The sequence below is a fragment of the Rhinolophus sinicus genome, chromosome 8 (assembly GCF_057876585.1).
Source record: "Rhinolophus sinicus isolate RSI-liver-muscle chromosome 8, RSI-T2T, whole genome shotgun sequence".
NCBI lineage: Eukaryota > Metazoa > Chordata > Mammalia > Chiroptera > Rhinolophidae > Rhinolophus > Rhinolophus sinicus.
The window spans coordinates 29,331,427-29,403,515 of record NC_142508.1 but is presented as its reverse complement, the minus strand read 5'-3'; the positions used below and the strand labels follow the sequence as shown (position 1 = coordinate 29,403,515).

The 72,089-nt window shown below is 39.5% G+C and overlaps 2 pseudogenes; one reads left to right on the top strand and one right to left on the bottom strand.

Annotated features, from left to right (window-relative positions):
- The first annotated feature begins 18,778 nt into the window (after window positions 1-18,778).
- LOC109453465 (diacylglycerol kinase delta-like) lies at window positions 18,779-24,737 on the top strand (annotated as a pseudogene).
- A 14,752-nt stretch (window positions 24,738-39,489) lies between these two features.
- On the bottom strand, window positions 39,490-68,424 carry LOC109453466 (small ribosomal subunit protein RACK1-like; annotated as a pseudogene).
- Between the last annotated feature and the right edge of the window lie 3,665 nt (window positions 68,425-72,089).

Here is a 72,089-nt window from a genome sequence, read left to right as displayed (position 1 = left end):
TGCTCCGAGCTCGCTGCTTCCTGGAACTGCCGCAGCTGTGGGAGAGGGAATAACTTGGACTACCAGGGCTCCGTTTATGGCCCAGAAGGCTGAGGGGACAGCATATAACATGGCTGAACCCAACGCTCATGGCAGAGACCTCGGAGAAAAGACTGAGGGAAGAAGGCTGAAAACGGTGGTTTAAGCCCTCACTGCTGCAGAAAATGGAAAACTTAGGCACTGAGACTAGCCGCCCCCTCTCTACCCTCCCAGAGCCTGCCCCGCTCCCACCTGTCCAGTGCTAGAAGTGGAACAGTAGCAGTGTCTAAACAAAAGAACAGAATATTTGCAGTTCTGACAACTGCGGTCTGCAGATACAGATTTGCAGCCCAACTAGTTCTGGCAAAGGGGAGGGAGCTGTGGAAGCAGAAACGGTGGTGGTGGTCACCACCATTGCTCTGGGCCAATTCTTGCAACTCACTGCACCCCTGTCCCCACCTATCTGGGTGGATCCCTGCAGGAGTAAACAGAACTGCTGAAACACACGGGCTCTGAATCTGGTGCAGGAAGAGCTTTGGAACTTCAAAAGCTCTCCGCATCTCCACAGGGATGCGGTGCCCTATGACCCAGGCAAACTGTTAACAGAGGAGAAGCCCACCTTCCAGGGAATCCCCCCCCCCCCCATTGTGTGAGAAGCTGGAATAGTGCAGAGAAAACATAACACTACAGTGTGAGAGAGAAAAAAAAGGCTGCTGTTGGAGAGAAAATAAAACATTCTACAGGGCAGCAATAATCAAAACAGCATGGTATTGGCAACAAAACAGACACGTAGACCAATGGAATAGAATTGAGAACCCAGAAATAAAACCACATAAATATGGACAGATAAGTTTTGACAAAGAAGCAAAAAACATACAATGGAGAAAAGACAGCCTCTTGAATAAATGGTGCTAGGAGAATTGGAAAGCCACGTGCAAAAGAGTGAAACTGGACTGCTCTCTGTCACCATATAACAAAATTAATTCAAAATGGATTAAAGACTTAAGCATAAGACCTGAAAAAATAAACTGCATAGAAGAAAACATAGCTATGAAACTTATGGACCTTGGGTTCAAAGAGCATTTTATGAATCTGACTCCAAAGGCAAGGGAAGTAAAAGCTTAAATAAATCAATGGAACTATATCAAACTTAAAAGCTTCTGCACAGAAAAAAAAACAAAAAAACAAACAAAAAAAAATTCACAAAATAAAGAGGGAACCAACTGAATGGGAGAAGACTTTTGACAAGGGGCTAATCCAAAATATACAAACAATACATGCAACTCAACAACAACAAAACAAACAACCCAATTGTAAAATGGGCAGAGGACCTGAAGAGACATTTCTCCAAAGAGGACATACAAATGGCAAACAGACATATGAAAAAATGCTCAACATCACTAATCTTCAGAGAAATGCAAATAAAAACCACAATGAGATATCACCTCACCCCAGTTAGAATGGCTATCATCAACAAGACAAATAGTAATAAGTGTTGGAGAGGCTGTGGAGAAAAAGGAACCCTCATACACTGTTGGTGGGAATGCAGACTGGTGCAGCCGTTGTGGAAGGCAGTGTGGAGGTTCCTCAAAAATTACGAATAGAATTACCACATGACCCAGCAATCCCTCTCCTGGGTATCTACCCAAAAAATCTGAAAACATTTATCCATAAAGACACGTGTGCCCCAATGTTCATTGCAGCTTTGTTTACAGTGGCCAAGACATGGAAACAACCAAAATGTCCTTCGATAGATGAATGGATAAAGAAGTTGTGGTATATGTACTCAACGGAATACTATGCAGTGGTAAGAAAAGATGAAATAGGAGCATTTGTGACAACATAGATGGATCTTGAAATTATAATGCTAAGCGAAATAAGTCAGACAGAAAAAGCAGAGAACCATATGATTTCACTGATATGTGGTATATAAACCAAAAACAACAAAAGAACAAAACAAACAAATGAGAAACAAAAACTCATAGACACAGACACTAGTTTAGTGGTTACGAGAGGGTAAGGGGGGAGGGGAGTGGTAGATAAGGGTAAGGGGGATCGAATATATGGTGATGGAAGGAGAACTGACTCTGGGTGGTGAACACACAATGGGATTTATAGATGATATAATACAGAATTGTACACCTGAAATCTATGTAACTTTACTAACAATTGTCACCCCAATAAACTTTAATTAAAAAAAAAGAATCATTAAGGCAAATTAAATTTTCAATTGTAAATAACTGTCTACCAAAGCCTCTGTTCTAAGTCTAGCATTTCAAGTTCTTACCCTGGAATAGTACTGAAAGAATAATCTGATGTGTAAATCTCAGAGGTTGGTAAGAATGCATATCCATTCTGACTGAAGCTTCAAAACTCTCAACTCTGTTTCCAGCCTTCCTAGACATGACAGTGCAGTGTTGGAGAAAGTATATCCTAGGAAGATAGTTATTCATCTGAGACCTAGAGGTCCATTGTGAACAGGGAAAGGCTCTTTAAGGAGTAACATAATTGTCACCAGGGTGGTCGTGACTAAGCAAACATGAGATATCTCAACTTAGGGTGCCACCCAACTGCTTTCTTGATTGTCTCTCTTAACTGTTTAAAATTGTTTCTTTTTGTCACAATACATGCAAGAAATAAGATGGCCCACTCTGCTCAGGAGTATTGGGCCATTGTAATCACTCACAGTCAGTCTAAGGAACAGAGTTTGTCAGGTAGGCTTTCCTGCAGAAGATGGAATCAGAGGAATACAATTTGTGAGTTCACCTGCCAGTGCGCTCTCCCTTCATGAATGTCAATAACAAGGCCTGGCTCTAATATTGCCAATGTGGGTGAGGTAACATGTGTCTCTTCAAAGTTTAAGGGTATTTGACTTCTGCTTGTCTGCTTTCACATGGGTTATTCCCTGATGACAACTGTGGGATGACTTCAGCTTCTGGCCTGTTCTGATAGCCACTTTACACCTCCAGTTGTAGAAATGCCTCTTTTTCAACTTGTCAACATTATGACCAACATAGCCAGGCACTGCTATGTATAAAATGGCTTAGTGGCATCACCATTAAAATAAAGCTGCCCATAAATGACGCTACTGCTTTGGTTCATACCAAGTGACATATGTGTGATCTCAAATTACCAACCTAATCCAGAAACATTAATTGACCATATACTATGTGCCATCATGACTGGTAAATCCGTGGTATATCCATATGCCTAGAGCTTAGTTAAGACTTCTAGTTCTTCAAAGGTCTCAAGAACTGGAAAAATATATATTTTGGTTCTAAAATATAAAGAGAAAATTACCCCCCACCCCCAAATTAACAAAATCTACAAAAATTAACATTGCTGCAACCTCATTAATTGTTAAGGTCCATGCACATTAAAATTTCATGAACGTAGAGGGATATCTGGTCAACATAGAGGAATAGGTAAAGACTGTGCTTGACTTTTCTCATATCCACATCAAAATTACAGCTAAACTACGGAATAAACATAATTGAGAATTGCCTGAAGTTTAGCTGAACAGAAATACTATAACTATGGACATACAGAAGAAGACATGGCAAGACTAGTAGGAGGGGCAGAGATGTGGAACAGGCTGGTTCCATACCCATAGATGGCATTTAAAAATTGGGAGGGAAATCTCAGGTATGGAAGTCCCCCAAGAGCAGTGAGGGGTCCTAGCCCCACACCAGGCTCCCCTGCCCAGGTTTCCAATGGCAGGAAGAAAGGTCCCTACAACTTCTAGCTGTGAAAACGAGTGGAGGTTGAGGATTACTGAGATGGAAGGATGCTGGAGTCTCAGACGTTCCTCTTAAAAGGGTCATGCATTGAATTACTTGTGGACAGACTCACTCTTTCTGAGCTCAATGGCTGGGGCAGCAGCTTGAAAAGCACCAGGGACATATGAAGAGGAACTGAATTATCCGGCTGCAGGGTGAGGTCTGGAGGTGCAGCTTCCTTCCAAAGAGAATTGCTGGCAGAAGTCATTATTCCTTTGTTGAGCCCTCTCCTCTCTGAGCATGCAGAATTAGGCCAGTGACATATCTGAGTCTCCATCAACCTGGCTAACATTTTTTCTCTGTCCTGCTCTGGTGATTCCCTGAGACCCTGCCCCACTCAAATTTTCGGCCCATCCAATCCACTTCCAAGCTTTTCCATACAAGCAGCCTGTCTTGGCTCATGCTGTAGACTTTCCAAAAAGCTCTCAAAGGTTCACAAACCCCAAACAAGCAGCATCTGGTCTCAACATGCCTCATACCTCTTGCTGGGCAGCCTCAAGCCCAGCCTCCACTTGCAGCTTAAGCACTTGAGGCACTTCCAAGCCGAGAGCAGGTGGCAGCAATCTGTAGATTGCTTTGTGTCTTTTCTAGGTGGCCTCAGGCAAGGTGAAGGCTTTGGCTGAATTGGCCTGTGGTAGGGCTGCTCCCAGGAGGCCCAGGGGCTGGCCACCAAGTGGTCAGCTTCAGACGAAGCTGGTCACCTCCAGGGATGCCACACTGTGGGGACAGAGCCCCAGAAAGCAGTTTCCAGGCTCTCGGCCTCACATAGATAGGTGCTGGCTCAGGTAGTAAATGTCCATCAACTGTGATTGGATGGCCATCAGCTGTGGCTAGTTGGCCATCAGCTGTAACCAGTGAGGCTTTGGCCACTAATATAACTGCTGTGGCTACGCTAGCAGAAAATGGGGACTAGCAAGAAGATGGTGGCTGGCAAGAGCAGATTGCAGAGAGGCGGATGCCGCCAGTGAGAATATAGTGGTATGACTCCCCTACTTATGGCTCTGTGGGTGTTCCTTTTCGGCCTCACCATATCCTGCGTTCTTATGTGGGGAGCGGGAGCAGAGACCCCAGAGGCCTCCCTGCATGATACACACCCAAAGGGCAGACTGGACAGGCACCAGAGCTCTGCTAAAGCGAATCCTGCTCTGTAGGGTCAGCCCCTGCACAACAGCTCCTTCACTGTAGTCACTGCCCATCCTCATAATCAATCAAACTGATGGTAATCCCTTTCCATTGATACATAAACTGCAACATAGGCTAAACTACAACAGCAGAGGACACACACAAGGGTCAAATCTGGAGCACGTAGCTCAGGTGACCAGGGAGACTGTGCCACTGGGCCCCACAGCACACTTTATAACATAAGGCCACTCTACTAAGACTGGGAGATATAACAGCCCAACCTGAAACATAGAAACAAACACATGGAGGAAGCCAAAATGGGGAGACAAAGAACCATGTCAAAAATGAAAGAACATATCAAAGATCCAGAAAAAGAATTAAACAAAATGGAGACAAGCAACCTACCAGATGCTCAGTTCAAAACACTGATTTTAATAATTCTCAATGGTGTCAGGCAGAACTTCAACAAACAGATAGGAAACAAAGAAATGGAGATAGAAAACAACCAGTCAGTAATGGTTGACTGATAGGAAGAATACATTAGAGGAATTTAGTAGTAGATTAGATGAAGCAGAAGAGTGAATCAGTGATTTAGAAGATAAGGTAGCAGAAAACACCCAATTAGAACAGAAAAAAACTAAAGAGAATCCAAAAACATGAAGACAGTTGAAGGGGCCTCTGGGACAACATCAAGTGGACCAACATTCTCATTATAGTGGTACCAGAAGGATAAGAGAGAGAGCAAGGAATTGAAATCTATTTGAGGAAATAACGACAGAAAACTTCCCTAATCTGGTGAAGGAAATAAATATAAAAGGCCAGGAAGCACACAGTCCCAAATAAGATAAACCCAAACATGTCCACACCAAGACACATAATAATTAAAATACAAAAGCTTAGATAATGATCCAAGATGGCAGAGTAAATAAATGCTGTGCTTGCCTCATACCATTAACACATTAAAATTACAACTGAATTATAGAATAATCAACCTGGAGAACCAGCTATGTCTAGCTGAACAGAAGTTTTATAACTAAAGATATAAAGAAGAAGCCACATCGAGGCTGGTAGGAGGGGTGGACATGAAAGCAGTCGGCCCCAAACCTACATGTGGTGAATGAAAATTGGCAGGGTTATCTCAGCACAGAAGTTCCTCACAGAAGAGCAAAGGACCCCAGGTCCACACCAGGCTCCTCAGCCCAGACTTCTGGTGACAGAAAGTGAAGCCCCCATGACATCTGGCTGTGGAAAAAAAAGTGGGGATTCCAACCATCTGGATGGGATGGAAGGCTGCAGGAAACTAAGACATCCTGTTAAATGACCCACACACTCATAGGCACTGATCCTGGGCTTGGCAGAGGGACAGTGACTTGGGGGAGTGTCAGAGACACACAGGATAGACTGAAGTGTGTGGTGATGAAGCAAGGGCTGGAAGATACTGGCAGTTGTCAATTTCCATGTCTGGGGTTTTCCTGCCCTATAGCTGGCAGGCAGGTGCCATCTTTCCTGCGTTGAGCCCTCCCACATGACCATGGCAAATCTGTATCTGATTGGTCTGGTGAGCTCCAATCACTCCACCCAGGTGATTCACTGATACCCCACCACCCCAAACTCTGTACTACACAAGGCATTATCATCAGCTGAACCTTATGAGAGCTGGCAGTGGCAGCGGGCTACCTCCAGACACGATATTGGTGACAATATCAATTCTCAACAAGGCCTCCCCTGTGTGCCTCCAGGTACAGCACAGGCACAGAAAAAACTAAAGAAAATCCAAAGTGACCAACTGTGGATCACTTTGTACCTCCTACCAGGTACTCCCTGGGTGGTCACAGGCCATGACTGACCTGGGACTGCACTGGAGCACTTCCCAAGAGGCCCCAGAACCAATGTATTTAAAGGTTGGCTTCAGACCACAGCAGAGCACAACAAATTAAACCCACAAGTGACACACACAAAGGGTAGTCTCAACAGGCAGTAGAACCCACTGGGAAAATCTTGCTCTGTGGGGTAAAGACTTCGCACAGCAACCCATAGGTTGTGGACGTGGCTGGTGAACTCCACTTGTATATCAACATTCACATCATAAGTATACCAAAAGGAGAAGAGAGAAAGGAAGGGATTGAGGACTATTTGAAGAAATAATGACTGAAAACTTTTCTAATATGGTGAAGGAAATAGACATACAAGCCCAAAAGCACAGAGAGTCCCAAACAAGATGAACCTAAAGAGGCCCACACCAAGACATATCATAATTAAAATGGCAAAGTTTAAAGACAAAGAGAGAATCTGAAAAGCAGCAAGAGAAAGGCAACTAGGAACTTATAAGGGAGCTCTCATGAGATTTACAACTGATTTCTCTACAGAAATTTTGCAGGCCAGAAGGGATTGGCACAAAATATTCAAAGTGATGAAAAGCAAGAATCTACAACCAAGATTACTCTACCCAGCAAAGCTATTGTTTAGAATTGAAGCACAGATAAAGAGCTTCACAGACAAAGCAAACAAATAAGCAAAGCTAAAGGAGTTCATCACCCCCAAACCAGTAACACAAGGAATGTTAGAGGCACTTTTTAAAGACTAAATAAATAAGTAAATAAATAATATGAATAATAAAAAGGCAATAACTACATATCTATCAATAATTACTTTCAATGTAAATTGATTAAATGCTACACTCAAAAGACATAGGAGGGTTGAATGTATAAGAAACTAAGACCTTTACATATGCTGCCTATAAGAGACTCACTTCATATTGAAAGATACACACAGATAGAATATAAAAGGATGGAAAAAGATATTTCATAAAAATGGAAACAGAAAAAAAAAAAAAAAGCTGTGGTAGCAATACTTATACCAGTTAAAATGCATAGACTAAAACAAAGAGACAAAGAAGGACTCAGTAATTCCACTTTTGGGTTTTTATCTAAAGAAACCCAAAATGCTACTTTGAGGGAATGAGTACATCCATATGTTCATTGCAACATTGTTTACAATGGCCAAGATGTGGAAGAAGTCTGTGTGTCCACTGATGGATGAGTGGATAAAGAAGATGTGATACACATATACAATGGAATATTGCTCAGCCAAGGAAGGGAATGGGTTCTTGATATCTGCAGTGGCATGGATGGATCTGGAGGGTATTGTGTTGTGTGGAGTATGTCAGAGAAAAATGCAATGTGATTTCACTTATATGTGGAATACAAAGAACAAAGAAACAAAACAGAAGCACACTCATACATACAGAGAACATGTTGATGGTTGCCAGATGGGAGGGAATTTGAAGGGGTGGGTAAAAAATGGGAAGGGATTAAGAAGTACAAATTGGTTGTTGCAAAGTAGTCATGGGCATGTAGGGTATAGCACAAGGAATATAATCAATAATATTATAATAACTACGTATGGTATCAGATGGGTACTAGATTTATTCTGGTCATATATGGGAGGGGGATAGAGGGACAGATTGAAAAAGGTGAAGTGATTAAGAAGCACAAATTGGTAGTTACAAAATAGTCATGGAGATGTGAAGTAAAGCACAGGAAATACAGTCAATAATATGGTGATAGCTATGTATAGCTCCATGTGAGTATGAGACTAATCTTATGAGGGATCACTTCTTAAATTACACAAATGTCTAAGTACTATGCTGTACACCTGAAATTAATACAAAATAATATTGAATATTAACTGTAATTGAAAAATTAAAAAAGGGGGGTGAGCTGAAGGGGAATAATAAGTCCAAATTTCCAGGTATAAAACAAATAAGTCATGGGGATGTAATATACAGCATAGGATATCTAGACAGTAATATTGTGATAGTGTGGTACGATTGTTGCTGGACTTCGGGTGATCACTTTTTTAGGTATATAAATTTTCAACAACTATGATATACACCTTAAACTGATATAATGTTGTATGTAGCTATATGTTTTTAATAAAAATCTTTTAAAAAATAAAATATAATGCCAAAGTGTATAGACAAAGAGAGAATCTTAGAAGCATCAAGAGAAAAGCAATTAGTTACCTATAAGGGAGCTCCCATAAGACTGTCAGCTGATTTCTCAAGAGAAAATTTGCAGGCCGAAGGAATTGGCATGAAATATTCAAAGTGATGGGAAGTTAGAATTTACAACCAAGATTACTCTACATAGAAAAACTATCATTTGGAATCAAGAGATATAAACAGCTTCCCAGACCAAAAAAAAAACAAAACTAAAGGAGTTCATCACCACCAATCCAACATTACAAGGAATGTTAGAGGGGTTTCTTTAAGACAAAAATAAAAAATATGAATAATAAAATGACACTAACTACATATCTATCAACAATTACTATAAGTGTAAATCCAAAGATAGGGTGACTAAATGGATAAGAAAACAAAACCCTTACGTATACTCCCAACAAAAGACTCAATTTGAAAGACACACACAAACTGAAAGTAAAGGATGGAAAAAGGTATTTCATGAAAATGAAAACAAAGCAAAACAAAAATCTGGGTTAGCAATACTTATAGACAAAATAGACTTTAAAACAAAAGCTACAAGAAGAGACAAAGAAGGACCCAGTAATCCCACTTCTGGGAATTTATATGAAGAAACCCAAAACACTACTTCAGAAGAACATGTGCATTTATATGTTCATTGTAGCATTATTAACAACAGTGAAGATATGGAGGTGACATGGGTGTCCATCAATGGATGAGTGGATAAAGAAGAGGTGGTACATATATACAACAGAATATTACCCAGTCATCAAAAAGAATGAAATATTCCCATCTGCAACAACATGAATGGACCTAGAGGGTATTATGCTAAGTGGTGTAAGTCAGACAGAGAAAGACAAATGTTATATGATTCCACTTATATGTGGAATCCAAAGAATAAGATAAATGAACAAGCAAAGTAGAAGAGACTCATAGATACAGACAATATTTTGAGGGTTGCCAGTTGGGAGGTGAGTTGAGGGGACAGGTGAAAAGGGAAAGGGATTAAAGAAATACAATTTGGTAGTTACAAAATAGTCTTGGGGATGTAGGGTATAGCATAAGGAATATAGTCAATAATACACTAATAACTATGTATGATGTCAGATAGGTACTTTATTCATCAGGGTGATCACCTCATAAGTTTTATAAGTGTCTAATCACTATGTGTACACCTGAAACTATATATTATTGTATGTCAACTGTAATTAAAATTTTTAAAAAATGTTTTGACCATTGAAAAGAATGTGTAATTTAGATTCTTTCACTTTGCAAGAATTCCTGGGTGTGCAATATGAGGCTGAGATTCTGGAGAAATTAGAGCCAATCATAAATTGCTTGGCTCATGGACAGATTTCACAAATAGTATTATGAATATATTTAAAATTTTATTATAAAAATATGTTTTTAAAAGTTTATTGGGGTGACAATTTTTAGTAAAGTTACATAGATTTCAGGTGCACAATTCTGTATTACATCATCTATATCACATTATGTGTTCACTACCCAGAGTCAGTTCTCCTTCCATCACCATATACTTGATCTCATCTACCACCCCTCTTACCCTCTGGTAACCACTAAACTATTATCTGTGTCTATGAGTTTTTGTTTCTTCATTTGTTTGTCTTGTTCTTTTGTCGTTTTCAGTTTTATATACCACATATCAGTGAAATCATATGGTTCTTGACTTTTTCTGTCTTACTTATTTTGCTTAGCCTAATAATCTCAAGATCCATCAATGTTGTCATGTTTTCTTATGGCAGAATAGTATTCCATTGTGTATATATACCACATTTTCTTTACCCAATCATTTATCAAAGGACAGTTTAGTTGTTTCCATGTCTTGACCTAATATCCAAAATATATAAAGAACTCATACAAGTCAACAGCAAATAAAACAAATAATCCAATTAAAAAATGGGCAGAGGACCTTAACAGACATTTCTCCAACGAGGACATACAAATGTCAAATAGACATATGAAAAAATGCTCAATATCACTAATCATCAGAGAAATGCAAATAAAAACCACAATGAGATATCACCTCACACCAGTTGCAATGGCTATCATCAACAAGACAAATAGAAACAAGTGTTGGAGAGGCTGTGGAGAAAAAAGAACCCTCATACACTGTTGGTGGGAATGCAGACTGGAGCAGCCGCTATGGAAGGCAGTGTGGAGGTTCCTCAAAAAATTAAGAACAGAATTACCATATGACCCAGAAATCCCTGTCCTTGGTATCTAAACAAAAAATCTGAAAACATTTATCTGTATAAGTATATGTGCTCCAGTGTTCATTGGAGTTTTATTTACAGTGGCCAAAAATATTTTTTAATCAGCTATAATGTGGCTACTAAAATTTGACATGTTTCAAATGATATGGAGTATTAACTCTAAAAAATATCTAAGTCCTACAGTACACATATGTCAGCTCTGTATGTCATGTTTAGTACTAAGAAACAAAAAGGTAAACAAAACTACCTGTTTTCAAGGAACTTACAGTCAAATGAGAGTCACCGGCACTGAAACAAACATGTAAAATACAACGTGACAAGTTTAAGATGCATGTTCTGGCCAGGCAAAAATAAGTGTTGTTAAAGGCTATTTCTGTAAAAGGTACTACTGACTTTGCTCATGCTGAACTACAGAATTTCCGGGGTCTATTTTGAGCTTATCTCTGTATGTGGTTACTTAACATTGAGAATGGTGGATTCATATTTCAAAATGAAATAATGCATATATTGCTATACCTTAACTAGAACACAAATTCAAATACCTGTAAATTATATACTGTGTGCCTGGATATAAATTTTGCATTCTCCTCGAGGAAAAAATTTCAACTAACTGCTGATACAGGAGAGATGATGTAAGCAACATGGTGATGTGAGTGGACCTCCAGGTCTCTACTCTTAAAGTTACAATAAGATGGATAGCTATAATTTAATAGTTATTCCCTGTTCAACACACAAACACATCTGAAAGATCTGCACAGTTGAGACATCTGAAGGTGGGCCTATAGAAGTGAAAAGGGAAGGTGAGAGGGGTTGGATGGGGAAAGAGAGAGACAATAGCTGCAGCTGCAGTCTTGACACTTACAAGGGCTCCAGCAGATGCAACAGCAGTAAAGGGTGAGGGTGCAACCATCACTGGGCAAACTGGAATAGCAGTGACAGCAATTGGGCCTGGGTGGCTTCCACACTGGCTGAGCCTAAGGTCAGGGCGAGAGAAGCAGTGCAACGAGTAGCAGTGTTCCACAACCCACCATCACAGGATGAAGGATTCCACAGACATGGGAACCCACCCACCCCATCCTCCTGTGGCCCATTCATCAGTAAAATCCTCACTCCGCAGATCACAAAAGAGCTTTAAAAAATTCCCAGCCTGAGTGGTTTATACTTATTCTGGCGAAACCCACTAGAAAGAACAGAGCTGCAGACATGCAAACCTAATCCCCATCACCCCTCCCCTACCCATGGCAGCGGAGCCTGTTTGAAATAGCTGGATTAACTCAGAGTGGTTCTGCCAGCAGCTTCTGGCTACTAGAAGGCTGTGCTGGGAACACACAGGCCAGAAAACCCAGAGCCAGCCACAACCCACTGCAGAGGTGATGCCCTAGACCAAGTTGATTTGGTCATAAAGGGGATGCCCACATCCTTGGGGAATATGGTCCAGATGATACCACCCCACAGAGATCCTGGGAGAATCAGTAGTGCAAGTGTTACATGGGGTGTCAGGCGGAGTCTCTAGTCCCGCTCCCCACATAAGAACACAGGATATGGTGAGGCCAAAATGGAACACCCACAGAGCCATAGATAGGGGAGTCATGTCATTATAGTCTCTCTGATGGCTGGGTTGGAGACACAGGAGGCAGGAGTCACACAATCCATAACCCACTGTCCACTTCTCTCTGCCAACCAACCTCACTTGCTAGCTGCAATTCTCCTCTCTGCAATTAGTAATCCACACTCCACCATACCACAACTACACCACCACACTACCTTGCTAGCTTAGCCGCAACAGTTATATCAATGGTTAATGGCTAACCAGTAACAGTCGATGGCCAACTAGTCACAGATGATGACCATTTACTATGTGAGCCAGTGCCTTTCTATATGAGTCCGAGAGCTTGGAAACTGCTCTCTGGGGTTCTGTCCCCACAGCAAGTAAGAGAAAATAAAAACTTGCACTTCATCACCACCAACCAGAAAACAAAAGAAAGACTTCTACTTATCAATCTGCTAAATAGTGAAGAGTCAAATACTTTTAAAAATAATTTTATTCCCACAAATGCCCAGGCAGATAAATAATCCATCAAGCAAAATGAGGGAGCACAGAAAGAAAATGAAAAATTTTTAGAAAGTAAACTTAAAGACATGTAAGACTGATTTAAATGTCAGAGAATTCAAGATTGCAGTTCTTAAAAAACTTAATGAGATATAAGAAAGCTCAAAAAGAAGCTGAAAAAGCTCAAGAATAAAATCAACAAACAAAAGAAGTACTGCACCAAAGAGATTTAAACTACAAAGAACCAAAAAGAAATTCTGGAGCTGAAAAACTCAATAAAAGAGATGAAGAATGAACTACAGAGGTAAGGAGATAGAGCAGATCAGATAGAAAAAATAATTAGACTTTAAGCATAGAAATCTAGAAATAACTCAGGTGGAAGAAGAGAGAGAATTAAGAGTAAAAAAGTATTAAAGAACCATACAAGAACAATCTGAGTCCATTAGTAAGAACAATATAAGAATATTGGATATACTAGAGAAGAAGAGAGGGAGAAAGGAACAGAGAGCCTATTCAAACAAATAATCAACAAAAACTTCTCAAAACTAGGGAAAAACTGGATCCTCGAGCCCAAGAAGCTAACAGAACACCTAATTATCTCAATCCAAAAAGACCTTCTCCAAAGCCCTTTATATTAAAGCTGTCAAAAATTAATGACAAAGAGAAAATTCTCAAGGAAGCCAGGGAAAGGCACACAATAACCTACAAAGGAAACCTTATTAGATTATCATCAAATTATTCAGCAGAAGCACCAAAACTAGGAAAGAGTGGAATCAAATATTCAAACCATTCAAAGGGAGAAACCACCAGTCAAGAATAACATATCCAGTAATGTTATCTTTTAGATATGAAGGATAAATAAAGGCTTCTCAGGACATACAGATGCTGAGAGAATTCACCACCACAAGACATGAAGGGTGTTTTTCTATGTGAAACAAAGACATAAAGATTATTTTAAAACACTGTGAATAAGATAACTAACAGACAGAAAGAAGAAATCATAAGTCTTGTTCAGGAATAGGATATTAAACAGTTAAATATAACACAAAGGTAAAAGGAGGTAAAGCCATTTAAAGAAAAAAGACAATAGCTACTGCAATTTTGGAAATGAATTCACAGCATAAAATGGGATAATTTGTGACAACAAAAACATAAAAAGGGAGAGCGGAAAGGTCTGCACTTGCACAGGTGAATGGAGATAAGATGCAATCAGAAGAAAAAGGACTATTGTACATACGAATTTTAAAATTTCACAAACCTAATGCTAACCACAAAACAAAAATCTAGAACAGAGAAACATAACATTAAAAAGAAAGAAAACATAGGAAGAAAGTCATAGAATACCACAAAACTAAAAATAACAGACAGAAACACAAAGGGAAAAGAAAAAATGGAGACATAGAGATACCAGAAAAGATGAAATGGCTGTAGGAAATCCTCCTGTGGCAATAATCACCCTAAATGCAAATGGACTGAATTCACCAATTAAAAGGCACAGACTAGTGGGATTGATTAAAAAATAAAACCCAACTATATGCTGCCTTCAGGAGACACTTCTCAGCTGCAAAGACAAATGTAGACTTAAAGTGAAGGGGTGAAAAATGATACTTCAAGCAAATAACATCCAGAGAAAAACAGGTGTAACAATACTTATATCAGACAAAATAGATTTCAAAATTAAAAAGTAGCAAGAAACAAATATTGACATTACATAATGATAAAGGGGACACTACATCAAGAAGACATAACAGTTATCAATATATAGTACATACCCAATCAGGAAGCACCAAAATATATAAAGCAACTACTAATAGAAATATAGGGAGAGACTGACAAAAACATAATTATAGTAGGGGACCTAAATACCCCATTGACAGTTATGGATAGATTATCCAAACAAAAAGTCAATAAGGCAGTATTGGCCTTAAATGACATATTAGACCAAATGGACATAAGTGACATTTATAGAGCTTTTCATTCCAGAACACCAGACTATGCATTCTTCTCTAGTGCACACGGAACATTCTAAAGGATAGATCATTTATTGGGACACAAAACTAGCCTCAATTAATTTAAGAAAATTGAGATCAGACCAAGCATATTCTCTGACCACAATGCTTTGAAATTGGAAATCAACTGCAAAAAGAAAGCATGGGAAAAAACACAATATGTGGAGATTAAACAACATGCTACTAAACAATGACTAGGTGAAAAAGGGAATAAGAGATCAAAAGACACATAAAGAGATGGTTCAAGATAGCAGGTTAGGTAAACGCTATGCCTACTGCATCCCAGGCAAGGCAAGTTTGCCCACTTTCACCACTTTTACTCAGCATAGTACTGGAAGCGCTAGCCACGGCAATCAGAGAAGAAAAAGAAATAAAAGTCATCCAAATGGAAAAGGAAGAAGTAAAATTGTTATTATTGACAGATGACATGATACTATACAGAGAGAACCCCAAAGATTCCACCAAACAACTACTAGAACTGATAAATGAATTTAGTAAAGTAACAGGATACAACATTTATGTTCAGAAATTGGTTGCATTTTATACACAAATAACAATCTATCAGAAAGAGAAATTAAGAAAACAATCACATTTATAATTACAACAAAAAAATTAAAATACTTAGAAATAAATTTAACCAAGGAAGTAAAAGACCTATACTCAGAAAATTATATGACATTGAAGACAGAAATTAAATAAGATATAAATAAATAGAAACATATAACATGCTCATGGATAGGAAGAATTTATATAGTTAAAATGTCAATACTACCCAAAGCAATCTATAGATTCAAAGCAATCCCTATTGAAATACCAATGGCATTTTTCAGAGAACTAGAATAAATAAACCTATAATTTATATGAAACCATAAAAGACCCCCAATAGTCATGGCAATCTTGAGAAAGAAGAACAAGGCTGGAGGTATCATGCTACCTGATATCAAATTATGCTACAAGGCTATAGTAATGAAAACAGCATGATATTGGCATAAAAAAGACACATAGATCAATGAAACAGAATAGAGAGCCCAGAAATAAATCCATGCATATATGGTCATTTAATCTATGACAAAAGAAGCAAGAATTTAAATTGGGTAAAGACAGTCTATTTAATAAATAGTGCTGGGAAAACTGGACAGATACATGCAAAAAAATGAAACTGGACCACCTACTTATGCCATATATAAGAATAAACTGAAAATGGATTAAAGACTTAAAGGTAAGACCTGAAACCATAAAACTCCTAGAAGAAAATATAGGAAGTAAACTTTCAGACATTACCCTTAGTATTATTTTTACTGATGTATCTACTTGGTCAAAGGAAACAAAAGAAAAAATAAAATGGGACCACATTAAACTAAAATGGTCTTTTCATAACAAAGGAAACCATCAACAAAACAAAAAGACATCCTACTGAACGGAAGATATTTGCCAATGGTACATCTGACAAGGGGTTAATATCCAAAATTTATTTTTAAAAAAATCTTACAACTCAACACCAAAAAAACAAACAATCCAATTTAAAAAGTGGGTAGAGGACTTGAATAGATATTTCTTCAAAGAGGACACAGGTGGCCAGACATATGAAAAGATGCTCAAAATCACTAATCATCAGAGAAATGCAAATGAAAACCACAAAGAGATACCACCTCACCCGTGTGGGAATGGCTCTCATCAATAAATCAGTAAAAACAAGTGTTGGCAAGGATGTAGAGAAAAGGGAACCCTGTTTCAATGTTGGTGGGATTACACATTGGTACAGCCACTATGGAAAACAGTATGGACATTCTTCAAAAAATTAAAACTAGAACTACCTTATGACCCAGCAATTCCACTCCTAGTTAATTATCAAAATAAAACCAAAACACTAATTTGAAAAAATATATGCACCCCTATGTTTACTGCAGCACCATTCACAATAGCCAAAATATGGAAACAACCAAAATGCCCATCAATGGATGATTGGATAAAGAAATTGTGGTACATTTATACAATGGAGTGTAACTCTGCCATAAAAAAGAATGAAATCTTACCATTTGCAACAACATAGATGGACTTAGAGGATATTATGCTAAGTGAAATAAGGCAGACTAAAATAAATACCATCTCACTTATATGTGGAATCTAAAGAACAGATTAAATGAACAAACAAAACAGAAATAGACACAGATACAGAGAACAAACTGATGGTTGCTAGATAGGAGTGGGGTTGGGGGGCTGAGTGAGAAAAGTAAAGGGATTAGGAAACACAAATAGGTAGTCACAAAATAGTCATGGGGATGTGAAATACAGTATGGGCAGTATAGTCAATAATATTGTAAAGACTATTTAGAGTGTCAGTGGGTGGTAGTCTAATGGAGGGATCACTTCATAGATTATATAAATGCCTAACCACTGTGCTGTACACCTGAAACATTATATATATATATATATATATATATATATATATATATATATATATATTTGTATATATTTGTGTGTGTGTTTGTGTATAGTCATGGGATGATGGGATGTAAAGTATAGTATAGGGAATATAGTTAATGGTATTGTAATAACTGTACAATATCAGATGGGTAGTAGACTTGTTTGGGTTATCACTTTGTGAGGGGTGTAAACGTTGTTTTGTACACCTGAAACTAAAAAAAAAAAAAAAAAAAAAAAAGTTTTTAATTTAAAACGTTGCAAAGAAGATAGAGACAAATGAAAATAACAATATGATACATCAAAATTTGGGGGATGCAGCAAAAACAATAGTAAGAGGAAAGTGTATAGCATTACAGGCCTACCTCCAGAAAAATCTCAAATAAACAACCTAACATTTCACCTTGAAGAACTAGGGGGAAAAAAAAAAGTAAAGCCCAAAGTCAGTAGAAGGGAGGAAACAGTAAAAATCAGAGTATAATTAAACAAAATAGAGAACAAAAAGACAAGAGAAAAAATTAATGCAACAAAGAACTGATTCTTTGAAAAGATTAATAAAATTGACAAACCTCTAGTTATACTCACTAAGGAAAAAAAAAGAAAAACACCGCAAATGAACAAAATCAGAAATGAACATCACAGAAATACAAAGGACCAGACAAGAATACTATGAAAGGCTATATGCCACCGAATTCACTAACCTAGAAGAAACGGACAAATTGTTACAAATATATAACCTTCCTAGACTTAATCATGAATAATTGGAAAATCTAAGTAGGCCTATCAACAGTAAAGAAATTGAAAGTCATCAAAATCTCCCAAAACAGTAAAAGTCCAAGACCAGATAGCTTCTCTAGTGAATTCTGCCAAACATTGTAAAATGAGTTAATACCTATCCTGCTCAAACTCTTCTAAAAAGTTGAAGAAGAGGCTATACTTACTAATTCATTTTTTGAGGCCAACATTACCCTAATACCAAAACTTGACAAGGGCTGCTGGCCCAGCAGCACAGTGGTGGTGGTGGTCGTGGCGGCGGTAGCGGCCGCCTCTCTGCGGTGTCTACCACAGCGACCTCCGCCCCCTCCTCAGAGGAGTTCGCAGACAGGGCGCCCAGGCCGAGTCCAGCTCCCTGGCTCCTGATAGAAGCTTATCCATAGGTGTCCACGTCAGGCCAGATCCGCCAGAAGACCATCATCAAAGAGGGGATGCTGACCAAACAAAACAATTCATTCCAATGATCCAAGAGAAGATACTTCAAGCTTTGATGACTAACGCTACACAATGCAGAGACTGCAAGGTTCATCATATTTGATGAGGTGCAACTGACCTGATGAGATACCATCCTGGCTGATCCAGCACCAAACATGTCCACCGCAATTCCTACGCTCGTGTAGGAAACTCATCTTATGTCTGATAACAGAAGAGGAATGGAAGATTGGATTGCAGCTCGGACAACCATCCAGAACAGGGAGCATTTTGTGCCCACCCAGTGCAGCACGGACCCCTTCCCAGGGATGCGCCATGGATAGCTGGTTCCCACAGGAGGCAGCCTACTGCAACGTGTGTCGGGAGGCTCTGTCTGGGGTCACGTCCCACGGACTGTCCTGTGCAGCGTGCAAGTTAATGCCCACAAGCGGTGCGCTGTGCGCACAACCAGTAACTGCAGGTAGACCACACTGGCCTCGGTCCGGAAGGACAGCATCAAGGCAGAGGACCGGATCGCTATGCCTCACTAGTGGCTGGAAGGAAGCCTGCTGGTAAGCGCATAGTGCACCATGTATGACAAGCCTGGGGGCAGCGGGCTGCACCTGCAGCACTGGCCTCAACAGCTTAGATTCCGATGGCTTCTGGAAGGCCACATGTCCTCCACTCTGCACAAGACCCTAGTTGGTCTTTGTCAATTCAAAAAGTGGTGACAACCAGGGCGTGAAAGTCTTCAGAAGGTTCCAACAGCTACAGAGCCCTGCCCAGGCCTTTGATCCCACCCAAGGACCTGCCCCTCAGCTGACACTTGTTCTAGCAGTTTCACACATTCCAGATTCTGCTCTGTGGTGGTGATGGCAGTGTTGGCTGGGCCTGGAATCGACACCCTCAGTCTCTTCACAAACAGTGTCAGCTGGGAGTGTCGCCCCTTGGCCCAGGGAACAACCTGGCTCCCATGGGAGGCTGGGGCTCAGCCTGTGACATTGACACCCAGCTCCTGCAGATCCTGGAGAGGCTGGAAAGAGCCAGAACCAAGATGCTGGACAGGTGGAGCATCATCGTCTATAAGCCCAAACTCCCTCGGCAGGCGTTCTCTTGCACCATCCTCACTGAGGACTTGAGCAAGGGTTCCGAGGTATAGCAATTTCCCTGCCATGAAGACTCTGTCGCAGCCCATCTTCCTCAAATCCTGACTTCCGACAAGCGCTCAGGGGTGATCTCATTGGTGAAAGTGCTCCGCATGATGGTGGAGGACTTCATGGCTGAAATGAGGACGGACTACAAGGACACGACAGAGCTTGGGGAGTCAGATGTCATGGCCAAGAAGGTCTGTTCCCTGGGCACCTAAGTGGAGGGTGTCAGGGCACAGAGGCACTCCAATTCCCTGCCATTTGTTTCCCGACCAGTGCTGTCCTGAAAGAGAAGCTGGATTCTTTCCTCAGGACCTTGGATGATGAGCCCCAGGCCTCGTCCTCTCTGTCAACCCCACCGTCCACTAGTGCCAAGGAGGTAGAAAAAGCATTGGTCAAGTCCACTACATAGTGATTCGTTCCCAGGCAGATAGTCAGACGATTCATCAAATTGTGAATTGAAGGTACTGCAGCGTGCAAGGGTGGCGTCACCTTATTTAATTCCCTATAGTCCACAGTCATTCGCCAGGTCCCATCAGGCTTCTTGACAGGTCATACTGGGGAATTAAAGGGACTGTGCGTAGGCCTTACAATATGTGCCTTCTCCAATTCCAATATTGTACGACCAATCTCCTCCTGCCCTCCTGGCAGGCGGTACTGTCGCACTGTAACCACGCGCCAGGGCTGTGGCAACACTTGAGGAGGGTGGTGAGCATGCCCACGTGTCATCGCTTTCACGACCCGGATCCGGAGATGGAATTCTCCCACCGACGTCTGTAAAATGAGGCCATGTAGCACGTTCACCCCTAGAATATACTCAGGAACGGGGGGGACATAAACCTTGTAGGTATGAGGGGGAAGCCTTCCTATATCCAGTGGTAAGGAAACAGCTTTTACCATCACAGTTTTTCCCCCGTAGCCATCAATGCAGATTGTTGGTCTGGGGAACAGTTCTGGGTTCCCATAAACAAGACTGCAGTCGGCGCCAGTGTCAACTAGGGCCAAAACCTTCTGCACATCGGAAGGGGACCAATGTATGGACAGTTCCACGTGGGGCCTCCGGTCCCTGCTCATCCCTTCTGACCAGGTACCTTGGCCCTACCCCTAATCAAGCTGAAAAGAGTCGGCCTCAAGTGGCCACATGAAGTCTTAGAGGGACACGGGTCGCACTTTCCCAGACTTCTCCTTTAGGTTTCACCAGAATGCTGTTCTGGACGCAACTGTTTCCAAAGTTCCAACAAGAGTGCATTGGGTTGTTAGTCTATGTTTTCCCGATCGACTCCTGTTGCCATGAGATCACACCACATCTGTGTGAGTGTTACTCTCTGTGGCCCGTGACCTTGCCCCTTTACTTTTGATTTGGGCTTCCAGGACTTAACTGCTCAGACCTCCTGTCTTAACTTCCTTTACCGCTGGCTTTCAACATCCCCTAGCGTGGCCATGGCAATGGTAACTTCATGGATCTGCCACCCCACATAAGGTGTAAGAATGGCAACCAAGGATCCAAAAGCACTCCCAGGTGCAGTATCCAAAACCAGATCTCTCATGCTCGCTGTAAAAAGCTCGTCATCCGGTGTCCGCATATTAGGGTTGCAAATAGCATGTCTCACACCCATTTCACAGATGATTTGAGTAAGTTCCATATATGACTGCCATTGACTCACAGTGTCTGGCAGCTCGCCAGCCTGTCCCCATACGGTGCGTACCGCATCAGTGAGCCACTCCATTAGAGTGTGGTTGCCCTGGTCATGGGCCAACCTATGGCAATTCTGTAACCTTTGTTATAGGGCCGGATGCACTGTCATGAAGGCTAGCTTTTCCATCTCGCCTGGGGATCAGAGAATGCTGTCTGCTCCCTCATCCCATAAACATAGTTGCCAAGCCGAGACCGGCTCTGTAAGGTGCTGTAGGCACTGCCTCCCCAACTCCTGCAAGTCAGTGGGAGTGTATGGGGTGTAGGTCGTGAACTCAGTCACAGCTGGGTTGCCAGCAGCAACGCCCCCGGGGCCCAAAGGTTGCTCACAGTTTACCTTTTGCTTCAAGATTGGCCAGGCTTGGGGGTTGGGAGCTTCCTCCGCCGCTGACTCAGAGTCTCCACCTTGGGGCCCCTCTTCTAACAGGCAGACCCAAGCTGCCCAGCGCCTCCAATCAGGACACCTGGTCCGGCACTTGAGCCATTTCATTAAGCGCATCTTCCCTGTCGAGACTCAAAGCCGTGAGGAGCATCCAGCCCACACGGCCGGCTGTAGCCTTCGCCTCCTCCAGCAACCGCTCAGCCAGAGCCTGCAGGGCCCTTTCCACACTGGCTGGACAGCCATCCATGTCCTCCCACCCTTCCTCAGGAGTCCAACTCCTGAGAACAGTGGCCACCGGGTACCTCACACTGTGTGGGGGCCATCTGTTCTCCTGCCCAGAGTCAGACGCCATTCCTACCTGGTCAGAATCTTGCTCACCGTGCCAGGTGTCTGAGTGGGTGGTGGCCTCGGTGTAAGATGTCCATAATCCTCAGAGCCTACAGCAGCAGCAGATCACCAAAAGGAAGGCAATGCCTTCCATGGCCAGGAGGGAGGTGTGCCATCTGGAGGCTTGAGTCTCCCAGGCAGACGGCACCTCCCATTCCCAGTGCCGCTCCTCACGGGCCTCCCGAAGCTGAGCTTTCACATGCACAAACTGCTCCACCATCCTTCGGAGAGTTTTGGCCGGCACCATACCCTGCTCGCTGTACCATGTGTCATGTGGGATGTCATGTGGGGTCTCTGGTCCCACTCCCCACATAGGAATACAGAATATGGTGAGGCCAAAAAGGAACACCCACGGAGCCATAGGTCGGGGAGTCACACCACTATATTCTCTCTGGCGGCTGGGTTGGATAAAAGGAGGCAGGAGCCACAGGATCCACAACCTGCTGTCCACTTGTCTCTGCCAACCAACCTCACTTCCTCACTTGCTAGCTGCAATCCGCCTCTCTGCAATCCGTAATCCATACTCTGCCACGTCACGCCACGGCAGGACGCCACACTACCACGCCACACACCTTGCTAGCTTTGCCACAGCAGTTATATCAGTGGCTAATGGCTAACCAGTAACAGCCGATGGCCAACTAGTCACAGCTGATGACCACCTACGACCTGAGCCAGCACCTTTCTATGTGAGGCCAAGAGCCTGGAAATTGCTTTCTGGTGCTCTGTCTCCACAGACCTGAAGTTGGACGACAGAACGTGCCACAGCGACAGCTGTGGGGTGCCAAGTGCAGAAGCCTCTGCGAAGTGTCCAAATCCCCATATGAAAAGCTGATAAGCAAAGGAAGTTTGTCACTGGGCAGTTGTGCCTCTTTTCCTCCCCCGTCAGGAAACTGGGTTGGCCTGCCAACGCTGAACACAAGATCTTGTTCACGAATGTTTGGGCTGGGTGTCTTGTTCTTTGCCTGGGGTTCAGCCTAGAGTGGCTTATTGATTAGGGCCGATCGTTTAACTCAGAACTAGAAAACCTAGGGTATTACACAGAGGAGTGTGTCATGAACAGCTGTTTAGCCTGGATGCAAAAACATCCCTGGGCTTCAACAACAAGCTGATGAGCACCCAGAGAAGCAAGTGCCGGATGGAACCAAGAACATGATGTGGCATCTGGTTCTCGGAACCAGGGCTGCTGCATAGAACCTACAAAGACCTGGAGCAAAACGCCCTGTGGCTGTGATGAGCAGCCCATCCCACTGCCCAGTCTCCAGGGAACTGCTGTCCTCAACATCCCCAGCCAGGCCAGAGGGACCCACTTGCATGGGAGGGCACCAAGGAAGATGACACTTTTGCAGCACCGGCATTCGATGATGAGATCTTAGTCCAGGTCACTGTGTTTGGCACTATGCAGATGGCTGTCTCAGGCCATTAAACTGCAGCATCACCGCATTGCCCTGTGTCACTCAGTGAAGATTTCCATCCTGGGGAAGGAGAGCTGTGGATCCAGCCAGGGTCCCCTCGGATTATCCACAAAAGCCGGGCACAGATGCTCACGAGGGACTGGGCATGTGAGGACACCCTGAAGTGCTGGGAAGACACACAGAAGTGTGCACTCATCACTCGCCGTCTTTCTCTCTGCTCCCGGACACCTGTCCCAGAAGGAGACCAGTTTGCGCAGGCGGCAGGAACTCGCACCCACAGCATCCGGGAGATAGCTGGGTGCTACGAGACGTGGAGCAGGAATTCACCCACGCCGTTCATTCCTGCGCCAAGTCCATGGACTGAGTGCACAGCAGAGTGAGGCTATACTGCAGCTTTTTCCAGGAAATGGTGAGTAACATCAAGCCTGGCCAGCCAGCGGAGCTGCTGCTGGCCGGGAAGATGGCCTGGCAGTTGGATCCGTCCGGAGTGGCTTGCGCGGCTGCTCTTGCTGAAACAGGCCAACAGCTCAGGAAGCTGTGGACACCCCCTGGCTGTGCCAGCCCATGGCACAGTGATGAAGAGAATGTAATGTTGGATCTTTTCAAATGCAGCCTCAGCGGGAAATTCCGCCTGGTGACCAAGTTTAAGAAGGAGAGAAACAACATGAACAGAGAAGCTCACAGTAGCCTGGGAGCCCCGGTTCACCTCTGGGGGGACAGAGGAGATTGCAGCCTGGTGGGAGCACCTCAGTCCCTGTGAGTATATAAGGACATCTTCACAGGGCACGGCATCCGGGCTCTGAGCTCCTGTACCTGGAGTGGAGGGACCTCAAGGACCTTGGAGTGACCAAGGTGGGCCACATGGCAAGGATCCTGTGTGACATCAGGGGCCTTAGCCGGACACCCTGCCGCTAACGCCTAGCCTCCGCCCTCTGGGCCTGTGTCCTCTGCTCCCGCGACTGAGGCTGGGTGGGGGGTGGGGAGACACGCAGTGCAGGTTGTGTTCCTTCTCATGGTTCTACTCCCTTTGTACGCAACAGAAATCCACGCAGACACCCGTCCGGGCCACCCTGGGGTCTTGAACACACCAACACAGCTACCTTTGGAAACGCACCTTTCCAACCTGGCATCGCGTGGGGCAAACCGTGCCACCACCTTTCAGCTCTCGCTGACCCTGGGCCAGATCTGGCCTCCTGTGCACTGGGCATCGCAGCAGAAGCAGCATGTCTGGCCACACATTATTGTCCTGTGGGGTCCTGTCTGTGTGACACCATCTCCCGGACGTTCAGACACCTGCCGGGCGGGCTCACAGGAGCGAGGTCGGGCCGGGCACGCGGTGGCCCACACTGGGAAGTTCTGTGCCCGCCTGTCACTAGGTGCTTCTTTACAGCAGCCCGAGGTTGCCCACTGCTGATGACCCGTTTATTAATAAGTTCTTTCAAAAAGGTCTGCCTTTTCTGGGGTGAAAGCGGCACGGGAGCATTTTCAGTTCTGTTCATTTTAATTTGACATGAAGAGAAAGAAAACCTCATTCCTCCTTAGGCCTGTGAACAGCTAGTCACGTTCTTGGGCTGACCAGCCCCCTCCCCGTGCGCCTCAGGTCTCTTCCGAGGTGCGGGAGTGGGTCACAGTCCCATCTGTCCCTGGACACCGCAGCCGCTGGAGTGCTGCCTGGGGCCAGGAGCGCCGGCTGGCTGGTGGCCTCCCCGGGAAAGGCGATTTCAGTATTTCTGTGGGAGAACAAGCTGCCACTAGGCAGAGCAGCCCTGGATGGGCAGTCGGGCCGTCCTGAGAGCCTCTGACAATGTGGGTGGTTTGTCGTCTGGCTCTGCCAGGCTCCAGGTCTCTGGAGGTATCAATGGCCCCATCTTCCTAACTACCTTGGACTCACTGCCCCCGACTCTGCCCGTTTCTCCCCTCCAGAGTCAGCTGCACCTCACAAAGCTACCGTCCACCCTGGAAAGGGGTTTCTATGAACTGGTTTCTATGACCAGGTCCTGTGTGTGCCGGGGACCTACACCCCGAAGTGGAGGGCTGAGCATTAATGCCTATGGTCGGGCAGCTGACCAGGTGAGGGGACGGGCAGGAGGACAAAAGCATGGTGCAGAGTCACTGTAGGAGGCCCATTGGGGTTCAGAGCTGAAGAGCATTTATTACCACTTGCTTTGCAAGCCCCCTGCCGGCTCCCCTGACTGGCTCCCTGCCAGGCCCCCATCTCTGGTGTGGGGTGCTCCCACTGGTGGTCCTGCTGCTGGCTCAGGCAGAGACTCCGCCCCTACCCCGGGGTTCCATGATGCACTCCTGTGCCTGCATGTGGCATGGTGGTGTTAGGGTTTGCGGGGGAGGAGCCCCCTATTCTGTCAGTGCCCTTAGTCTCCCCATTGGAGGTGAGACCTGGCATCTCTGGTCACCTTTTCTGCCCGTGAAGGTGGAGAGGGAATCTAGCACCAGAAGTCACTCAAATTCAAAGTAGAGATCATGGGGACCCGTGCCAGTGGTTTCAGAACAGGGCCTGCCCTGTTGATCGGTGCAGGGGACACCTGGGGCTCTCCTGGACGGGACAAGCTAGAACTAGGGTGAAGGAGGAGGGCACTTGGTGCCCTCAGCGCCCTCCCCTTGGGAAAGCTTAGGTTTGGGTCAAGCGTGGTGTTTAAAATTAATATGCTGTCAGCGATTAAAGCAACACTGTTTACATAAAAGCTATTTTTCTAATCCCAATAAGTTAGAAGTGAAATGAGTAAACCTGAATGTCGCATGAAACTGTCGGTGAAGGGCCAGGTTCTCATTTGTTGTGAATCTTTGTTGCTGCACGTGGGGCTACTCCTCTGCTGGCCAAGGACCCTTGCTGTGTGACTGGCGCTGTTTACCTGGGGTCACAGGGTTCTTACTGTCCCGTCACTGTGCAGGTAGAAAGGAAGCCACCCTGGAGAGTTTTGGAGAAAATGGTTTTGTGTCCTCAGGTGGGTCTTACCCTCATATTTATGATCTTAATTTATACAGTGTCCACCATGGAAGCAAATGCCTCCTGTATTGCTCTGAACATAGTCCATATCTGGGGTTGTAAACAAGTTGTTCTGTATAGAAATAAAACAAGCCTGTTTTTTTTTTTAATAAAAAAACAAAACAAAACAAAAATCCTGGCAAGGACAACACACACACACACACACAAAAGGGAATTGCAAACAAGTATCTCTAGGTGAATAAGATGCAAAAATCCTCAACAAAATACTGGCAAGCCAAATACAACAATACATAAAAATATAATACATCACAATCAGGTGGGGTTCATTTTAGAGGTGCAATGGCAGTAAAAACCTGAAATTTTTTCCTTTAAGTTCAACAAGGCAAGAATGCCCACTCTTACCCCTGTTATTCAACATAGCAATGGAAGTCCTAGACAGAGCAATTGGGTAAGAGAAAGAAAAAAAGAGGCATCCGGGACTTCCGGAAAAATGGCGGCGTGAGGTGAGCCTCTGTAAAGCTCCCCTGGAATTTACAAAGAATCGAACAACAAAAACTCCACAAAGGACTCCCTGCACAGCAGACAGGCAAGACGAAGAGGCCCACTACCAACTGAAATCACCTACAGGTGGGAAATTCGCGCGAGCGGGGGTAGGAGGAAACGGAGAAGTGTGTGGAGACTGAGCCACGCGGGCGCAGGACGCAGACCCAGCTCAGTGCGCCGAGCTCGCTGCTTCCCGGAACTACTGCAGCTGCAGGAGATCCGACTGCTAGGGCTCCGCCTGGGCTCCACAGGGCTGAGGGGACAGCAGATAACACGGCTAAACCCAACGCTCACGGCAGAGACCTCGGAGAAAAGACTGAGGGAAAAAGGCTGAAAACGGTGGTTTAAGCCCGCACTGCCGAGCAGAGAACGGAGCCTTAGGTACTGAGACTAGCCGCCCCCTCCCTCCCCTCCCAGAGCTCGCCCCACCCCCAACTGCCCGGTGCTAGAAGCGAAACAGTAGCAGTGTCAGATCAAAACAACAGAAAATTTGCTGTTTTGAAAACTGGGGACTGCAAACACAAATTCACAGCCCAACTAGTTCCGGCAAAGGGGAGAGAGTAGTGGAAGCAGGACCGGCTGTGGTGGTGGTCGCCGCCATTGCTCTGGGACACCTCTCACAGCTCACCCCGCCCCTGGCCCCACCTATCTGGGCGGATCCCTGCAGGAGTAAACAGAACTGCTGAAACATACGGGCTCTGAATCAGGAGCGGGAAGAGCTTTGGAACATCAAAAACTCTCCGCATACCCACTGGGACACTGCGCCCTGTGACCTAGACGAACTATTAACAGAGGAGAAGCACGTCTCCCAGGGAATCCCCCCATTGTGTGAGAAGTTGGAATAGTGCAGAGAAAACATAGCACTACCGTGTGGGAGAAGAAAAATAATTTGCAGTTGGAGAAATAATAAAACATTCTACCAACAAGTACTGGCAAACAAAAGAAAGACCGCTTTCTATCAACCTGTTGCAGAAGTCACTCCTGTAGATGTCTAGGAAGAGAAATAGTAAACCAGTAATCGCCATGAATAACCAAGGCAACAAGATAGCTCAGAAAGAAAGTGAAAAATCTCCAGAGAAGGCACTTAAAGATACAGAAATATGTGACTTAAATGACAGAGAATTCAAGATTGCAGTTCTGAAAAAACTCAACGAGATACAAGAAAACACAGATAGGCAGTTAAAGGAACTCAGAAACTCAATCAAAGAACAGCATGAGCATTTTATGAAAGAGATTGAAATCTTAAAAAAGAACCAAATAGAATTTCTGGAGATTAAGAACTCAATAGAAGAAATTAAGAATGAAATAACCAGCTTAGGTAGTAGAGTTGACCAGATGGAGCAAAGAATCAGTGACATCGAAGATAGAAACCTGGAAAGGACACAAATAGAAGAAGAAAGAGACTTGAGCCTTAAAAGAAATGAAAGAACTCTACACGAACTTTCTGACTCCATCAGAAAGAGCAATATAAGAATAATGGGCATACCAGAAGGAGAAGAAAGACAGAAGGGAACAGAGAATATACTCAAACAAATTGTCGATGAGAACTTCCCAAATTTGTGGGCAGAACTGGACCCTCGAATCCAAGAAGCAAATAGAACACCTAGTTACCTCAATCCCAACAGACCTTCTCCAAGGCACATTGTATTGAAGCTGTCTAAAATCAACGACAAAGAAAGAATCCTCAAGGCAGCCAGGGAAAAGAAGACGGTAACTTACAAAGGAAAGCCCATTAGATTATCATCAGATTTTTCATCAGAAACTCTACAAGCCAGGAGGGAGTGGAACCAAATATTCAAACTATTGAAAGAGAGAAACCATGAGCCAAGAATAATATATCCAGCAAAGATATCCTTTAGATATGAAGGAGGAATAAAGACCTTTCCAGACATACAGAAGCTGAGGGAATTTTCTAATACACGACCTGCACTACAAGAAATACTAAAGGAGGCTATTCGACCACCATCAACAGGGACAATTTGTGGCAACCACAACTCAAAAAGGGGGAGAGTAAAGGCCTGAACCGGAATATGGGAATGGAGAAAGTAAGCGTGCTGAAGAAAATGGAATACTCTAAATATCAAACTTTCTTTTACATAAACTTAAGGGTAACCACTCAAAAAAAATCCAGAATTGAAATATATACTGAAATAAAAGAAGAAACAGAGGGAAACATCATAGAATACCACCACACAGAAATAATAGACAACAACAAAAAGGCAAAGAAACAATGGAGACACAGCCTTACCAGAAAACTAAAGATAGAATGACAGGAAATCCTCACATATCAATAATCACCCTAAATGTAAATGGACTGAACTCACCAATGAAAAGGCACAGAGTAGCAGATTGGATCAAAAAACTAAACCCAACCATATGCTGTCTCCAAGAGACACATCTCAGCTACAAGGACAAGCATAGACTCAAAGTGAAAGGGTGGAAATTGACACTCCAAGCAAATGGTACCCAGAGAAAATCAGGTGTAGCCATAATGATATCAGATGAAACAGACTTCAAGGTGAAAAAGATAACAAGAGACAAAGATGGACATTTCATAATGGTGAAGGGGACTGTACAACAAGAAGACATAACAGTCATCAATATTTATGCCCCCAATCAGGGAGCACCAAAATACACCAAGCAACTACTAACAGAACTAAAGGGAGAAATTGACCAAAATACAATTATACTAGGGGACTTAAATACATCATTGACAGCTATGGATAGATCATCCAAACAGAAAATAAATAACGAAATAGTAGGCCTAAATGACACATTAGATGAAATGGACATAATTGATATATATAGAGCACTTCATCCTAAAACATCACACTATACATTCTTTTCTAGTGTACACGGAACATTCTCAAGGATAGACCATATATTGGGACATAAAATCAGGCTCAGCAAATTTAAGAAGATTGAAATCATGCCAAGCATATTTTCTGATCACAAGGCTTTCAAATTGGATATCAACTGCAAAAAGAAAGCAGGAAAAAACAGATACATGGAGATTAAACAACAGACTTTTAAAGAATGACTGGGTCAAAGAAGAAATTAGAGGAGAGATCAAAAGATACATAGAAACAAATGACAATGAAAATACATCCTACCAAAATTTTTGGGATGCGCGAAAGCAGTTTTAAGAGGGAAATTTATATCATTACAGGCCTATCTCAAGAAGCAAGAAAAATCCCAAATAAATCACCTCATGTTGCACCTTAAAGAACTAGAAAAAGAAGAACAAGGGAAACCCAAGGTCAGAAAAAGAAAGGAAATAACGAAAATCAGAGCAGAACTAAATGAAATAGAGAACAAAAAGACAATAGAAAAGATTAATGTGACAAAGAGCTGGTTCTTTGAGAAGATTAACAAAATTGACAAACCCTTGGCTAGACTCACTAAGATATAAAGAGAGAAGACATTAATTAACAAAATCAGAAATGAAAAAGGGGAAGTTATCACGGAAGCCAAGAAATACAAAGGATCATCCAAGAATACTATGAAGGACTATATACCACAAAATTCAATAACCTAGAAGAAATGGACAAGTCCTGAGAAACATATAGCCTTCCAAGGCTGAACCATGAAGAACTGGAAAATCTAAACAGACCGATCACCAGTAACAAAATTGAATCAGTCATCCAAAACCTTCCCAAAAGCAAAATTCCGGGACCAGATGGCTTCACTAGTGAATTCTACCAAACCTTCAAAGAAGATCTAATACCAATCCTGCTCAAACTCTTCCAAAAAATTGAAGAAGAGACAGTACTCCCTAACTCATTTTATGAGGCCAACATTACCCTGATACCAAAACCTGGTAAGGACAGCACAAAAAAAGAAAACTACAGACCAATATCTCTAATGAATACCGATGCAAAAATCCTAAATAAAATTCTAGCAAATCGAATACAACAATGCATTAAAAAGATTATTCATCACGACCAAGTGGGGTTCATCCCCGGGGCACAAGGATGGTTCAACATACGCAAATCCATCAATGTGATACATCACATAAACAAAATAAAGGACAAAAATCATATGATTATATCAATTGATGCAGAAAAAGCATTTGACAAGATACAACATCCATTTATGATTAAAACACTTAATAAAATAGGTATAGAAGGAAAATACCTTAACATAATAAAGGCCATATATGACAAGCCCTCTGCTAATCTCATAATTAATGGAGAAAAACTGAAGCCCTTTGCTCTACGTTCAGGAACACGACAGGGATGTCCCCTATCACCTCTGCTTTTCAACATAGTGTTGGAAGTCCTTGCCAGAGCAATCAGGCAAGAGAAAGAAATAAAAGGCATCCAAATTGGGAATGAAGAAGTTAAATTATCACTCTTTGCAGATAACATGATGCTATATATAGAAAACCCTAAAGACTGCACCAAAAAGCTATTAGAAACAATCAACGAATACAGTAAAGTTGCCGGCTGCAAAATCAACGCACAAAAGTCCATTGCCTTCCTATATACTAACAATGAAATCTCAGAAAAAGAAATACAAAAAACAATTCCTTTTGCAATTGCAGCAAAAAGAATAAAATACCTAGGAATAAACTTAACCAAGGATGTGAAAGACCTATATGCTGAAAACTATAAGACATTTTTGAAAGAAATTGAAGAAGACACAAAGAAATGGAAAGACATGCCGTCCTCATGGATTGGAAGAATCAACATAGTTAAAATGGCCATATTACCCAAAGCAATATACAGATTCAATGCAATCCCCCATCAAAATCCCAATGGCATATTTTAAAGAAATAGAACAAAAAATCATCAGATTTGTTTGGAACCACAAAAGACCCCGAATAGCCAAAGCAATCTTAAGAAAAAAGAACTCTAATGGAGGTATCACACTTCCTGACTTTGGCTTGTACTACAGGGCTACAATAATCAAAACAGCATGGTATTGGCAGAAAAACAGACACATAGACCAATGGAATAGAATTGAGAACCCAGAAATAAAACCACATAAATATGGACAGATAATTTTTGACAAAGAAGCTAAAAACATACAATGGAGCAAAGACAGCCTCTTCAATAAATGGTGCTGGGAGAATTGGATAGCCACGTGCAAAAGAATGAAACTGGACTGCTATTTGTCACCATGTACCAAAGTTAATTCAAAATGGATCAAAGACTTAAGCATAAGACCTGACACAATAAACTGCATAGAAGAAAACATAGGTACTAAACTTATGGACCTTGGGTTCAAAGAGCATTTTATGAACTTGACTCCAAAGGCAATGGAAGTAAAAGCTAAAATAAACGAATGGGACTATATGAAACTTAAAAGCTTCTGCACAGCAAAAGAAACCATTGACAAAATAAAGAGGCCACCAACTGAATGGGAGAAGATTTTTGCAAACAGTGCCTCCGATAAGGGGCTAGTATCCAGAATATACAAGGAACTCATGCAACTCAACAACAACAAAACAAACAACCCAATTGAAAAATGGGCAGAGGACTTGAAGAGACATTTCTCCAAAGAAGACATACAAATGGCAAATAGACATATGAAAAAATGTTCAACATCACTAATCATCAGAGAAATGCAAATCAAAACCACAATGAGATATCACCTCACCCCAGTCAGAATGGCTATCATCAACAAGACAAATAATAACAAATGTTGGAGAGGCTGTGGAGAAAAAGGAACCCTCATACACTGTTGGTGGGAATGCAGACTGGTGCAGCCGTTATGGAAGGCAGTGTGGAGGTTCCTCAAAGAATTACGAATAGAATTGCCATATGACCCAGCAATCCCTCTCCTGGGTATCTACCCAAAAAATCTGAAAACATTTAGAGATAAAGACACGTGTGCTCCAATGTTCATTGCAGCTTTGTTTACGGTGGCCAAGACATGGAAACAACCAAAATGTCCTTCGATAGATGAATGGATAAAGAAGTTGTGGTATATATACACAATGGAATACTATTCGGCAGTAAGAAAAGATGATATAGGAACATTTGTGACAACATGGATGGATCTTGAGAGAGTAATGCTGAGCGAAACAAGTCAGACAGGAAAAGCAGAGAACCATGTGATTTCACTGATATGTGGTATATAAACCAAAAACAACAAAAGAACAAGACAAAGAAATGAGAAACAGAAACTCATAGACACAGACAATAGTTTAGTGGTTGCCAGAGGGTAAGGGGGGTGGGGGGTGGGGGGTGGGAGATGAGGGTAAGGGGCATCGAATATATGGTGATGGAAGGAGAACTGACTCTGGGTGATGAACACACAATGGGATTTATAGATGATGTAATACAGAATTGTACACCTGAAATCTATGTAATTTTACTAACAATTGTCACCCCAATAAATTTAATTAAAAAAAAAAAAAAAAGAAGAGGCATCCAAATTGGTAATGAAGAATTAAAATTCTCACTCTGCAGATGATATGGTTCTTCTATATAGAGAGAACCCTAAAGATTCCACCAAAAAACTATTAGAAACAAACAAATACAGTAAGTTTCAGGAGGCAAAATCAATGAACAAAAATCTGTTCCATTCCTGTATACTAACAATGAAATTTCAGAAAGAGAAATGAAGGAAAAAAATCCCATCAGCAATTTCAACAAAAAGAATAGAGTACCTAAGAATAAGCTTAACAAACAAAGTGAAGAACCTATACACTAAAAACTACAAGACATTATTAAAAGAAATTGAAGAAGACACAGAGAAATGGAAAAATATTCCATGTTCATGGATTGGAAGAATCAACATAGTTAAAATGGCCATATTACCTAAAGCAATATACAGATTTAATACAATCCCCATCAAAATCCCAATGGAATGTTTTAAAGAGGATAGAACAAAAAATCATAGATTTGTATGTAACCATAAAAGACCCCGAATAGCCAAAGGAATCCTGAAGAAAAAGAACATATCTGGAGGTATCACACTCCCTGACTTCAAAGTATACCACCAAGCTAGAATAATCAAAATAGTATGGTATTGACAGACAAACATTCACACAGACCAATGAACAGACTTGAGAGCCCAGAAATAAACCTACATGTATAAGGAGAACTAAGTTTTGCCAAAGAAGCCAAACACATGCAATAGAGAAAAAAAGCCTCTTCATTAAATGATGCCAAGAAACTTGGAAAACCACATGCAAAAAAGAGATTGCTATTTGACACCATACACTAAAATTAACTCAATATAGATTAAAGACTTAAATATAAGACCTGAAACAATAAAATATATAGTTGAAAATATAGATACTAAACTTATGGATATTGGGTTCAAAGAAGATTTTATGAACTTGACACCCAAAGGCAAGGGAGGGGGGTAAAAGCAAAAATAAATGAATGGGACTATATCAAACTATAAAGCTCCTGCACAGCAAAGAAACCATCAACAAGACAAAAAGGCAACAAACTGAATGGGAAAATATATTTATAAATAATACTTCTGATAAGGGGCTAATTTCCAAAATATATAAAGAACTCTGATGACTCAACAACAACAAAAATCAAACAAGCATATTAAATAATGATCAGAGGACCTGAACAGATACTTCTCCCAAGAAAACATAAATATGGCCAACAGATATATGAAAAGATGTTCAACTTCACTAGCTATAGGGGAAATGCAAATCAAAACTACAATGAGATACCCCTGCACACCTTTTAGAATGGCTATTACCAATAAGACATAATAACAACTGTTGAAGAGGTTGTGGAAAAAAAGGAACCCTCATACACTGCTGGTGGGAGTATGAATTGGTTCAATCACTATGGAAAACAGTATGGAGGTTCCTCAAAAAATTAAGAGTAGAATTACCATATGACCTAGCAATCCCTTTTCTGGCTATCTACCCCCCAAATTTGCAAACATTTATCCATAAAGATGTATGTATCTCTATGTATATCACAGCATTATACACGGTAACCAATTCATGCAAACAATCTAAGTTTCCTTCGATAGATGATTGGATAAAGAAGTTATGGTTCATACATACAATGAAACATTACTCAGCCATAAGAAAAGATGAAATACTGCCATTTGTGACAACATGATAGATCTTGAGAGTATCATACTAAACAAAATAAGTATGACAGAAAAGGAAAAAAAAAACCACATTATTTCACTCATAAAACAGACAGCAACAAATGGACAAACAAAACAAATAAATACACAAACTATAGACACAGACAACAAAAAGGTGGTTACCAGAAGGGAAGGAGGATGGAACAGGTTGAAGAGGAAAAAGGGGGTCAAATATATGGTGATGGAAGGAGAACTGACTCTGGATGGTGAGCACATAATGTGATATACAGATGATGTATTACAGAATTGTACACTTGAAACCTATGTAATATTAAGAAATGTCACACCAATAAATTTAATAAAACACAAACAAATTGCTGATAGAGCTTTGGGGAGAGCCTTCCCTCCCTACCACCACACATACTGAGGTCCTTTTCCCCCAAGTTTTATTCATATTTTTCCGTGTTCCAACATTATTTTTGCCCCACAGTGTTCAGTCCTAAAAACTCACTTCTCTGTGTCAGGGTCTTCATTTCTATCTAAGTGTATTTTTAAGTCTCTGTTACATTTCTCAAGGTTTGCTTCAATAATAATAATAAAGTAACAAGCCATCGTTTATTGTATACTTACCATGTATGGCTCTGTGCTACATATAAACATTTCATCTAGTTCTGATATCTTATCAAGGTGTATATTATTATCTTTATTTTACAGATGAAGAAAAATAGTCTCAGATTTTGTGTAACTGCTCATGGGTACATAGAAATATATCGACCGAGATTCAGTTCCCTGATGTTAATTCCCAGGATTTTTTTTCCTTTTTTACTACAGGATACCCATTTCCAAACCTTTATCAATTGTTTCTTACGGGATTAGCTTTCAGTACATTCTCAGGGTGCCAGCTCCGTGTGGGAACCTCCGATAACCGTATGGTAAGTCACCTTCCACTGAACATCTCTGCCTGTTTCATTTTGACCATAATAGCAGTTATTTCTGTCGATGAGTATATCTGTTATGTTTTTAATACAGAGAATGTTAAATGGATCTCTTCTGGGCAAGAATAGTCATTTACTTGCTGGAGTTTTGGCTGGAGACAACTTTTCTCCCGCTGCACAGTATCAGGGCACTTGTTATTTAATGTCATTGAACTACTTCTTGTAACAGCAGCTCATAAAGTTCTATTGTTCTATTATTTCCTTTCCAATACTAGAAGCACAACTGAATAATATATGGGGACAAATCAAGAATGCTATGGGCACAAAAGGAAGGGACACAGATCAATGTGTTTCTTTGTTGCAGGGTCCTTACCACTATTTTCAGAATATTTTAATGACTTGTTAACACAATTGCTCAAAGTTTGCTTCCAGTTGACAAGTCTTTATCAGTTGGTTTCTAAAGCCCCTCCTTAATGCACTTTGCCAAATGCCTTTGCTAATCTGCATGCTCTGTCCTATGTCTATGTTTCCTTTTTTCTGTGTAATTATCAGTCTGTTTACTGTTTACTGTAGCAATGGGAAGAGTTAGGATTTGTTCTCTTCAGTCGAAATAGAAACCTGCTGAACCATCGTTGAATGTGAATCTTTTATAGGACAGAAATGTGTACAACATGTTTAGTGATTTAACATTTCTCAGAGCGTGGTCTGGTTTACCCATTTTTGTATTCAAAATCCATGTGCATTATACAAAATTTGTTCAATATCAGGAAAACAATTAGTATATTATTTCCTAGCCATAAGTCAGTAAAGAAAAAACAATTTGGTAATTTCAATAAATTGACGTTTATTTTCCAGAAAAAATTTACAAATTTACACTCATTTAAAAAATATCTTTTTGAACTCATATAAAATTTAATTCACACAGGTCTGACAATTAAATTTACGAACTAATCCTAGAAAAAGTGCTACATACCTCATTGCTGAATATCACTGCGATCACCTTCAAAGTACTCTCCTTGGGAAGCTATGCACAGATGCCAGTGCCTAGTCCACCCTTCAAAACAATTTTGGAACTCTTTTTCTGGAATGGCCATCAGAGCTGTCGTCAGATTACCATTGATGTCCTGAATGTCATCAAAATGCCGTCCTTTCAATATTTCCTTTATCTTCGGGTAAAGAAAGAAGTCATTGGAGACCAGATCAGATGAATAGGGAGGGTGTTCCTATACAGTTATTTGTTTACTGGCTAAAAGCTCCCTCACAGACAGTGCCATGTGAGCTGGTGCATTGTGATGCAAGAGCCATGAATTGTTGGTGAAAAGTTCAGGTCGTCTACCTTTTTCATGCAGCCTTTTCAGCACTTCCAAATAGTAAACTTGGTTAACTGTTTGTCTAGTTGGTACAAATTCATAATGACTAATCCCTCTGATATCAAAAAGGGTTAGCAACATCATTGCAACAAGTTCATGAACTTAATTGTCACAGTTTGTATGTTGTTTCTGTAACAATATTCATCTCAAATAAATGGCTGACTTCATTCTTAATAGTATCCAGTTAAAATCAAGTGGAAAACAAAAATTCCTATTATTGTTATCTAACTGTTCTGGAAGCCCTAATGAAAGCCATAAATATGACACTGAAATAAGAGGTATAATTATTAGAAAGGAAATGCAAAATTATCCTTATTTGCAAATGGTATAATTATACACCAAGAAACACAGAAAAAAATGAACTGAAAATTTATAGAAATTAGTAAGAAATTAAAATCAAATATGCTGATGCAAGATGAATACGAAGCTCCTTCCTCATAAATGACCCATCAAGACAGGCTTTCTATAATAATAATAATAGTTATTATAAATATAATGTAATTATAATAATAAAAATGATGTAATTTATTATTATTATTATTATTACTACTAAAGGTGACCTCTAGGAATCTCCCTTCAGTGATGCCTCTGCTTTTGATGAACACGGTGAAGATGGCATGTGTCCTGAGCCTCAAACCGCAACACAAGCTCAAATTCCTAGGTCCCTTCATCAAATGTGTCACCATCACCCTAAAACCTGGCAGTCTGACAGACCAAATGCAAATTTCGAAGTGAAAATTTGGCACCATATTGACGCAGAAGGGTGGGAGGTAGAGGTTGATACACCTGTGATATTACAGCCTTCCAATTAAGATTCCAATAAGAAAAGTAATACATTTAGGGTCCAATCTATGTCTGCTCCCGCTGACACTTCTAATAACAATGGAAGCAGCATGAATAGAAGCAAAACCAGAAGACATAAATCCAGAACCTAGATGTGTTTGAATGGTTAGCAGAAACTAATAAATCATATTTTGTAGAAATCCATAAGAACTTCCACAACTGAATGAAAAACAGAAAGATCAACAATGTCTAAATCTGAATCTTTCAACCTGGGAGGACACTGAAGTTAAGACATAGATGAAAGTGAGGTTGCATGTGAAATTTAGAGGCTATGAGAGGAGAACAATTAAAAGAAGATAAGCCAAGGCTGCCATAACAAAATTCCACAAACTGGGAAGCTTAAACAGCAGACATTTATTTTCTAACATTTAGTTCTGGAGGCTGGAAGTCCAAAGTCAAGGTGCCAGCAAATTTTTCTGCTGAGGGCTCTCTTCCTAGCCTGTAGATGGCCACCTCCTTGCTGTGTGCTCACATGGCTTATCCTTTGTGTTCACGTGGAGAGAGAGAGATCAATCTCTGGTGTCTCTTCCTCTTTTTATAATTCAGTCCATAACAGATTCAAGTGAAGAAGACAGTGCACAATAATAACTCAGCTTCTGCTTTGGGCACAGCTCCTTAGTCTGAGGTAATCATAAAGAAAATCGCCTTACTGAGGCTGCATGCAAAGAATGGAACACTGGATTAATGAATCTATTATACCATATCTTGAGGTTTAAATTTACCTTAACCATATTTAAAAAGACAATGTTTGATGACATCTCACAGGTCTTGCCTTAAAATTACCCCTCACATATAGACACACACACACACACACACACACACACCACACACACACCATAATCTTTTAGACAGTTTAAAATGTGCAATCAATTATTTGATCAGGGGGTGGTGAATGATCTTTATTAAATGACAAAGGGAACTGTGAATAATACCACACAGGAATATTGTAAAGACAATTTAACCATTTGAAGGCCTTGGTACATGTTACTGGATTACCAGGGTATACTTCCTTCTGTTGTTGTTGATGGCCTTTGGGAGATAGAGTCCGTCGTAAAGGGGAGTGTGACCACTTCCACAGAGGAATCCAACACACCTTTCATTAACGTCAGAGATTTCTTTCCCATGTCTTCGACTTGGATCAAGCCGTCAGTTTCATGGACAGCCTTAGAAGCCAAAACGAATTTCACTGTGGTGACATGAGATGTGCTAGTCATGAGTAAAAGGCACATAGGGGCTGACTTACCAGCATGCTGAAATCAGTCGCTGCTTTGCTTTCTTAAAGGGGACCAAGCTAATTACTGTTGGTTCACTTAGTGAAACTGAACTGTGATTCAGAGATATTTAATGAATGTTTAACGTATTTAATGTATTTCATCTCACATTTTCTTATTGTCACAGATTACAATGAATGTGTGTCTTAAATTAACGTGTGGTAATCAATGCTGATTGATGATGAGAGCTGTGCTGGCCCCTTAGTTCTATAGTATAGTGGAAGGTATGATTTATTCAAATGTTGGAGAACAGTGATAAGGAAAGGTTTTTCTGTGTAAATAAATTACATCTATCATAGACAGGGACATTCTCAGTAGCAACAATCGACTCTAGATTATCCTTTGAATGGAGATGGAGAAGAATCATGGAGAGGCTGATGTAACAGAAACTACATATCATTTTTCAACAACGCCTCATCATCACTCATACTTCCAACGTACATACACTCCAGGTTTAGCTCTGACCTTTTGGCCTTACTTTGGAATCATGAAGAGTGAATCAGGCTGTAGAATGATTAGGAGAGAAAGAAACCAGCTTTGGGTTGGGGAAGAGAAGAGCAATGTGAGAAGTAGTGATTGAGAATTTGACTACAAACATTTTTATGCTAAAAAGACCAATCCAATCCTGTTTAATTATGTAGCATCTTAAGATGGAAAAAAAAACAAAAAACTTTAAACATGAATTTTTCCATTTTGTCATATTTGCTAAATGGAAGTGGTTATTGTTGTTGTTATTATTATTATTATTATTTCATCAGAATGTTGATTTTAAAATAGGCCTTATCTGTGAGAAAGAGATATATTATTTAATGATTTAACTTTATTTTCTTTCACTGATTTCAGCTAAGAGTATGAAAATAATACTACTGAAAATCTTTAAAAAATGCAAAATCAATAACCTTTCTACAGTTTTACGACAAAAATAAATAAATTAAACCAACAATAGACAAAAAATTGATAGTATGAAAATCTCATTTTCAATCCCAGTAAAAAGATAAACAACAAAAGAATGACCTTAATACTGGAAAATACATGAAATTCATATGACGAAAATTGTAATACTCTACATAAACGGTATTTAATAAAGAGATGTTTATCTTACTAGGAAGAATAAATATCTTTAAGGTATCAATCATTCCCAAATCAATTATAGATTTAAGGAAAATTCCCCTGACTATTTTTCCATGTTGATAAAGTGTTTCTAAAGGTACTCTGAAAGAATAAAAAATTATTATAATAGGTAACATTTTATAAATCAGAGTAATAGGGAGGTATTATTCCTATCAAACATAAAAATTTATGATAAAACTGTTTTTGAAAGTCCTACTATCAGAGAAACGAATGAAATAGAAAGCCCCCTCAAATAACCTCTTATGTAACAATAATATAGTGTGTATAATGAGTCACTGTAAAGGTAGAAAAGCACACAATAAACAGAGTTTTTAAAGTTAGTTAGCTATACCAGAATAATAATGTTCAGGTTCTTATATTACACCACATGCTAAAATAAATCCCAGTTAGACTAAAGAGCTAAATGTGTACTCTTTCTTTCATTCAGCATCTATTTACTGAGTACCTATTATGTGTTGTATTATTAGCACTTGGGATAAAGTATTAAACAAAATAGAAAAACTCTCTTAAGATCAGTGGAAGAGAAAGAATAAACAAATAAGCAAATAAACAAATAAACAAATAAACAAATAAGCAAATAGATATAAAATGTAGTCATAAATAACAAGAAGAAAAATAAAGCAGGAAAAGACAATAGAAGTTAATGGAGCTTCATTGTCAGATGTGGGGGTAGGGAATAGTGACATTCTCTGAGAGAAGGAGACATTTAAACAGACCTGAATGCAGCAGAGGAGCAGGTCATGAAGGCACCTGGGAAAAGACGTTTCTTTGTAGAGGGAATAGCAAGGGCCAAGACCTGGAACTGGGAACATGCTTGTCCTGTTATAGGAGCAAGAAGATGAGTGTGGCTCCACAAAGAGAGGGAAGGAGAGTAAGCTGGAAAAGAAATGGGTAATTTGGTCAGGGGTCAGATCATGTAGAGTTTTGTATGCCATGCTATGAACTTTTTTATGCTAAAAAGACCTAGCCAATCCTGTTTAATTATGTAGCATCTTAAGATGGAAAGAATAAAACTTTAAAAATGAGTTTTTCCATTTTACCATATTTGCTGAACAGGGGTGGTTATTGGTGTTGTTATTATTATGTCATCAGAATGTTGATTTTAAAATAGTCTTCATTTGTGAGAAAGGGATATATTATTTAACAATTTCAGGGAAGGATTTAGGTGTTATTCTACGTATGATAAAAAGTCATTGGAGAAGGACGGTAACTAGCTCATTTGGAAATGATTCCTCTGGTTTTTGTATGGGTGATAAACCATGGTGGCACATTGTGGGGATGGGGCATGTTGATGGCCAGAGTAAAAGAGAAAATCAGTTGGGAGGCTATGGCAAAACTACCTGAGACAAATGCTGGTGGCTCGAGAGTGGTGAAGTTCATGCTACATGGTCAGGTTCTGAATTTTGAAAATTGGGCCAATTGGATTTACTGATGAATTGGATATGTCCTGTGAAAGGAAGAGTAGTCAAGGGTAACACCAAGGTTTTTGTCCAGAACAAATGGTGTGCTGTTGGCCAAGACAGAAGAAAGAGCAAGTTGGAAGACAGGATGGTTAGGGAGGTATCAATAGCTTTTGGGGGGCATCTTAACTTTGTGATGCCTACTAGCCATCTAAGGAAGACAGTTTTGGTTGTTGCATATAAGATCTTGGACATCAGGGGAGATGTGAGGACTTAAGATACAACTATCGAACACACAAGCTTAAGACTACATTCACAATAAACAATATTACCTAGGGAGTGAACGTAAATACCAAGAAATCTAAAAGACTGAGCCCCAGGGTGGTCCATAGTTTTTGTGGAATGAGAAAGTGGGTCAAGGAAAAGATTCAGAAGGAGCAAAGAGTAAGGTACAAAGAAATGCAGAAGAATGTGATGACCTAGAAGTTAACTAAAGAAAATGTTTTTTAAAAAGAGAGGTTGATTCATTGACTAGTAAATGAATACAAATAATTGATTTGATAATACAGAGATCATTGGTGGCTTTGACCAGCGTAGATATAGTGCAGCTCTGAATGAGCATCTTATGGTAGTGGGTTCAAGAGGGAATGGGACATGAAAATATGGAAAGTTAGCACAGACACCTATTTTGAGTAGATTTGCAATAAAAAGGAACAAAAAACTTGTGGTGGAGAGATTTTTACCTTCCCTTTTTTTTCAAGGAAGGAATTATGACATCATAATTGTGCTGATGGGAATATTCCAGTAGAGGAGGAAAAATTAACGATGCAAAAGAGAGAAGGAGTAATTGCAGGGCAAAATCTTTGAACATGCTGAGGGTGGACAGGACGCCAGGCAAAAGTAAAACTATATCAAACCCCTGACCAAAGGTTATGTTTATTAAAAAAATTAAAATAAGGCCAAAATGAAATGAAATAATGAAGATAATATAAATTAATGTATGTAAGGAAAGGGTTAGTCTTTTTTCAGTAACATATATATTGATGAGAAAGAAATGCACATCTGTTAAATGTCTCGTGGGCAACTAGAAAAATAAATTATGGTAAATTTACTATAAGCATATCAAATATTTTAAATAATGAGTACAAATATGTTATCATGAGCAGAACATATACACCATTCCTAAATATACATAACCAAGGTTAAGGAACAAAAACAAATTTCAGAATATTATATTCATTGTACTATCTCAGTTATTTAAAAGAAACAAGGAATGCAAGTTATTTTTTGTATATATTGGGGGTGCCAAAAAAATGTATACACATGACTTGTATTCATCTTTTGTTATTGGTATATATTGAGTATTACATTTTTAATATAATTTTTTCCTTTCTTAAAATGTGTATACTTTTTTTGGCACCCTCTATATTTGACCACCTTATTTTCTCTCTTTATCCCATGGTAAAATTCTAGTAATGAGGATGCATTACAGGTGAAGGAATTGTACAGTTCTTACTATATAGTTCTCATTTAATAAATAATAACCTTTTTCTTGGTGCTAAGATTTCTTTGTATATATCAAGGAAATTAGCCTCTTGTTTGACAAATAGGTTGCTTGTATTTTTTCTCTCACTGGATAATTTATCTTTTGACTTCTATAATTTTTTGCCATGCTGAAATTCCTAATGCATCATTATCTTAAGTTATACTCATTTGTGCAAAATAAATAAATAAATAAATAAATAAATAAATAAATAAATAAATAGAGTAACATTTTCCTTTATTTTTGACTATGTCAATTTTAATATAGTAGGTAGATAGAAATGAACAGGAGAAGGAAAGACTTAGCCCAGATTAGAAAGCCCTTTGCTGCAGCTCCCACCTGGGTCAAGACCCCTGGCTGCCCAACAGGACTCCAAGCTGACACATACCTCTAAATCAAAAGATATGAGTATGTTGTTAAAGTAAGAGAAGGAGGAACACATGCTGTTTGTCAGGATCCATACCTTACTAGACTAACAGGATTCTAGGTTTTCACATACCCCTAAGGGAAGTGTTTACATATCCCCCCAAATCAAGGGGATGTGTTTACCCTTGACCCAAAATCAAAGAAATGCATTGTTAAGAGAAGAAGACATCCTGTTTATCCTGTTTGTCACCAGTACCTCTCTGGCCCAACAGGATTTCAGGTTTTCACTTACCTCTGAGGGATGTGTTTTCCCATGCCCTGAATCAAAGGGATATGTTTACACATGCCCCTAAATCAAGAAATGCATTCCTAAATGCCAGAGAACTCGCACCACGGGGGAAGAAAGAGAGATAAGAGGAGCAGAGGGGGAGGCTATTCTACCCACAGAAATAAAAGCCCTTATGCAATGTAAGGAAGCTGCTTCCCTCCCTTGGGTCACCCACTCCATGTCTCGGAGTGTACTCTCTTTTACTATGAACTCCCGCTGTTCATGCTGCATAAGTTTCTGTCTCTTGATTGAATTCATTCATTTAAGAAGACAAAGTCGAGGTGCTCAACATAATTTTCCTGGTAAAAATTTCACTTCTATTTCAAGCACTCCCTCAACCCCCTCCCTTTCCACCTGACAACAGGTGAACTTTATTTACTGTACTATGAATTCAATCATTTCAAGTTTAAACTATGGTGACTTCACCATAGTGAAGTATTTGCTCCATTCCCCTACCTCTGTTTCTCTCTGAGAGGCCTGCAAGTCTTTTCAGAGGGTCTGGTGATTGGTCTTTCAGCGGGGTTCTGCTCACGTTTACGTCAATTGAGACAACTGCTAGCACAAACTGATGGACGGTTGGCCTCCGTGAAGACCTGGTGTCCAGCGCTGACACTTAGGTTAACACCGCAGTGAAGTCAGAGGAAGTGTAGGAAAGATTCCACTTGCTCAAATTTAAAGATTTCATGGATTTTTATGTATTGAAATTTACCTGTCCTCCTGTCTTACTTCTGATTTCAAGTGCAATAAAATAAAATATAGAAAATGGCAAGAAGCTGAGATAATTAGAACATAAGTAAAATGATGTTTGGAAAGATAAAATGTTAATGTACATCTGTATATATGCTGATGTTGGACCATAAATTTGGCTAAACTTTCTAGCAGTGAACATTAAACAGGGGAACAAAATCATGGTACCAAGAGCTCCTGAAATTAAAACAAGCCAGGTGCTTCAGATAAAAACACTTATCCCTATCCTGGTATCAGAGGAAAATTTCTTCCATGTTTACTTTTAAAGATGATGCTGTACAACTTTGAGGGTAATATCTTCTCTTGTTATTATTATTACAATGAAGGCAAGTGTTCTGTTAATCCATTCAATTAGTAACATTAATATAATAGGTCATTTGGTCAGTAGATCATTTGGAGTTTGTCATGCAGGGTGTCATGTGTGGGTCTCTAGTCCCCCTCCCCACCTAAGAATTCAAGACATGGTGAGGCCAAAAAGGAACACCCACGGAGCCATAGATAGGGGAGTCACACCACTGTATTCTCGCTGGCGGCTGGGTTGGAGACACAGGAAGCAGGAGCCACACTATCTGCAACCTGCCGTCCACTTCTCTCTGCCAACCAACCCCACTTGCTAACTGCAATCCGCTCTTGCTAGCTCAGCCACCATCTTCTTGCAAGCCCCCATTTTCTGCTAGCATAGCCACGACAGTTATATTAGTGGCCAATGGCTCACTGGTTACAGCTGATGGCCAACTAGCCACAGCTGATGGCCATCCAATCACAGTTGATGGCCATTTACTACCTGAGCCAGCAGCTCTCCACGTGAGGCCGAGGGCCTGGAAACTGCACTCCTGGCTCTGTCCCTACAGAGTTTCTCTGTTAATAAATGAGTTTCAGAATGTATTACTCTAAGCTGTTAAATATATATATATATATATTTAAAACTACTCAACTTCACGAGCTATGAGGGAAATGCAAATCAAAACCACCATGAGATACCACCTACCCCAGTTAGAATGGCTATCATCAACAAGACAAATAACAAGTGTTGGAGAGGCTGTAGAGAAAAAAACCCTCATACACTGCTGGTGGGAATGTAAATTGGTGCAGCCACTGTGGAAAACAATATGGAGGTTCCTCAAAAAATTAGGAATAGAATTACCATATGACCCAGCAATCCCTCTCCTGGGTATCTACCCAAAAAAGTCTGAAAACATTTATCCATAAAGATATGTACTCTGATGTTCACTGCAGCTTTATTTACGGTGGCCGAGACATGGACACAACCAAAGTGTCCTTCAATAGATGAATGGATAAAGAGGATGTGGTGTATTTACACAATGGCATACTATTCGGCCATAAGAAAAGATGAAATACTGCATTTGCAATAACATGGATGGATCTTGAGATTTTCATGCTAAGCAAAATAAGTCAGACAGAAAAAGTCAAGAACCATATGACTCCACTAATAGGTGGGATATAAAACTGAAAGCAACAAACAAATAAGACAAACAAGTAAAGAAACAAAAACTCATAGACACAGACAACAGTTTAGTGGCTACCTGAGGATAAGAGGAGAGGGGGGTGGTAGAAGAGGAAAAAGGGGGTCAAATATATGGTAATGGAAGGAGAACTGACTCTGGGTAGTGAACACACAATGTGATATATAGATGATGTATTACAGAATTGTACACTTGAAACCTATGTAATTTTACTAACCATTGTTGCCCCAATAAATTTAATAAAAATAAAAATGAAGTCCTCTAATAGGTTAGAATACAATGTAAAAAAAATATTTAAATTGAAAGTTAAAAAATTAAGATAAAAGACTAAAGTAAAGATAAGAAGCTTAGAGATTACGAAAGAAAAAAAGCAAAAGGAAAACTCACTAAAAGTAGATAAAGCTTTTGTGTCCAAAACAAAGCTCAAGGTGAATCTAGTTTCCTGAAAGGTTGGCTCCCCCATTGTAACTGTGGTGACAACTACTCTCTATCAGAGTTCTTCAGAGATCTACAGTAACATAAAGTAGCCCAAGCAGCCATTTACCTCAGCTAAGCAGAATGCACTGATACAATGAACACGACAGTGAAGTAATTCTGCTACACTAAAAAAGTTGGAGTTGAGCAAGCTCCAGCTTGTTCTTCTTTAACATTGCCTCGCTTATTTTGGGCCTTTGCATTTAAATATAAAATTTAAATAATTCACTGATTAATTTCTACTGGGAATATCTGGAATTTAATCTATAGATTGCATTTAATCTAAGATCAGTTTGGTGATAATTGACTTCTCTACAGTATAAATATTTAAATACTCAAACATGGTATATTCCTCCATTTATCTAGGACTTTAATTTTTTTTCATAATATATTGTAGTTTTCAGTATAGCAGTTTTACACATCTTTCATTAGATTTATTTCTAGGTATTTGATGTTATTCCTGCTCTTATAAATAGTATTGTTTTAAAATTTCATCTTATATTTGCTTATTGCTTTTTTATATAGAAAGGAATTGACTTTTTAAATATTTTTGCATTCAGTGACCTGGCTAAATTCACCCATTGTCTCATAGCTTTCAGATTCTTTTGGACCTTCTAACACATTATTAAATTTGTCTGTGAATCATAACAGCTTTAATTTTTCCTTTCCAATTCTTAAAGTTCTTGTGACTTTTACTTCCCTTCCCCCCTCCCCATTCCCTTTCCTTCTCATTATTTTCCCTCTCCTCTTCGCCCTCTTTCTTTTCCTCCTGTGCTCCTTCTTGCCGTATTGGACTAGTTACAAACTTCAATGTTGAATAGAAACAGTTATAGTAACTCCCTTTGTCATGTTTCCAATTCCAGAGAAAGTTTTCAATATTTATTCATCAAGCACATTATATATATTAAAATTATGAATGTATGAACATCCAAAGACTTCATTTGGAGAGGAAAAGTATGTCCACAGAATGGAAGAAAGTATTTTCACTATGTATCTCCAACAAAGGACTCCTATTCAGAATATATAATGAACTTCTATAAATTCATAAAAGACAAATAATTTAATTGAAAAAAAATAGGCAAACATTTGAATAAATACTTCAAAAAAGGGTATCCAAGAAGCAAGCCAAAACAACAACAGCAACAACATGAAAAGAGGAGTACATTTATGAGTCATTGAGGAAATAGAAATTAAGACCACAATGTAATATTATTACATGTCCACTAGAGGGGCTAAAATGAAAATTACTGACAACATCAAGTATTGTTGAGTATATGAGCTGCTAGAAATCTCATGCACAGCTGGTGTTAGTAGAAAAATGGTAAAATCATTTTAGAAAACTGACAGCATCTGTGAAAGCTCAACATACACATATTATCTGACCTAACAATTACATACACAACAGAAATGCTTAAATATGGTTATTAAAGTATATGCACAAGAGTATTCATAGAACCATTATTTGTTATACCTGAAAACTGTGAAACGGCTCAAATGTCTACCAACAGTAGAATGCATAAATATATAAGTATTAGTACTCTATAAAGTAATGAGAACAAGAAGCTATTGTTACACATTTTGGACTCAGTGGAGTATATACTGTAGGTTCTTATCTACATAAAATTCAAAAACCGACAGAATTGATGTGCAGTAATAGAAGTCAAGGTAAAGAGTAGTACCTCGGGGAAGGCAGGAGGGGCATCATGAGTGCTGGTAATAATAAATATCTTGATCTGGTGGCTGGTTACATATGTTCATTGATCTGTATGTTTCTGATTTGCACTTATCTGTATATTATACTTCAGTGTAAATAATAATGAAAACAAACTCAAAGCTGCAGGAATCAAATAAGGATTTTAATTAAAAATGACTTAAAGCTATTATAATTGTTTTGTGTGACTTGGAGAAAAAGTATGTCTAAAGTTTATGGCCTGAGAAACTTGAACTTCCATGGAAGATCTCGGTAGGAAGATTTTGCAAGGCAGCCTGCTCTGTGTTTCAGAACAGACAACGCACTACCTGTCCTCAGGAAGAAGCAGGTGCAATAGCAATGGACAGGAGCCTCTGTCTGCTCACACCAGTACCGGCTCCAAACAGCCTGCGCTAGCCCCTTCCCAGAACGCTTTACAGCACAGTTTCCACGTGGAGTCCCCCAATCCCATCTGTCTTGTAGCTTACTTTTCACAGTATGTGGTCAATTATTGGGTCCTAATTTGGAACTAAATCTTTTCTTATCAGCCACAAACATGGCCACATGAATCACCCTCAGGGTGGTGACCTTGCTTGCTTTATTATTTTTACTTCTTTTCAAATGAGGAAGAACAAACTTCCGCATATAAAGATACCAAGATTTCTGAGTTTGGTCTCAGTGTGGTTAGAGGATTTTTCACTATCTCTTTCTCAGACTGCTAATGCAATGACCAACAAAATACAAAAATGAGGGCAAACAGGTAGCACCTCTGAAAACTCGGAAAAGTCTGAGAATATCAGGAACTCCCAGGAGTTTTTGATAGAAAGTAGCAGACTAGAGGATATGTTTCAAGGTTGACTCACCCGTCTCACTGTGAGAAAACAAGTCAATGTCCCCAAGATGAAAGTGGAGAACACCAACAGTGCGTAATTTGAGAAGGCTAGTTTTAGAGACAAAGGTAAAAACACGGAGGTAGTGAAAAAAAACAGTACTTGTGCTTCCCTTTTTGACTTTGATCAGCCACATTTGAAAGCAGGGCTCTTGAAGGGTGGCAAGGATCCTGCAGTAACCACAGAGATCACACCGAGTATTGGGCAAAGCTGCTCCCTCTCCCCACTAGAATGTATCATTGTTCTTGATTTTCCATAGCTTCCATTAGACAATCAATGAATCAATATAAAATGCATTATTTTCAGAAAGAAAATAAATTTATTATTTATAGATAATGATTATTTGCCTAGAGTGCACACACACACACACACACACACAAATTTATAGCAATCTTGATAATTCAGTAGTGTCTGATTACACAATAAATATGTAGCTTTCTATTATAGAAATAGCAAAGTAAGAACATTTATAAATCTCATTAAATGAGCAACGATATATGCAAAATGAGCGGGAAAATTTTATAATAAGAACGGAGAACCCTGTAGTTATGCAATTATTATAAACATCGTATTTCTCCTAAAATTAACTTAAGAGAATAAAGCAACTCAAAGCAAACCTAATGGGATTCTTTTCTTTTTGGAATTTGATGGAATTAACTGTCAACTGGAAGAATCATTTAAGTTGTTTTTCTTGTCTCAAATTAAATTATGTTCACTGAAATGCACAAATGCTATGTTTATGATCAATGATGTTTGACATAATATTCAAGATTTTAAAAAACCCAAAAGTTTCTTCACTCTCACGAAGTTATTTTAGACCTTCTTCTAATCAATATTTCCACCCCCAAACTTCCCCACCTCCCCAATCCCCACCGTCAGCAAATGTGTTGATTCTTTTTCACTACAGATTACTTATAAGTATTAGGTTTTGAAATTTAGATAATCATATAATATTTATTATTTTGTATTAAGCTTATTTTATTTGAAATAAACTGGGTTTATTTTTTACATTTATCAATGAGGTTACATGTATCAGTAGTTTATTTTTTTTTATTACTGAATGTTTTACATTGTATTAATATAACGTTCCATTTTTATCCATTCTCCTGTTGTTTCTTAATTCTCCTGCTGATGGTTAATTGGATTGTTTCTAATTTTCAAGGATTTTTGCTTAGCAAATAGCCTTGGAAAATAGAGATAGTGTTTCCAACTGGAAAAAGAGTAGGTGTGCTTACTGCCCATCATAAAAGACTTGGGTTCCGGAAGCTCAGAGTTCCTCTCCTATAATACAGCCACTGCTTGTGCAGACTTTCACATGGGTCTTTCAGCATCATTCTGAAGGACTTAGAGGCAAAGGAAACTGACAAAATTACAGTTTGTTGCTTATAGAATAGTCTCCTAACTTGTGCCAGAATCCAATAAACTGGCAAGATAACTTGTTAACTTAAAAATATGGTAAATTCTGACACACTTCACAATTCTTGACAGTACCTATGATTGAAGGGATATTGGTGTGTAATTTTCTTTTTTATACTGTCCCAGTCAATTTATGATATCAGGATTACATTTAGCTCATAAAACAAGTTAGGAATTGTTCTTTTTCCTTCCATTTTCTGAAAGTACTTAGGTCATATTAGGATAATTTATTCCTTAAATGTTTGATGAAACTCATTAGAGAAATTATTTGGGCCTACAGTTTTCTTCATGGGAAAATTTTTTACTTCAAATTCATTTTTTGAATAAGATAAAAGGATAATCAGATTTTCTATTTTTTTTCTCTGTTTTGGTCATTTGTGTTTTCCAAGAAACATGCTAATTTCATGTAAGTTGTCATATTTATTATCAAATTCTTTTATAATATCCAAAATAATTATTTTAATATCTGTAATAGCTGTAGTGTGTTATGCCCTTTCAGTTCTTAGCTCTGAATCAGCTTTTTTCTATTAGGCTTTTTGAAATCTTTCCCTGTAGGTATATAGACTCAAGAGTAATCACCGTGACTTCTGGGGCTCACATCTGTGTATCTTCCTCCTTTCTGATACTCTGTCCTGAAATTTCACCACCTTTAAGAACCCCAACATCTGCCTAATGAGCTGGTCTTCTCTGCTTTGACCCCTCATCTCTTGCCATAGTAAGCAATGTGCTTCCAGAATCTAACTGATTGTGGTGTTTATCTCTCCTTGTCTGTTTCCCTTCTGGAAAGTTCTATCCTTCCTACTGTGCAATGTCTGGAAACTGTTACCTTGTTAAGTTCATAGTTGTAAAGAACGTGTGTATGTAAGGGTTGGAAAGTCAATATCTGTTTTCCCGTCAGTATTTGAAATAAGCTAACGAGCAGATTTTTAAAGAAAAAAAGAAAGACCCAGTGTTACAATTCATAATACTAAAGTATAATATTATAATAATTAAAACAGTGCTGTAATGACCTCAAGATAGGTAGATCATATTAAAACAGGGATTTAGTATACTCATATAAGCTTTAAATAACTTTGTCAATGAAAAACCATCTAGCCTAAGAGAAAGCTTATAAGAGTTTATTTGAGCCAAACTGACAACAATTGCCGGGAAGTGAAATCTCAACTGATTGAGAAAATGCCCCAGAAAATGACAGTTTGCCACTCATTTTATATGTACAATCAAAGGAGGAGGGTTACATGAAATCCATTGATGGTAGATTAAGGGGGTGGGAGAAAGCATAGCAGGGAAGTCTCTGGGATTGGATAAAAAGCAAAATGGAGAGACACACACTTCTTTTATATTGGTGGGTACAGGATAGTTAATAGCATTTTACAGCACAGAGAGACGGTATTTGGGGAACAAGATAACAACAAGGGATTTTGTAGTTTCCTGCTCTGGTGTGGTGGGTTGTGTGCTGGGGGTCCGGAAAAAGGGATTGCTCTGACATCGAAGGTCATGTTATCTTGGATGCAAAAAAGACAATAGACAGGCTCATTTAAGGTAAAGATTGGCCTTTGTCAAGGAAGCTACAGGCCAAGGAGGCGACTACTGGCCATGGCCAGCTTTTAGTTAAGAGATTTTTACGTTCAGATAATCTTATGTGGTTAATTTTGGTCTTGGGTTTTGCAGGGCCTGCTATGCAGGCCTCCCCTGAGTTTGTCAGATTTAGTATGTGGCCCCTTTTTTTGTCCACACCTTATTCAACAAACATTACAAAGCATCTAGTATGTATCTCTTAAAGCACACACTATCAAATGATTTATATCATTTGAATATTATTGCTTCTTCCAAGAGGATTCTCAGCATGACTTTATATATGGCAAAATATCTGAGACCTTGTATGCCTGAGAATATAAAGTTCTTCTCCTTCAGTGTGCTCTGATAATTTTAATATTGTCTTTGATATTCTTAAATTCCTCAATCATTGAGATAAAGTTTCACTGAATTTCCATGGGTTTGTTCTCACCCACTGGCCTGGATGTGTCTTGCCAGTGTATGTTGAATAGCTCTACTTCTTGCTCCCTAGGTCCAGTCATCAAAAGGCAATCAGGTTCTTTGCCTGTGGACTAGGTTATGATCTGAGTTTACTCACTCCAGAGGTAAGACAGTGAAGGCATATTGCTGGCCTTGCCAAGTGCAAGAAACCTCTGACCGATGGCCTTCACCAGCCATTAGAACAAGTATGCAGTAACCAAGCATTGACCACGTTAATAATTACACACTGGGTGTCAGGGATTGTAGTGATTTGTTCAAGCAAGGAAATCACATCTGGAACTGCTGCAGCAATTTGAGTCTTTTGTGATAAGACACTGTTATTCTCCAACAGTGACCAATTTTTTTGTACAGGCCAAATAGGCAGGCTGACTTGGGATGCAGTAGGAAGGTATTTCATATAAATGTTGGTGAAGATGTAGGGAGATGGGGAGCTTTATCAATGCTTGGGCATGCACACTTGCACAACTCAGCAGATCAACCTTGCAGTATGCAGTAAAACTGTTCTCTGATCCAGCATTATAATTGCATACATATGATTTTATATATGTGTAAAAGTTATAAATGTATAAAACTATATATTATATATCCCAAATATATTACTTCATAAATTTGTGAGGAATGGGCAAGTCTGAATTCTGAAAATATAGTTCTTAGAGACTTTGATACATTGATGCTATTTAAAAGTAACACATAGATCACATAGAGATAGAAGAAAAAATTCCTTGCACACAGTATGCTAACATTTAATTATTATTATTAAATCTGTGTAAATAGGAAGAAAAAAAGGCTAAGAAAATATAAACCAGAATGTTAAAATGGTTATCTTAAGTTAAAAGAATTTTGAGCTCTAGATTTTTTTCTTTTTTTCATCTTGATCACACATTTTAATTAAATTTAGTGGGTGATATTGGTTAATAGAATTATATAGGTTTCAAGTGTACAATTCAATAATAAATCATTTGTATATTGCATTGTGTGTTCACCACCCAGATTCAGTTCTCCTTCTGTCACCATATAGTTGACTCCTTTACCCTTTTCTATCTGCCCCCAAGACCCCTTTCCCTCTGATAAACACCATACTGTTATCTGTGTCTATGAATTTTCATTTGTCTGATGTTTTCAGTTTTATATCCCACATATGAGTGAAGTCATATGGTTCTCAACTTTGTCTGTCTGACTTATTTCACTTAGCATAATAATCTCAAGATCCATCCATGTTGTCACAAATGGCAGTATTTCATCTTTTCTTATGGCAGAGTAGTATTCCATTGGGTATATGTAATACATCTTCTTTATCCAATCATTTACTGAAGGATACTTTCGTTGTTTCCATTTTGGCCATCATGAATAATGCTGAAATGAACATTGGAGAACATATATCTTTATGAATAAGTGTTTTCAATTTTTTCAGGTAGATAACCAGAGGAGGGATTGCTGGTTTGTACGGTAATTATATTCTTAATTTTTTAAGGAACCTCCATATTGTTTTCCACAGTGGCTGTACCAATTTACATTCCTACCAGCAGTGCATGAGGGTTTCTTTTTCTCCACAACCTCTCTAACACTTGTCTTGTTGATAATACTTGTCTTGTTGATAATAGCCATTCTAACAGGTGTGAGGTGATATATCTCATTGTGGTTTTGATTTGCATTTCCCTTATAGCTAGTGATGTTGAGCATCTTTTCATGTATTTGTTGGCCATTTGTGTATCTTCTTGGGAGAAATGTCTCTTGAGGTCCTCTGCCCATTTTTTTAACTGGATTGTTGTTATTGCTGTTGAGTTGTATGAGTTCCTTATATATTTTGGCTATTAGCCCCTTATTGGAAGTGTAATTTGCAAATATCTTCTCCCATTTGGTTGGTTACTTCTTTGTTTTGTTGACAGTTTCTTTTGCTGTCCTATTAAGGCTTATAAGCTTTTAAGTTTCTTTTAAGCTATCAAGGCCTTAAAGCTTCTTATAGTCCTATTCATTTATTTTTGCTTTTACTTCCCTTTCCTTTGAGGTCAAATTCATAAAATCATCTTTGAACCCAAAGTCCGTAAGTTTAGTACCTATGTTTTTTTCTATGCATTTTGTTGTTTCAGGTCTTATATTTAGGTCTTTGATCACATATTTTTAAGTAACAGTTATATTTAAACAAGAAAATATAATGAAAAGAAATATGAAAAAAATATTTTGAGTATGTAACTATGGAAAATGACAGGAAATAGGAATATATGAAAAGTAGAAACAAATGGGATGTGACAGAGTCTGAATAAATACAAAGACAATATTTTGCCACTCACTTAAAAAGAGTCATTGTCTTCCAGAATGTTTTACATGTGTCTGATGTTTGTGTATGATCTCAAAGCTTTCAGTAGTTCTTTTCCAGAAGCTAAGAGGTGTTTTTTTTTTCAAGAGAAGCAGTCAGCTTTTCAGTTTTATATCCCACATATGAGTGAAGTCATACTTTTTGATTACTAAAATTTGTTACAGATTTAAATAAAGTGTTTTCAAAATTTTCAGGTAGATAACCAGAGGAGGGGTTGCTGGTTTGTATGGTAATTATCTTCTTAATTTTTTTAAGGAAACTCCATATTGTTTTCCACAGTGGCTGTACCAATTTACATTCCTACCAGGAGTGCATGAGGGATTTAAATAAATCTGTAACAAATTTTAGTAATCAAAAAGTATGTCCCATTGTTTTGATATTTGCTTAGTGAAGGAAAAGAAGTTTACAGCTCAATTTAAAAGCTTATTAGTGATGATATTAACCTGGTTAATTTCAGTGCAGAATGACACTAAATAACACAAGGTAATTATACGCTTCATTTTCCAATATCTGAGCAAACTATCTATAGTAAGCATATGTTCCAAATTGTTACAGATGCTCTCATATCAAACAAGTTTACATGAAAAATTGTGTAGAATATTTGAAAATAAATTGGGGTATTTAATTTATTTTTGCTCCTTTTAAGAAAACTCACTTGATCTGATATATGTCCATTCTCAGACTAGAAAGCTTTCCTTGGACACATAGACTTATAGGAACTTATTTAAAATATATGCAAATATTTTGTTCTTTAAAACATGTGATCCCATCCAGAAACCTTGCCTCTTTATTATATTTTGAGCAAACTCCAAACATCTATCCCTTGGATTCAAAACTCTCTAGAATCAGTCTCAATACACTTTTAAAATCTTATGTATAGATTTTCCTTCCTCCACCACAAATACCCTATATTCCTTCCATACTTGGCATTTTCTTAACATATTCTATTTTCCATGTCAGTTTCTTAGCCCAGAATATTCTTCCTCTCTATCTCCACCTGTCACAGTCCTCCCATCTTCCAAGAACTATCTTATGTCATCTGCTCCACAGTGTCGTCTCTAATTTTAGATTGTGCTCATTATTCAGATATTTTAAGGTATCTGAAAAATATTTTTGACTAAGAGGGTGGATTTTTCTAACAAAAAGTAGATGACAGTGACCTCAATTTTTAAAACACCTATTCAAATAAGTGATTCTCTTAAAAAACAAAAGCAAGAACAGTAACTATCATGGCATTCGTTTTACTTCTCTTGGGCAAAAACTTGCCACTTTGTTGCACTGGTGATTTTCATGAGCATGTAGGAAACATTTTCAATTCACTATAATATATGTCATATAACAAGGTAAAGAGAAAAAATCCAGTTGACGGCTAACGTAAGACATGATTTTCTTCTGAAGTAAAGCGGAATTAAGGCTGCAGACCAGAAACTTTATCAAGTATATGATGTACCCACTCTTCTTGGAGCATTTGCAGGGAAAATTTGGCATGAGATCTTGCTATCAAAATTACTCATACGATTCTCACTATATTGGGAGTATAGCAAACACATAGGTTGTGGGATAAAGTACATCCTTACTCTTCATGTCAGAAATGGGAATAACTTTTTTCATTCTGTCCTGGAAATGAATAACTGTAGTTGGCAGATCTCTCCAACTGGAGGCAGCCTGAAATCACTACAAGATCCCAAATATACTCAGGCTGGGAGATCAGTTCTAAGGCTTTCTAAGATGACTTATAAAGGTGTGTGATTGTGAGGTTTTAAGGATTTTCTACATTGAGTGGGTGTCAAGGGGCTCTGTGTTTTTCACAGCTTGTCCAGAATTGATCCAGCCCATTTCAGGCAGTTAGCTCTGTAATGAAAAAGCTCTAAGGACAATGGAAGGAATGATTTTGCTTTTTTAATCCTGGGTATTTTTATTGTTTGCTCACGTTATAACCTGGTGATACAGTATTGATGAATAATTGCTAAATATCTAATCATCAATAGAGACTTTCTAGATGGTTAATTATATTTTGAATTTTGTTTTTATGAAATTCTAGGAATTTTTTAATACAAGGGAAAAAAGCAAATTAACATTTGGGGTTACTGACAACATTATCCACCACAGTCTGAATGAATAATTAGGTTTATGAGATTAAGGTATCATTACTTATAAATAATATAGTGCATTTTTCCAGTGAGCATAATGGCATGCAGTCTATCCAAATTACCAATTATTAGCCATATATTTATTGCTTAAATTTTCGTGTCTTGTATATATTCATATAAAAATTCTTAAAACAAAAGCATGTATTTTAATAACTGTTTCAAAAACAAATGGCAAACAAAAATGTATTAAAGATATTTGACTAAAAAAAACTAATGTTTAGAAAATTACTATTTTCACAACAGTGTAATATTAAATATAGAATAATGTAGAATAAACACATACCCCATAGAATACTATTTTCATGGTAAACTTTATATTAGGTATTGTTTGAGTTTATTGTTTTATTCAATTTCTAGGATATGGACAATGCTTAGTAATTTAAAGAGAGAATCACACTAATTTACTAGTATAAGATTTGCAATTTCTGTGTACCTACAAACCACACATGATGATGTTATTTACCCTTCTTTGGGCATTTTTAGTTGAGAGTTAAGGGAAACTTTAAAACAACTCCTACACTGTGGTTCGTGATTAACATTATATTTCTCTGAAGAGTGAGAATTCTATAAATGATGAGCCTTGTTGATGTTACTAGAGATACAAAAGAGATGATACACCATTAAATTCCAATCTATTGTGAGGCCTTTAATTCTGGTGGGGAAGATTTATTTTTTAATTTCCATTATTTTTGTTCCTTCTTCATAATCTTCAACATACACTTTATGAATGCATACCATATTCAAGTCTAAAATTAGGGAGAAAGAATGCAAAGTCCTATTTGCACAGCCCTTCATTTGTGTCCCATCATCGAGTCACTGTTTCGGGGGTAACGTTGCTGCCGCCCATCGGTTTAGGAGGAAGGGTTCAGATAATCATTTCTCTTGAAAGTTAAAATTGGTTTAGTTTGATGTTTTGCTGTATCAACATTTACACTCAAAGATACTCTTAAAATCTTCCTAGAAATGTTGTGCCAGATTTGCTTGCCAAAATTTATTAAAGACAACTTTGTTTTAGTAGTTACTTGCAGGTTTTTTACAACTAAATAAAGAGCAACATGTAGTTTTATATTCTTTAATTGCTCAAACTTTTTTATTATTAATAATAATCCAGGAAATATGTCAAACTCAGTTTAGTTGAGCATCAATGGCATTTCAGTTAAAAGTACCTGGGGAAACCTTACAAATTTGAAGCATGCCTGGAATGAAGTCCCCAGTTTATTCCTTGATCTGGCTGGGTTGAACAAGTATTTTCAAGAATATCATATAGTAAGTCTATATTTTACCTCAGAAATAAATTAATCCAAAATATCACATTCTCTGAAGCTTGGTATATACCTTATTAATTTGTTAATACTCAGATTTGTAAGAATCTAATACTTGACATGACCGTATAAAGATCATTCTGAGAACCATAGTCATTTCTTTAGTAGCCTAGATAAAAAAAAAGCTACAAATCTGGAATCTTAAATGATTTCTCTGGGGATGATTTTCTTTCAATTGGCTAGTCTCAATAAGTCAGGCTGTCAATTCTAAGTCAAAAACTCTTCAAGAAAAAATCCACTACAACATCAAGATAATTAAATATGTCATGTTCTGTATGACTCAGTGTTCAGTACCACTGAGGATTATTGTTCTGCATTTGATCAATCATTCATTTAATACATGTTTATTAAACATATTTGAATGCTAAGCAAAGTGCAAGATTTTTGGATGTCAAACAAATAAAAGGTTCTTTGCCCTTGAGCTGCTTGCAAGTAGTCAGATGTAAAGAAATTTTTATTATATATAACTGCTACACTGGATATGTGAACAAAGTGCTGTTAGGTCATCGAATAAGCAGCATGGAGGGGTACCTGATCACCAAAATAGGCTTGTTTCCATCCTATTTCTAATGTCTCACTTAGAAATAGTAATTATAATAGGTAACATTTATTAGGTACTCACTAAGTACCAAACATTGTTCTAACCATGTCATAAATAATATTAATCCTACTATTACCCAGTTTACATCACTGGGATAAAAGAACATAGCTTCTATACCTGTGGTTCTCACACTGTGCACCCAGGTGCCCTTGGGCCCCACAGCCACCTCATGGGCAGCATGGTATGTGTTAACTTTTGAAGGGAAACACAGTGATGCCCAATAACTGTCAGATGTTGTGTGAAATACTAGCTTGAGGTACTTCACAATTTCTACATTGCATTGCACTAAATTTTTAAAAAATTAAAATCATCTTTGCAAAGTTGGACTTTCACCAGTAGCTGTGATAAAAAGCACATACTGAAAAACCAAAATGGAACAGAAAAACAGGGTGACTGGCCATATCCAATCTGACTGCATGGTTTGAGAAACAGTGCAGTACTCAGCAGGCATACACATCTCCTTAGTAATTATAGTTATGTAATAATAAAATTTTAAACTTTTTCTTTCAATTTTTGTGCATTGCTTTATAAAATAATAATTCGGTAGGGTATAAAAATCTATTAAGTTGTTGGACCTAACTACTTAATAAAGGAAACTGTTTAATTATTGTTCTGTTTTATTTTGTTTGTTTTGGTCCTGGTGACCTATTTTTTTTTTTGCAAGTAAGAAAAGCAGTTTTTTATTTCTAGAGCTCTGCCATGTATTACTAACAAGGCTGGTGGTCACCTGCCACACCCACACCCTGTTGTCCACGTAGCCAGCAAAGCCTGGCCATCAGCAGACCAGGCCAGAGGGTACAGTAGGGTGGCTCTGCCTTGCTGCTGGGACTGATAACTTCTCGCCTCAATTCATCTACAGTGATCTTCCCCTCCAAGTCCCACATCTTGATGCCAGGGCCGTTGGAAGCACAGAGTCAGCAGCGGTTGGCACTGAAGCACAGGGTGCAGATGATGTCCCCACCATCAGGCTGTAAAGGTGCTTGCCTTGGTTGATGTCCCACAGCATGACCTTCCATCCTTTCCTCCAGAAGCACAGAGGGATCCATCTGTAGAGACAGTGACAGTGACATGTTCAGTGACCCTGTATGGCCGATGTGATTGGTCTTCAACTTGCAGTTCACCAGGTTCCCCACCTTGGCCACCTTGTCCCAGGCACAGGACATGATGATGGCATTGCTTCTCTTGGGTGAGAAGTGGATGCAAGTCACCCAGGCCGACTGGCTGTCATCCTGGATGGTGTATTTGCATCCACCCAGAGCATCCCATAGCTTGGTGGTTTTATGTCGGGAGCCAGAGACCATCTGCTGGTTGTCAGAGAAAGCCACACTCCCACATCCTTGGTGTGACCTACAAATCAGTGTGGCGGTGCCCACTGTGACATCCCAGAGACCAAGGGTTCCATCCCAGGAGCCAGAGAGGGCAGAAAGGCCATTTGAGCAGATGCCACGTGTAGAGAGCATATAAAATATATATGTTGGATTGAGGTTTGCAGAACAAGTTATTTACTAGTAGGGACAGGACTATGGCTGCACATGTGTGAGACTGAGAGTGAAGTGAAAAATATATTTTTGTGTGAAACTGAGCATAACAAAATTGAGTGATAAACACATTCAACAAAAAACTTCTGGTTACCACCTAAGAAGTAAACAAGTCCAAGGAAAAGAGGATAAAAGAACTCCAGAGCAATGCCATGAATGGTCCGACTAGGTGCTCCGGCTAAGACCCTCTGCGAGGCTCTGAGCAAGTCACTCCAGAACGATCCTCCTGGAAGTTGGTCTAGGCGATCAGACAGAGTCCTCTGCGAGGTGCAAGGCATGATACCAGGACTCTCTGAAGCTCTTCCTTGCCAGATCAGCTTACCTCAGACCCGTCGTGGGCCCAGTCATCTCTCCTGGACCAGGGACCTTCTCCATCCCGATTGACTCTAGGACTTGGTTGCTCATTAAATTCTATTCTATTCTGTATAACTTCTGTGCTTACCAGAGCATTGGCCTCTGGAGGGACATTGGCTCCCAAATAAAGCTGTGTTACTCACTCTATCTGAACCTGTGTGCCGGGACTTTGTTCCCCACTCGCGTCATGAATACCACGCAGCGATGGAGGGCCCTGCTGAGGGGTTAATGTCCCCTTGACTTTCAGGAAGAGACTGCCCTTATAGGCACATGCAACATAAATTAACATAGTTGGCATTAAATTGGCCTAGTTGGCACTTTCTTTTTAAGAACAGAAACTTCTTGGGTGGCGGGTTAGCTCAGTTGGTTAGAGCACATGGCTACGAACATCAAGGTTGCTGGTTTGATCTCTGCATGGGCCACTTTGAGCTGTGACCTCTTTTTAAAAAAGAGAAGGAAAATTTTATCTTAAAATCTATCTGGTGCTCGATGACAGTGGGTAACAACATATGGCACGTTGGATAGCCAAAATAATATAGGAAAGAGCTGAATTGTGTGAGGAAAAATTGAGACAGAATTTGTTAACTGCTAGAACTGTGAAACGGAAATTTTTGGTTTGGAAAACTAATTACTTATATTCTCTTGCATCCAAACTTCTATAGCTTATTTTCTGTTTCATTTAGCTCGCTCTCTCTCTCTCTCTCTCTCTCTCTCTCTCTCTCTCTCTCTCTCTCTTCCATAGGATGTGGACCCTAGCTAAATCCCTAAAAAAGAAGCTTAGTATTAGGAGACATCCAAATACTGTGCTTAAGAGGAGGACCTATGGTATGAGATGTATAAAAGTCAGGAAACGGCTTCCCAAACAAACCCCAAGGATGTACGGATGGACCTCAAAAATCCTAAAAATGTGAATCCTTTCATTTCAAGGGTGCTCACGCAGGCAATTCCTGCAATTTTGCTTAAAAGCCTCTCACAGGTCGATGAAGACATGAATAAAGGAAAGACACTGACCAGGACAGTTTTGAGCAGATTTGCAGAAAACCTAAAGGTTGGGTTTAAAAATTATGATTGGAACCCAAGGGATCCGCACCCGGAGGATCCAGGAGATTATAACAACCCGTGGGCCCCAGAGGAAGTCTACCAGGCTGGACCAGTAATACCTAGAAAACAGGTTATAGATTATAACCATGGACAGGGAAAACCACAATACCTAAGAAAGGAAGAGAATTCACTAGAGCAGAACTCCAGATCACGAGAACTGATTTCTCACAAAAAGATTTGGCAGACATGGAATGGCTCCTTCACATTTGGGATAAAGGAGCAAACACTATCAAGCTTACAGGAATAGAAATGAGGCAAATATCAGCTGTCACTGAGCAACCTCAGTTGAATGCACAGCTACTGGCCATAACTCAGGCATCCACAACAGGGATACTGTCACTGTGGGATTGGATCGCAGAGGCCTGGCGAGCCACATACCCTACCGTGGCCCTACCTTCCCTGAGGGATGGTTTACACTGGAAGGACATAGCCTAAGCCATCAAAGTCACTAGAAAATTGGCAATTCTGGTGATGATACATGACAAAAATATTAACAGTCCCATGCAGGTGACTGCTTCAAATACAATAAAGAAGGCCATACTCAGAGGAGCCCCTCCACACTTAAAAATGTCATATATGAATTCAATAGCACAGGCAGGGATAATTGAAGACACAATTAAGGTCTTCAGACTTGCGGAGGAACTCCACGGCATTCCAAAATTTACATTCAATGCACAAATCAGGAATTCCAACAGAGGCTTTATGCCACAGCAACAAACCATGAAACAGAAAAACCCTAGGCAGACATTTAATAGGCTCTGGAATGGCAGATTTTCCCAAAAACCAAGACCCATTATTAGTATATTCAGAGGATGGTCTCCAAGAAATTGAACTCCAAGAAATCAGAAGGTGAATAACTTCTCAGAAAATCCACAGCAGAGTTCCAATTTTCAGGGTAATTCCTACAGGAACCCTAATTTTCAAAATAAGTCTAGGGGAAATATACAACCCCTAAGACGGCCTCTCAGCAGGAATCCTAGTTGGAATCCTAGAGATGACCAACAATCACAGGTATAAGATACTCAAAAATTATTTTCAAAAAACAGGTAAACCCCAGGTGGACACGGCTAACATCCATGGTCGACCCGGTGATAACAGACCTTATATAAAGTTATATACAGAATTTTTTTCACACCCTCAGGTGATAGAATTCTTAATTGATTACTCTGTTACTCTGTTGAATCAAACAGATAGCAGGTATTGGGGAACATTCCCATCTTGCAATATTGAAGGGCTTGGGGGTACACTCTCCAAAGCCTATAAAATTTCTATCATTATACATAATTATGATAGGAACCCAATTAACACCTGTGCCTATATGGGACAAAATTTAGAAAACATCCTGGGGATGGACATTTTACCTACTGTATTTTCTTCCTTTGTTCCACTTAAAACCTTAAAAAATAATATAGCAGGCTTCAACTGTAATTTAGCGTCTGTCCGAATTGATCCAGTAAAATGACCAAAAGCTATTGGACAATGCTTTACTAAACAGTCCCCCCTTAAGAGGGGACATAGGGAAATTACTGCTAAAATTCAGGAAAAGGTGTCTGAGGGCATAATCTCTAAAGTCGGTCTCACAGATTTAATAGCCCAGGTGGCCAGTTTTAAAACCAAATGGGCAATACAGATTGACTATTGACTACAGAAATATTAATAAAAATAGTTCCAAAATTCCAGGGGCATTGCCTGGCCCCGAGGAGGTAATTAATAAAATTACTCAGAGAAATAGCAAATTTTATGAGACGATTGACATGTCAGATATGTTCTTTGCCATTCTGATTACAGAGGACAGCAGGGAATATACCACATTTACACAGGACGGTGCACAACATCAATTCAATAGGTTACCACAGGGATACTTGAATAGCTCAGTCATTGCACATTCCATTTTGTCATCACAAATTGAAAATTCTAAATACTCTTCTCTTATTATCTCCTTCATTGATGATATCATTATGATGCATGATGAAGAACACAATTGGAACAGGAAAAACAAAAATTGATACAGGACTTAAGATCAAAAGGATGGACCATAAACGAGGAAAAGTCCTCGGGTCCCACAATAACAGCAGAAGAGGTCGTGAGCCACCTCACTCATATCTAAATTGCTCACCAGACATTATTGATTTGCCAGTTGACAACAAACCTTGTAAATTTCCTTATAAAGTCACCAATAAGGATCATAAAAATAAACTCTCCCCACAGAATATAATCGCTGATGGAGGAGGGAATACTTACCAGATTCCAGGAGGATGTGGACAGTTACAGCTCCACAAAGCCAAGCAAATCTCCTCAGACTGTTAAGTATTCTTGCTACTTTTTACTAGACAATTTATTACTGCTTACACTTGTTGAACTTGTTTATGTTAATTTTATTTATCTCTGTGCTCCAACATACCTTCATTTGGCTGTACTACCAGCTGTTATTTTCTCTCTTTTATTTATTACCTTTTCCTTTGTGAATATGCCTACTGAAGGGGATGGCATGTGCCTCAAATACACCTTTTGGCAAAGCCCCAAACCATTATCAGGTCATGGGGCCCTGAGGAGGGGATATCCTGCCTGTATAACTTAGGACATCGGCTACGCAATAGAGAGTGCTGCACATGCACTTATACAGCGGTAAGGCTACCTGACAGACACATTAGGGCAATGGAATTTGAGAAATCAAACAACCAGCTTTTTGGTCTTTGACATGCTTAGTGAAACACATTCTCCACTGTAGAATTCCTGGATACTTGGATTACATGTATAGAAAACCTGAAGAACAGATAACATGGTACAAATATAATCTACGAATTGCTTTAACCTTTAGAAAATCACTTAACCCAGTCTCACCACAAACTATTATCATTAGACAACTATTAGACATCTTTACAGAGACACAGAAGTATTTAACTAGGAGGATTCAATTTTTTAACCTGCATAGGAATGCCAAAACGAGACCATGAACTGGACCGTTAGAACAAAAATTTTGGACAGAAGATGAAATTATAGCTAGGAATCTGAGAATCTACATTTTGGGTAGAAAACCAAACCATAGGGAAATTAGAAGGGGATTACAGGAATTACAGATCAGACCCTAAGTAACTTTACCCCTGTCACAGAGGATGTCACCTTGCAGATTCACTTGCATAGTTCTCAGCTTTCTTGTTTATTTGATCCTAACCTACATGACCATATTTTTGCCCGGACACCATACCATTTATGAGACTAGAAATTGCTCTGGGGATAACACCGCTGCAGGGGCTGACTGTAAAATGTTTACCAATTATACTTCTGTCTTCTGGAAACATTGTGGCTCTAGATGGGAACCACAAGAAGACTCTTCCTGGATACATAGTAGATTTGAGCTTTTCACGCCTGTAAGGAATGGGACCTTAATGCAAGAGCAGAAGGGACTTACTGATACCAGTTTGTTCAAGCACACAGCTTTTGGTTTGACATCAAACTGAAAATAGGAATATAGGATTTGCTTGACTTTTAGTACATATGATACAATGTATTTGTCAATTGCTTCATAAGCGTCAGAGAGAACATAACCCTGAATTCTTTACTATATATACATGACACTTATCCATGCATTTCTAAAAACTCAACAACTACAACAAGAACAACATGAGAAGTTAGAACAAAATTTCTTCTTTCTTAGAGTCCAATACTTAGAAAACCAGTGAAGAGGACACTGTAATAAAATGTACACTTTCCTGCAGCTTGCTTATGCTGACACTCAAAAACTCCTTAATTATGGTATTGCATCTACTAATTCTTGGAACACTTCTCTGTCAGAAATGGATTATTCCAGGCCATCTGTCTGTATAGCCGACGGTGAATGTCAGATCAATCTAATAGAACTAATAGATACAGCTTCAGTACTTTTCTATGACACTTATGCTACACCTGTCACAATTCAGGGACAAACCTTTGTTGCACTTGAAATACCCTTTTATCTACAAGGTTGTTACCTTCCTAGAGATCTTGTTCATCCTTTCACTTCATCTATTTACTTCACTATGCATCCTGTAGAAGTTACCTTTTCTGATGTTCCTAAGGTACAAATGGAAACCCCAACACTGGTAAAGAGCTTGGGTGATGGCGCATGGATTTTGTGTATGTGAAAGACATCTCAGTTACTGTATTTTAATCACACAGTCATGTCAAATAACAACTTAACCTTTACAGCTTGAATACATGTTTTAAATGTCATTAATATTACTTTTAATGGTCATAGTTATACGACATCTACTAATACACATTTCTCATACTGCTTCCTTCCACCACGATGGCAGATACTAGTGAACCAATTCCTTGGATTAATTCCACCACAGTCAAGGAAGCTATTCCTCAAAATCCAGACGTGCTAAAGACCACTCATGATGACACCATTAAACACCTCCATGCACTGGAGGAACATACAACCAAAATACAGGCATTGGTTTATACCATGAATGCAGGGGTATCCAAGGAAGGCATAGCCACTGAATTAAGTACACCTTGTTCCTTTTGGGGACTCATTAAGAGATCCCTGCGCCTATACACTTGTTCTGGCTCATGGAGCACATATAACACTTTGTATTTCTTTTGCAATAACTTGAATTCTATAATTGAAAATATTCGGAGAGGACTTAAAGAAATTTTGCTTTTTATGAGAGGTGTTATTTTTGGTTGGTATTTGCTGAAATATATAATACGCACCTGATGCACAGGTAAAATTTTTGCTAAAACACAATAATTGTGATTTCCTCAGTGTTTTCTTTGTAACATTTCAGAAACCAGGGGATTGCATATATAGAGCATATAAAATATATACGTTGGATTGAGGTTTGCAAAAGAAGTTATTTACTAGTAGGGACAGGAATATGGCCACACATGTGTGAGGCTGAGAAGAGTGAAGTGAAAAACATGTTTTTGTGTGAAACTGAGCATAACAAAATTGAGTGATAAACACATTCAACAAAAACCTTCTGGCTATCCCCTAAGAGGTAAACAACTCCTGGCAAACAACTTCTGGTTATTACCTAAGAGGTTAGCAAGTCCAAGGAAAAGAGGATAAAAGAACTCCAGAGCAATGCCATGAATGGTCCGACTAGGTGCTCCGGCTAAGACCCTCTGCGAGGCTCTGAGCAAGTCACTCCAGAACGATCCTCCTGGAAGTTGGTCTAGGCGATCAGACAGAGTCCTCTGCGAGGTGCAAGCTGCGATACCAGGACTCTCCGAAGCTCTTCCTTGCCAGATCAGCTTGCCTGAGACCCATCGTGGGCCCAGTTGTCTCTCCTGGACCAGGGACCTTCTCCATCCCAATTGACTCTAGGACTTGGTTCGTTATTAAATTCTGTTCAATTCTGTATAACCTTCTGTTCTTACCAGAGCATTGGCCTCTGGAGGGACATTGGCTCCCAGATAAAGCTGTGTTACTCTCTCTGTTTGATCCGGTGTGCCGGGACTTTGTTCCCCACTCACGCCACGAGTACCACGCAAGGACGTAGGGCCCTGCCGAGGGGTTAATGTCCCCTTGACTTTCAGGAAGAGACTAAAATATGGAAACTGCCCTTTCAGGCACTCACAACACCACATCACCAACAAAATGGGAGTGACCCGAAAGAACACCGGGTGGGATGCTGCAGTTGGTCTCATCCTTGGTCACTTCCACGTGGTGCTGGTCTTGTCTGAGAGACAGACAGTATCGTGTCTGGGAACTGGGAAGTGGTAGTGACCTGCATCACCCAGTCATTGTGGCTGCTGAGGGTGCCACTAGGGTCATCCGTTCAGTCACAGCAGCTGCGGGGGAGGGTCCCCAAAACGACGAGCATGGTCCTGGAGAGTTCGGAGAGGCCAGCAGCATCGCCGCTCCCGCCTCAGCCCTGCAGTGTAAAAGGGGTCCTTGGGGACTTTTAAAAAAGTGACTGAGATGCTAACGGTGCTGTGGACTGAGAAAATTTAACAACCTCTGCTCTACAGAATTTCTCTTTGGAAAATGCCCCCAAATGCCTACTTTAAATCCTATGTCAACAAAAGCAATTTAAATACACAGAATTAATTAAATACACTTTACCTCCATTCCTTGCCTTCTATCAGTAACACAGTCATTCCAGGGTTGTACTGAGAGGCCAAAAGATACACATTAATGTAATAACTGTTTTCTTTCATTAAACAATAGAAATAAATCTGGTTCAGTGCATCCACAGTCAATCTCACAGTGCATGTCTCTATGGGAGCGTTACAGAATTACTCACATCCCACTCATGTAAACTATCTGTATGGCAAGAAAAGAAAAAATACATGTAGCCAAATTCAGTTTACAGTTTAGTCCCAGGTAGTCATTTCAGTGGTCCCTTTAGTTTTCATTTTGTTTCATTCACATATTTACTCAATCTTCCACAAGTTTCTGTATCTTTCCCCTCACTGATCTCTAGGGGATGTGGGGACTGTCCTTATGCAGCAGGGGAGCAGACTTGCTCCATGGAGTCATCTGGTCGCCCTGGCCATGTGATGCTCCTCATCCACCTGTGCTCTGATCAGCCTGCCAGCACCGGGACTGTACGGGGGGGGGTCAGCCTGGCCCCCCAGTCAGAACGGGATAAATGTCTGGTCCAGCCTCTCTTTGCCTGCTCAGGGACTGGCAGCCTTTCCTCGTCTCCCTTGGCTCCCTCCAGTGCCCTGGACCCACTGAGCCTCTCCCATGTCCTCCATCCTGCATGTGGCCTAATAAAGCCCATCACAGACCTGCTGGGGAACAAACCAGCTGCTTTCAGCTGCTCCTTCTAAGATCAGAGACCTTCTGGGTCCTGTCTATAATAAAGCAAAACAAGAGAAATTCGTGAAAGCTGAACTCTGTTCTCCTTAACATGAATTTCTGGGTATTATTTTCTGTCTCTCTTCCCTCTTTTACTGTTCTTCACTTAATACCTTTGGACCAGACAGCAGGAGATGAGTTTACCTTTTCCATGTGGTGGTATCCTGTTACAGTCTCAGGCCTTCTGAAGGGTTAATGGAAATCAGATTGTGGAAGTACAGATAAGGGACCTTACATTGTCAGTATTTTATAACTAAGGATATAAAGTAGAAGTCATGTCGAGACTGGCAAGAGGGGTGGAGAAGTGGAATGGGTGGCCCCACAACTGTGTGTGTTGGTTTAGAAACAGGAGGGATTTCTTGGCTGTGGTGGTGCCTCCTAAGAAGCAAAGGACCACAGCCCCACATGGGGCTCCCAAGCCTGGAATACTGGTGCTGGGAAGAGGCGCCCCCACAAAATCTGGCTGAAAAACAGTGGGGATCCAACCATCAGAGTGAAGGGATTAAGAAGTCAAATTGATAGTTACAAAGTGATCATGGGATGTAAAATAAAGCATAGGGAATATAGTCAATAATATTATAATAACTGTGTATAGGGCCAAGATTAGTCAGGGGATCACTTCTTAAATTATATAAATGTCTAACCACTGTGCTATACCTCTGAAATCAATAGAAATTAATATTGAATGTCAACTGTAATGAAAAAAATTTTAAAAGGGGAAAAAAGGTGAAGGGAAATAAGAGGTTCTAATTTCCAGGTATGAAGAAGCAAGTCATGGAGATGTAATATACAGCAGGGGGAATATAATAAATATTGTGATAACCTGGTTCGGTGTCAGATGGTTGCTGGACTTATCGTGCTGATCACCTCTTTAGGTCTATAAATGTTGAGTAACTATGGTGCACACCTGAAACTAATATAATATTTTATGTTAGTATGTTTTCAATAAATTTTTTTTAAAAGTACCATTAAAACCATATAAAGACTACAAATTTAAAAAAGGAAGGAAGGAAGGAAGGAAGGAAGGAAGGAAGGAAGGAAGGAAGGAAGGAAGGAAGGAAGGAAAGGGGAAATATTTAGGTTGCAAGTCTTTGCATTTTAGGTCTCTGCCAAACAAACAAGTTGAGAATGGTTTTGACTAAAAATTATTCCTACATATAGTAGGGCACAGAGGACTGAAGCACAATACGAAGGACATTTATTTTGAGGGAAAGAAGTTTAAAATATATGTAATAGCATTGATGACTCTGGGAAAAGCAGTGAGGTAAATAGTTTTATTTAATCTCCTCTGATTTTTCTTTTATACCAACCAAATTTATGTACCCAATGCTTTATTCTGTTGACTGAATTATCCCATTCTCCCCAGCCCCTTCTCCGATTTCTCTGCTCCTGATTTTAGCTACCAACCTGTTTTTAAACTCTATGGACACCATGTTCCATGATCAGAATTTTTCTGCTCCACTCTTGATACTATGTAAGGGGTCCTATCTAGGTAACATATTTCCAGGTATCTTTTGTAATATGGAATAAACAAATTTGCATATTAAGTGGAATCTTTTTCAATAATGTCTTAATAAACTTTAACAGTGACTCTAACGATGGTATATTTATACACCATCAGATGTGGAGAATAAATTCTTACCGTGAGCTCCTTCAGCAACTCTCAATACACATCATATAGAAAACTGCACATTTAACTTAAACTGACCCTATTTACTAGTTCATGCTTTCTCAAAGTATCAGTTTACTTTGAAACTGATGAAAATGTTACTTCAGGATGGAGATTAGAGACCCAGGAAAGCAAACATTGCATTTCATTGTCTGCCTACTAACTTGTACAAGACTGGCAATGAAATGTGATAGAAAAACACCAGTCACAGAATTAGACAGTTTTTTATATAACTACTTGCATGTAACTGGATAAACCCATCCCTCTTTCAGAGTGGCATTTTCCTTATTTGCATAAGGCAAAGTTCAAGCAAATGATGTTTTTTTTCTTTAAACAGCTTTGATTCTATTTTTACCATATTTTAACATTATTTTCAAAACATAGTCTTTGTGAAATTATTACAAAAATTATTACACTGTTAGGGAATAGGTGTTTAAATTAAGTGTCATATATTAAATACTTCTATTAAATACATGAAGAGAAGGCATCGCCTGAATTCTATCCTTTACGGTCACTGCACATGTTAAAGGCCATTGAACAATACAGTTCTTAGTGGCTGATCAAACAAATTAAATATATGGAACCAGGCGGCCTTGTCTTTATTGTTTTTAAGCTAGGCTATAAAATAAATCTATCTTTTATGAAACTTACTTTGATTGAACTGTGGTTTCCTGCAAATGGGGCGTTGTTGCATGTAAACAAAATCGTTCCACTTAGCAGAGCACATAGCTCAGAGCCTCTGTGCTGTTTTCAGTGACCTGAAAAGTACTAAGACAGCAGTGTTCCAAAAATGGCTTTCCTAGCATATTTGTGGAGAGAAAGAACCTTCCTTATCACTATCAGTTTAAGATCCATCTACTTCCTCCAAGAAAACTATTACAAGAGAAATGGATATATTGAGTTCTGTTTCATAACCATTTCATTTGGGAGGTTGTGCAAAATAAGAGGGAAAATGGATTGGTAACATCTT